This window comes from Henckelia pumila, chromosome 3 (genome assembly GCF_033568475.1).
Source record: "Henckelia pumila isolate YLH828 chromosome 3, ASM3356847v2, whole genome shotgun sequence".
Lineage (NCBI taxonomy): Eukaryota > Viridiplantae > Streptophyta > Magnoliopsida > Lamiales > Gesneriaceae > Henckelia > Henckelia pumila.
The window spans coordinates 35,328,812-35,392,983 of record NC_133122.1 but is presented as its reverse complement, the minus strand read 5'-3'; the positions used below and the strand labels follow the sequence as shown (position 1 = coordinate 35,392,983).

Below are 64,172 nucleotides of genomic sequence, written 5' to 3'. Positions count from 1 at the left end.
TGTGATTTCTGTCATTACTATTGGTTTTTTTTTTAAAACTTTAATTAATATACCTTCACACATTATAACATCGTTCAACCTGGAATTGCCCTTTCGCTGTTTCATTTTATGTTTGCCTAAATATGTATGAGAAGGGAAAAAGCGTATAGCCAACACTTTTGGTAATTTTGCATTTAACTATATGATTGGAAGTTTGTAATTTTATCAAAAGTTACATTCGTTATATCCGTCGATCGACCATGTAATTCAAATATTTAAAAATGTAAAACAATTGAATCATCGTATTTCGAATACTCTTCTAATAAAATGGTATCAATCTTCGATCCCATCTCCCTTTGACAATGAAAAAACCAGGAAGAAACATAAAGGAACCACAATAAAGGCTGCATCTTTCAGCAAATCCTCCACTTGTCTCGAAATCACACCAATTTTCGACCAATCTCCACTATACCTGAACATCCATCACAATTTTCACAAATAACCCACGACATATATAACCTGAATAAATGAATTATATCTATATATATATATATTGGTTACCCTGCATCTATGAAGCCTAATGCAAATACTCCAATGGCAGACTGAAGAAGAATTCTACCGCCTGAAAATTTGGTGGGAAAATTGGGTTTTTCTTCAGATGATGTAGAAATTTGGGGGATGTTAGTTTTCTTGGCCAGTAAAGGAGAAAGCTCGTGTCTTTTGATTGAGTTTTTATGGGACGAAATTGGAGGGAATGTGTTGCAGAAGAAGGCTGGAATATTCTTGTTGATCGTCAGCATTTTTCTTGTGAGGTGTGAAGGCGTTTTGGCAAATATTATCTACAAGTCTACATGAGAAATAGGGTAAAATAAAAGGAGGGGGAATTTATTTATTTATTTATTTATTTTTGAGTAAAAACGATGTTGATTATTCGATTCAGTCCTCGAAATACTAATCAGATGGCTCATGATATAGCCTGACGATGTTAACTTTTGGAAAATAGTTTTTTTTTTTGGATGGATGTCATGCCATGGTTTTTGACATCGGTAGTAACTCAAAACTTGGCAGTGTTTGGTAATCATGATAAAGTAAGATTGTGGTTGAGTTATATTCTTATACATTATTTGGTAACATTTTTACTAATACAACCCAATCCATTTGAGAAATTATAAAGTAGTATTATGGTTGGTTTAATAAACTCTTCTCACACCCTAGTATAAGTCATCCATGTCTTTATCACTTTCAAAAATTTTAATTATACCCTTTTACCTCTAACCAATAAACCACATTGTTCATAATTTTATTTTATTTTAATTTTTTTTCTCAAATAATATAACTAAGAATAATATGAAGAATTAAATTAATAATAATAAAACAATTACGGATATTTATGTATTAACAATAATAATGAAACAATATTAAATAAAAAATAAGAGTGAAAATAATGGTAATCATAAATAAAAATAAATTACTATGAAATGATCATTTCATAATACGGAACAAATTTATTATTAATAATAAATAAAATAAACGAAATATAATAACAAGAATAACGTGTAATAATAAATAAAAATACTAACAATATTTTTTTTAATTATTTTTATTTGATAAGAAACAATAAGAATTAAATCATAAAATAAGAACTATTTATACTAAACATTATTATATCAAGATAATGTTTTTTTAAATCAATATATATATATATATATAATATTATTTTTCTTTTTTTAAAATCTATATATATATATAATATTCTTAACTTTAATATTATTGATCTTATTATTTACTATTAATATATTTATTTTAACTATTGGTTTTTATGAAATATATTACCAATATTATTATTCTTATTATTAATAATTTATATATTTATTATTCTTAATAATAATATTGTTAGTATTATTATGTATTATCAACATATTCAATAATAATCATATCGTTCACCTTCTCAGTGGTATGGTATAGTTAATAGTAATAATCATAATTAGTAATTAATATTATTAATATGTTGATAATAAATAATAATACAAACAACATTATTATTAATTAATATTATTATTAAGAATAATAAATAGATAATTTATTAATAATTAATTATTTTTTTGTTATATTTATTTTTTTACCATAAAATTATTATTTATTTATTATTTTTATTATGGAAAAAATATTATAAATAAATAAATTAATTAAATTTTAATGTAATATAATTATTTTATTAATATACATGAATTGATGTTTATTTAAATAATTAGTTGAGTAGTTGAGTATTATATAATGAAATTTCCAAATATATGCATTAGGTGGGATATATACAAAAATAAGTTGAAAAAATTAATATACAAGAAGGGTATTTTTGTCATTGCATTGGAATACATACAACTTATCATTCAATTTAAAACTCTACCAAACAACACACATTTTCTCACCTTACATTAATTATCCACATCTTTCATTGTTTTATCATTCTAATTATCTATCCTTCAGTTATCCCATCACACGAACCAAACGATTAATGTTATAACGAAATAACGTGTGGTTTTTTTTTATAAAAAAAAACATGTACATCTTTTCTTTAAAAACAAGGTAAGGCATCAATCCACTCAAAATCATGCCTAGAAAACATGTACATCTTTTCTTTAAAAACAAGGTAAGGCATCAATCCACTCAAAATCATGCCTAACATCTAAAACATGTTCAGCAACAGAGTGTTCCACTCCATTAGGTAATCTTGGTGAGAAATGGACAGCAGCTTGTGGAATCTGCAGACATAATCGATGGATTTCGGCAATGATTGAAGCTTCCGATGTTGTTGGTATTACAAGAGTGCGTTGTGTTTGTTGTTTTTGTTTTTTTAATAAAAAAAATGACTTTTTAGAAGCTATAATTTTTAACTATTTCTTCTAACTATATTTAAAAATAAAAACAAAAATATTTTTCAACATTTAACCATACGTCATGATCACGTCTGTTTTTTTTAATAAAAATTATAAAACACTTAAAATAACAAAACCTATTTAAGTTTTTTATTTCTAAGTTATCACTTCTATATCTAAATTGACTCTAATATTTCAAATATTTTAAAATGATGAAGTGGAATAAAAATGAGAGATTTTAAATTTTGATTATTTTCTCCATCTTATTTTTAATTAAAATTTTACACTCTATACTAACTAAGTTTCAATTAATTTGATAAAAGTTAAATGAAAATTACAATTATATTCTCGTCTAAAAATGTAATATTAATAATATTAAAGAGTATAAACTAACAAACTTATTCGTAATTTATCTATAATTATTATATCATATCTGGTTTTAAATTCGAAATGATATGAAAATTAATCAACATAAAACTTTTATGTATTCACAAAAAATTATGTTTACTTTATATACACAACGTGTGAGGGGCTAACATATATTTTAAAAACCAAATTCTCAATGGTTTGTTAAACTTCCTATCTTTTACCGTCAACTATATAATTTGGTCAGTTTTCAAGCGTAATTATCAGCAATTGAATATTGTTATATAAATTTATTTGTATCAAAGAAAAGAAAAATTGGCACTCACTTTATGTGCAAAATTCGATTTTTTTTTTTAAAAAAATGAATCATTTTGTTTTTTTATTTTTTATATATCATTTAAGTCGTGTGTTCATTCTCTTTAAAATTTAGGGGAAAAGGTAGTTTTTGTCGACTAATTTTGTTATTTTGTGATTTTAGTTATCTTATTATCAAATTTCAAGTCGTACATCTTTTAACTTTTAGTAATTGTATTCATTTTTTATTCAGAGTGAATAGTTATGATGTGACATTAAACACATCAATAACACATCAACATTAAATTAGTACCATATCAAGGTTAGTAGGTTACATCTTTTAACTTTTAGTAATTGTATTCATTTTTCATTCAGAGTGAATAGTGATGATGTGACATTAGACACATCAATAACACATCAATATTAAATTAGTACCATATCAAGGTTAGTAGGTTACATCGATTGCAATCTATTGTATTAATTTGACGGTTTACCAAATGCATACCGAAAAATAACAACCCAAGTTTTCATGTTTAAAAAAAAAAAAAAACTAGAAAAACAAAGACACTGTACAAATGTGATAAAAGATGAAAATCCCATAATAATTTATTAAGCTAAAACCACAGTGGAGCAGCGAACTGCCATGGGTGAGGCAGCACAAATCCAGAGACTCCCGCAAGACACATACATCGACGCCGTCCGCTGGCTGCCACATTTCTCCACCTCCGCTCGCCATCTTCTCCTCGCCGGCTTTGATTCCGACACCTCCACGCCTTCCCTCCGAACCCTAGCATTGTCCCCTTCTGTCATACCCCAGTCTTCGCTTTCCGTTCCTTCCAGAATCACTTCACTGAGAACTTGCGCTTCCACCTTTAACCCCTCCAGACCCATCATCGCCGCTTCGACGTTTTCCGGCTCACTTCTATTCTTTACTGCTGATTTGATTCACGGGTCTTTGAGTTTCGAGTTGTCGGTGCCTGAGAAGGGGTTCCATGATGGGGCTGTGTCGGGAATTGATTTGAGTGAGAATGGGACCGAGTGCGTGAGTGTTGGGGAAGATGGGAGGGTCAATTTGGTGGGTTTGGCGGAGAAGGGGGGTTTTAGGAGGGTTTTTGATAGTAATGGGTTGGTCTCGTACAGTGCGGTTAAGTGGGCTTCTCCTGTGGAGTTTGTGACCGGCGGGGTTGGTCGATTCGGCCTTCATTGGTGGGATCAGCGGAAACCTGGTGGACCAGTGGCTTTGTTCAAGGGCGATTGGTAATGTTTTGATGCTGCTCTTTAGAGGAATGTTGGTCTTGATCAATGGGTCTGTTGTATGGAATTCAAAGTTAAGATACCGTTTTTTAATATATTAGAGAAAGTTTTGGGTAAATCTTGCAACTTTTGAGAATTTGATAATCAGCTGTTACTGTTATTTGTGAATTTTGTTTATCTTGTTGAAGCATTTGAGGTCAGTAAGGGTGGTGTTTGTATTATTTTCTCCTATCCGTTTTCAGTATCTATATCAGTCAATCCAATGGATTTCAAAACCATTCATTTCAAATCAATCTATCATAATTTTGATTTCTCAAATTCAAATTCTTCGTCCAAATGCGAGCCAAGTAGAAAACATAAATCAGTTGTAATATGAGCATGCTATCACAGGCATTTAATGCGTGGAATTTGTATGGGTTTGCACCAAACTTCGCACTTGGTTTTCAATATTAGAACTTTGTGCGACATTTCATAGGTGAATGCACTTTTGTTTTGATTATTCATTTTCTGGTCCATGGACCATGATTTATGTGCTTGTGTTCGGCTGTAAGTTGTTTGCTTGATTACATTGACAGGAAAGATGGGGGGACTACTTCTGGAATTGTTCATTCCATTGATATCCACCCATCACGAAAGTATACTTGCCTCGTAAGATGTTTCTTTATCCTTCTTAGTTTGACTGTGCTGAAATTAAAACAACCATGAATGACTGGTCGCAATATATAATCTGGAAGTTTATCACTTTTATCATCCTGTTTAAATACTGGTTCTACTGAGTACTGTGTACTCCTCCCACTTTTTCACATTGGGCAGAAAAAAGAAAAAATAAAAAAAAAAAACCGGTATTGGATGTATATATGTGCGTGAAAATTTATATTCAGTTTATCCTTTGGGTGTCTTTATTGGTTGGATTCTGAAGTTATTTTCCCAGTCGTCATTTAGTTATCTTACCTTTGGATTTGCTTTATATTTGTACGTGAAGGCAGGAGGCTCCTCTGGTACTGTGTTTGCATGGGATATTCGATCACCAAAGAGTCCACTATCTTGTCATCAGTTGGTCTTCATGATGAGCCAACCAATTCACTTGTAGAAAGTGACGTATGGGAGGTTCAGTATGACAATTATATTCATACTTCTAAGATCAGTAACCTGTCATCATCTAGGATTCTACCAGCCATGACTTGTTCAGAAGATGGAATCCTTGCTGTTATTGAGCACGGTGCGCATAGTTCTTGGTAGCCGCGTTTTCTTGCAATTACGTCCATCAATGACTCAGATCGTTCATTTTGTGGACACTGAGTGTTGGAGTATAAAAATATATGCTTCATGATTAGGGACTTATGTATTCTACATTTCTACTCAATATTGCAGGTCAGCAACCGATTGAGATTTTGGCTGAACCATGTGCAATAAACAGCTTTGACATCGACAGGCAAAATCCTTCGGTAAATCTCAACAATTCACAAAAACCATTCTCATTTTGATTGTTTTGTTCCATTTTTTAAAAGAATTTGCACTTCATCTGACTTTCAACCATGCTATATTTAACGTTATAAATACCGTCACCTTGCAGGATGTGGTGTGTAGTTTGGAATGGGAATCGCTGGCCATCTTGACGAGGCCATGAGCTTTAGTGTGAAGGCCAGGCATTGGAATGAGCTGCATCCATTGCTTTCGCTCGCTTGTGATGTGAAAATTCTCATTCTAAGCTTATCGTATGAGTTTGATATAACTTTAGGTCGATTTTCCGAATGCACCAGCTCGAGTTTCAGCCGACTCATTTCTTCAGCCATTTCATAATTTAGTGTTGCTGGGGATCAACAAAGTTTGTTCTACAAGTATGTTGGTTGTATGAAATATATGCTATAATGATATGCTCTGGGTGGACGCAAGTAATTTTGGGAGAGTTGTTCAATCCGACCCCAGAAAGAAACACGTTTTTTATATATTTTTATCAAATTCTCCGACACAAGTTTTGTAATACATATTTTCCTAAAAACTTTACCAAACGTATTTATGGTTATTGTATTATTATTATTTATTAAACGATTAAATTAATTAAGATTATTGTTAGATACGATAAAATCTCTTTAGATTAATAACGGAGTAAATTTGATTTAAATCTCAAACCCAAACATAACTTTGCAATTAAGTTCCTGTCAGAAAAAAAATTTGTTTGAGTTTCTTGATCTAAAGCAAAATGTTTCTGAACTTTCAAGGTCCACATGTTTTTTCTCAGATGAAAGTTGGTACAAAACATTAAATATATAATATTAATATATGATGTTTGAGCATAAATTGTTTCAAATTTGGTATTAATATGTATTTTAGAGTACTCAAATACGTATGCATGTATTTGTATTAATTTCATATTCTCTTTTTTAATTGAACGACGGTACAAAACATTAGAAATATAATACTACTATATGATATTGAAGTATCAATTATTTTTGATCTGGTACTAAAATATGATTATTGAATATCTCAACATGTGTTGTAAATGTTGATATAAATAAAGTTGTTCAAAGTTTGTACCCAAATTTTTATCTTTTGTACCAAATCCAAACTAGTTAGTACTCAAATATCATATATTAGTATCATATTTTCAATGTTTTGTACTGATTTTCACCCCGAAAAAAATATGTGGGCCCAAGAAGTGCAGAAACATTTTTGTGTGAATCGGAGAGTTCAAACAAATTTTTTTTTCTGACAGAGACTGCATGCAAAAATATGTCTGGATTTGGGGATTTAATGCAAACTTGCCTTTAATAATGTCGCACCATGAAATTGTATTAATTTATAGATGTCTTAATTAATTGACAAATTAATAATTTATTATTTTAAAGCGTGTATTTTCAATCTAATTAATATATAGTAATTAAATTGATGTAGTACTAGTAGTTATCGTATTATTTACTAAGAAAATATTTGCATATTATCTACGTGAAAATTGATATGTTCAAAAGTGCAAAATTCAGAAAAAATTACAGTTAATGCAACTGAAATGCAACTGAAAATCACATTGATGAAGAAGAGGATGTTTGACTGGGTTTATATGCTCTACAAAACAACTTGTTTTTGTAGAGTTTTTAAGCTGTTTTTTTAGAGCTTATAATTTCTTCAAATCTGTTTGGTAAAATTTTTTCCAAACAACTTATAAGTTGTTAAGCTGTTTTTAAAAAAAAGATAAAGTCACTCCTACTTTTTTAGAAAGTATTTTTTTAATATTTTACTTTTTCATATCATCCTTATATATATTTTATTAAATATCCACCATGTCCCCTACCCATCATTTTATATAATTTATCAATTTTTTTAAAATTAAAATATAAAATAGTATTATTTTTTAATATATTTTTAAAATTTATGATAAAATTTTAAAACTATATAAATATAAATATAAATATATATATATATATATTTCATTGTATTTGGTAACTTTGACAATAAAAAAATCTTATCTTATATATCAAACATGTCAACATCTTTAAGTTGTTAAAAATAAGTTCATCCAAACACTCTAATATCTTATTTTAAAGATAAAATCTGACAGCTTATAAGCTCCTAAAACAACTTATAAGTTCCTAGAGCTTATAAGTTGTTTTTAATAAACTTAGTCAAACAACCTCGAAGTAGAGGATGATACAATATCTTTGGAATCAGTTACAAAAAAGAAAATATTCATTGGGAAAACAACTTCGAACAATTATTCGTTAAAGTTTGAGAATGTAAGACCAGAACTTTTGGATGCAACGAGAAAAGTCAAAGATGGATTTCAATTAGATTTGAATTTCAAGAAAAAAACAAATAATATAATCACATTTTAATAACTTGTTCTAATTATATTTTGTAATTATAGAGGATTATTAATTTATAATATTGATAAGACCGTATATTTATATAAGAGTTTTTTGAAAATTTATTATCTTATTAATTTATCGAAATTATCGATTGAAATAAACTGACCCAAGTCTTTATAGAGATTATTAATTTATCGAGTATTAAGTTAGCAAGATTATACTGTATTTATGAAATTTTTTTGTAAATATAACAATTGTAAACCAAAAAATGTAGTTTTAATTTTTGCTTGACCAAGATTTAGGTGGCTATGTCAACCTATGTCGCAAGGACAATACCGTTGGAAACCGGTTTGCTAGGAGATCAACCTATGTGGCTTTGTCTGTAGTTCTGATGATACCGAAAAAATGAAAAGAATTAATTTTTGCTTGACCAAGATCTAACATACATACATGAATAAATGTCTCGTGTTTGAAGGTTAATTTACAGGGGAAAAAGAGGCCATAAAAAACCTATTTGACCAACAATGTATTTTTGGCAACATATAAAAATACAAATGCTGCCATATTACAAAGTAAAAGTTAGCAGTTAGCCCCGTCGGCAAATTAGATTTGCTCTGCTCTTCCCAGCTCCAACAGCATACAGATAACAGTACACACTTGCAGGAAAGCAACGTTGTTTGAAGCGACGTCCAAACACCAATTTTCAATACCCAAGGAATGAATTATACCTCGTTCTTGCCCTCAACAATATAATTCAACCCTCCAATCTTGAAGTTCTTCCCGTGAAGGGTTAGTAAGACGCAGACATTCTTACAAGCCAATTCTGATGGCTGATGAATGAAGCAATTTCCAGATATCCCAGAATAGCTAGTCCCTGCAGGAATGCCTCTGATTTTCTGAAGAGCAAGCTGTCATCTCTTCTCATATTGAAATCAGCGTGTGCTGAACTCTCTAGCATTCAAGTGCAGCCTCTCAATAGAAAGCTAAACAAGATAGCCTTGTTCATGTAAGTGCTCGAAGACAGGCAGATTAGGTACAGTCAGTTGAAGAAGTATGGAGACTCAATAACTTTTTCAAGGTCAAAATTTCCTCTATCCGGCAGAGGAGGAAAGTTCAGGTTTGGATGGGATGCCTGGAAGCTTTCAAGCAGCTGTTTGTGCAGTTCATTTGATAAAACGCGAGTTAATCATATAAAATGACAGTAAACAATGTGCCATACAGAAGAGGCTTTAAAAAGTAACTTCGACGAAAACAAAGTAGTGTAGCATGTATTGCTTTATATGGTCTACGAACTCAGGTTGGAGTTGTGAAATAAAGACATTGATGCATATATTTCACATGCATTGATCTGTTACACTTAGTAAACTCGCGTTTTTGAATGTATTCTTTATTTAAGAATTTAATAAGAAAAACAAATAAACAATAATCCTTAGAAGGTGGTTTAGAATCCGAGAGGTAGGGGTGCAAAAAAATTGTAGGCTCTATTATTCAACTCCCGAGCATCCAGAAGATCTTTCACACGCACACAGAGACACTAAATAAAGGAAGCAACAGCAGAGTTCAACACCATGTAACACTACAAAACAACACTTGACATGTTAAGATTGCTCACATTTTCCAGTATCGGCATGCTGTACAGATCAACAAATTTTTTTCTTAGTATTTGATTCATCCTGTCAACGTCACATGCATGAGTCCAAAAGGAATCGTGCACACCTGTGATCCAAAAGAAAATATAGCTGATTCATTTTCCATAGTACAATCTGATCAACAGAGAATGCAAGTTCTGAAATATCACAACTAAGTTTTGGCCGTCAATAGATGGGAAACATGTAGCACAATTGACACCAAAAGATTATGGTGATAATAATAAACATGCTAAACTCCATTGCATCTTGAATCCCAAATATTTCTTTCCGCGCACCACATATGCATCTCCTCTTCTTCCCACACAACTCACTCGCACGATGATATCACTCTCACCATTTTTGAAGTGTCGAACACGGACACGACACGCAGATACGTGTCAGACATGGCAAAAACCATGTCATTGACTTTTTAAAAGTTTAACCAGTCGGATACGGCTAGGACACATTTCTGGATACGTTTGGGCTCAATTGCAAAAAAAATAAAAATTTTCAAGGGTTAAATTGAAAAAAATAAATTTCTAAGGACTAATTAATAAATAAATTAAATGAATTGGGCCTAAAAAAGCCCTAAATTATCATTTTTTCTTCACTCTTCCTCATTCCCGTTTCTTTCATGCTCTCGTTCTTTCATCATTGATGAAATATAGTTTTCTATTCTAGGATTTTTAAATTTTAATAATAAATTTATATTATATATATATAATATTTTTTTATAGTTTTTAATAATCGCCGGTATCGTGTCTTATATTTTCAAAATTTTCCGTGTAGCCGTATCCGTGTCGTATCCGATACGATACCAGTATCCATGCAGCATAGCTATGAATAAGAGTGTAGAATTATCAAAACAAACCTGCAAAACGTATTCCAGCATCCCGACAAGCTATGGCAGTCATCATCATGTGTGAGCCATCCAGCGAGTGCACAAAATTGGGAGGGAAGGCAGTTCTCTGTTTTCTTAACTCAACCTGGAGTAAGACATTGTAATACAGCCCTTAATAATTGCAAGGCCAAATTCTTCGCAAAAATATGAGAGAGCTAACCGAGGAATGTCCAACTTACTGAATTGCCCTCACGTTGCAAAGCCAAAACTTGAAGAGAAGTTCTAATCTGCATAGACGCGAGTCATGACTCAAATCAGTAAGACAGTAACAAATCCACAAGTTGTATTTGCATCATGCAATGTGATATTTGAAATGCTAAATTATTTTTAAATCATGCAACTAACAATGTCGATTCCAATACAGTAGGAATGTGCCCACAATTTGGATAAGAAGCAGCAAACGGCATTCCAGTAATGACCATGGCAGAATTTAATGGTTCCAATACTGACTAGTGACTATTACTCAGTCAGCTTGTTAGATTGCAAAAATCATTTAGCAAAGCATTGATACCATTGATCTTTCACAATCTATTTCTTTTATGGGCATCAAAACAATTTGTATGCTTTCACGCTATGGTACCATAATGATTCCATCTAGTTAAGTTTACACAAAATACATATTCACAAAATAAAGTGAGTTTGTCTAATTGAGAGTACAACACTTACAACATGACGTTTAGTTTTAAAGTATGGTTGTACTACAGGAAGACCAAGAGGTGTTGTCCAGCGAACAGGTTGATTTTCTGAGGAGATAATCTGTCAAATTTCATTGTACAAAAAAAAAATATAAAATTCAGCAGACAACAACGACCTACTTAACAAACACGTCGCCTTAGAGATAATATTTTGGAATTATACTTGATAATGTCAAGACCACAACAAGTTTTTTGCACAATTTTATTGTGATATATACAGGAATAATTTCCTACTCTATTATATCCTTGGTCTTCTCACATATATAGGCAGGTGTTCATTTTATTATAAAACAGGCGAGAATAATCAGAGTTTTAGCCCTCTATACATCAATCTTGTTAATGTTAAGTCCATTTCTTAACATGGTATTACAGATCAGACCCGCCGTATTTGTTGGACTGCCCATAATTGGGTCATCCGTCCCATAGTTGGGCCACCCGTTAATGTCTCAACGCTCAAGTCGTTTCATTCCTAGACGTGAGAGAGGTGTGTTGGTATGTTAATTGTGTCCCACATCGGTTGGTTAAATAACCTGGAGTTTAATATATAGACAAAGACAAACCTTCCCCTTTGAGCTAGGTTTTGAAGTTGAGTTAGTTCCAAGTCCATTTCTTAACAGATATCATCAAGATCAGAATATAAATTTCACAAGATTTATTGAGATTCATTTAGGAATCATTTTAACAATATTCATTCCGAGATGCTTTCTCATAAGGATAAGTAATTGCATTCAGAACTTTTTCTAGTCCTCTAAGCATCCGTTCTTGGATATAAACCCTCATGACCAAACAATGAGAAAATAAAAATCTGCATTTAACGTCACAAAATTAATTGACAGAGCGTAAAGCAAAAAATACCCAAAAGTAGCATTTCTCTGCAGTAACTTTTTAATTGTTAATTTTATTTGTTTTTATTTAATGCATAAAAGGTTGGGTATAACTTAAAGAAACCCGTAGAGGGTAGAAGAAGTGGGCTCACATGCAGAACAAACCCTGGGTTGTACATTAAAAATATAATTCCTGCATTAATGGAAAAGGCTCAACAAAACATTGTTTTTCCACTTTCCACATGTTAGGGTAGACCTTTTTACAATTTTGAAGATCTTGATTATGAATTTCAATTATAATATTCCTTATTTCCCATATAAGATTTACCAATCATTTTATTTTTGAGAATAATTATTTATATCTTCAATTTTATTAATCCATATATTATGGCTATGTTTGATCTTGCTTTCTACACTTTCTGGAAAATATTTCCTGGAGATGTGGTTTATGAAAAATATATTTCAATGATGCAAACATTTTGATATCAGTTTCTGAAGGACAAAAGTTTTATTTTTGATAGGTTCTTGTTGGTAAATATGAAAATTGGTGAACACGAGTTTTGGAGTTGAAATGAAAATAAGAGCCTATAAGGCTACCATTTGGCATTTGGTTTCGTTGTTCGTGAGAAAATGGATTGTTGGACAATATATCCAAACACATGATATACCTATATGTTGCAGTTTCACTCATGTTTTTCTTATGTGCTTATTATTTGTTTCTTGTAGATTTCTTGCATGTACTATCAGTTACTGGAACCTATCCTAGGTATATTGTCAATCACAAACCATGTAAATGGCAAATCCCATTATTCTTAACTGAAAGGAAACGCCTCAAAAAGACAAACATAGGAGAATTTTTACAATTCTGTTGTCACAGAATATATTCTGATTGTATATTTGAGACATGAATCATATAATGAAGTAGTACCACGAAATTAAAATTGGTAGTTAAAAAACGAATTAATCAAGTATTCAAGTGAAATCCCGATGCCTAGTTCTTGATCTCATTGTATTTAAATTGATAAATTCTTATTAAATTTTAGTTTATGTTGAATTCTCAATGTTTCAAAATTTATTTATATTCACTTCAGTAGATTAAACAAACTACAGATGCATAAAAGTAGCAAGTGGATTTGACACCCTAGGTTACCGTACAAAAACAGCTTAGCATTAAGTTATATTATGAGTGGCTTGTGGTATTCTGCCCCTACTCTTTTCACCATCTTCCTATTGTTAAAAAAATTTAACAGTAAGAATTTCAACATAATATAAATAAGTTTGCAATCTTCGACAAACCTTAGCACAATCACCTAGCCAACCCATTATAGCACGTGCAGCTTGAAATAATTCACCAAGGGCAGTCAACGTAACCTGTGAAAGATCTATGAATGTGTTAACAAGCCATTTCAAATATTATCACAATTTCAATTCAGCAAAAAGAAACGAACATTTATTTTCAGAAAAATCTTAGATATTATAAGAGGGTGCACATGTTACTTCACTCTAGAAAGGTTGGCAGACACCACAAATGTTCTTGATTGTTGTATAATTATAGTCAGAAACTCTATCATGGAATGAATATCACTAAGTTCAGTAGTAGGTTTTAAGATTAAACATGTCAAAGTCTACTGAATTCTCATTCACTGTCAATGTTTGAAGTAAGGAGAATTCTTTCAGCATGGCAACTTTTCTTTGGCAATAAAATCCCTGATCTTGAGCACATGTTTGAATCCTCAGCAGTAAGCTTGAACTATACGTCTATAACAAACATTGAAACCCGATGATTATAAAAAAAATTAACCTTTACCATGAACTCTGCTAGCAAATGTAACAGGGTGTAACTGACAAATACTTAATGATGCCTGCACACCCTTACCGCTTACTCAACATTTGAGTGGTGCCTAAAAGGTGAACAAGAACTTGTGGATTACCTTGACAATAATAAGGTTTTTTGTCGAGTGCCAGATGTCCAAACGCTTGCATGATTGGATTACCGAGTTATATACCCACGCGGCCACACAATAACTCAACAAGGAGCGTGATTGATCCAAAAAAACTAAACTAATCGAGAATAAAATATATAATTCAGTAATTTTATGCTGACTACAAAAATCAAACTAGAAACTAAGCAACTTTGCCATGCATTTAACCAAAGTCAAATGTCCAGTAACTAGTAATCCAAGACATAAGGTGACTGTAAAGACAAGTTGTCAGTATGGTTGGTGTTGACAGCTTTAAATTGTCAAGAATGGTGGGTATCAGATTGTGAAAAGATTTACACATGCAATCGACTGAAGAAAAAATTGAAGCTGCGGCTCAAGCTTTCACATGCACAGGGAGCTCTATAAATAGAGCTCCATCTCTTTCAGTTTCCATCATCCCATCAAAAGCTCTATTCAATAGAGCAATACAAAGAAAAATATCGAGTGTTTATTTTTTTTGTGAGTTAGAGAAATCATTTCTTGGTTATACTCGGTGTTGAGATTGTGAGATATTGAGTTTTGCTGTATAGACTTGTAAAATTTCTCCATATAATAAAGATTTGCAGTAGCTCCGTGGGCGTAGCTTATATTGGATAAACTACGTAAATTTTTTGTTGTCTTATCAAATATTTATTACACTTTTTTGATATTATGGTATCGTCATGAATGCTTTGGTACAATCCATAACAGTGACATGACAATTTTAGAAATTATGGGCATTAACCATATGACCACCACTCCATCGGTTGAATACTACTGGGCAAATGACACAAAAGTGCGGTAACGGGCGAAAGAAACAAACTTAGCTTGGGCAGTTAGCTGAGAAATCAAGCACCGATAATTTCTTTAAAATCAAGAAGTTAACGCAATTGAACTTGCAGAAAAAGGAAAGGAGGAAGTAGAATAAAAAAGTAACATCGACATTGATGCAAGAACAAAACTCTTTCTTGTGCATGAAACTTACTTTAGCAGCATAACAAGCTGCACAAAAGAGAAGTCTGTCATCAGTAATGAGACCCTTCTCCTCCAACCTTCTTTTGATCTGCTCGCGTGCACCAACAAAGGTGACTCCATATACTGAAGTCATCACTGTTTGTTTGACAAGTTTCCTATCTACCTAAAAGCTTTCAATAAATCAGGTCCTTGGATGTGAAAATGATGTCTCAAAACAAGGAAAACAGAGTTCAGTTACTGGTAATTCTATAAAATAAATACGAACCTGACCAATCAAGAGTTTGGCAAGCAAGGCATTCGGATCAGTTTCAGGATCCTTAATACTATCTCTTTTCATGATATCATGGACCCTAAAATGACAGTAAGTAAATATGAATGGCACATATGATGTCAATAATACTATTGAAGGTAAAATGACTTGCCAGAAATACATGAGAATAAAGTATGCATGAGCAGGTTTAGAAGTGGGTTTGGCTGAAGAGGCTTCTATCAAATCTGATTGATAAGATTCCAGTATTCAATTTGCAACAAAATTAATTTCTTAATGGTCAAATCAACAAACCTCTCTGCAATTTCTGAGTAAACGTCAGAAGGTTTATCTTTGGCAACTAAATTGACAGCAGCAGCTTCAAACTGAAAACAATCAGAAAGCCAGCAAAGAGACGTGTGATGTCATTTAAAGCTTTCAAGTGAGAAATCAAGAGGCCCGAGTCGATAATGATTAAAGGCACAATAAAGAGCATTCAAAGGGTTATAGAGAGGCCAATAGACAATAAAGCAAGAAATGTAAAATGCAACTCAATAAGTTTCGGTTGCAATTTAGCAGACAGATCCATCATATGCTAGTGCAAACAAAGATAATTCACACTGCGTCTTGGATTACAACATAAACATACAGTTCAGCCATAAAAAGATACTTCGAGAAAGTATGCTGCTAGAATTTATTTATTGTTATTATTGTTGGAGATATGGATATTATCTTAAATTTTGAGTATTCTTATCTTATCATTTATTCTGTAAGATTAGAAGATAACATATCTAGTTTGAATAATAATACTGAAACATAGGGATTTCAGATTATTAGGTTAGCTTTTCTTCTATTTATATTGTACTCTAGAAGTTAGAAGTTAGTAAAATATATGAGAAAAAATATTTCTCTCCCTCATCTTGTCGTTCATATTTTTAACATGGTATCAAAACCGGTTTCTGTTCCGTATTAATCATAGTAAAAACAGCCATGACGGAGAGTTCTAAGGAATCCAAGGAGTCTACCTCAGATGTATTAAATTCCAAAAAAATTTTAAAGAGGTCTCAATGCAAGTTGCATGGGAAGCCTGCAAATTGGAAGCCACGCAGTAGGGGTTATGATAACAGGGGGTTTAAAGCAACTGCTGAAAGTGTTACAAACCCATCTTCATTCCCTGATACTGAATCAGTGAGCTTTAACTTGAACAGAGATCAACTAGAACATCTTCAGAAGCTGATTAGTCAATCCATGACAAAAATTCCATCAGCCTCATGTACCCTAGCACAAACAGGTACCTTTTCCACTGCATATAGAGCTGTAACAGAAGCAAACCAACCCTGGATCATCGATTCAGGCGCTTCTGACCATATGACAGGTAGTTCCCTGCTATTTTCATCTTATTCTCCTTGCCCTGGCAATATGAAAGTTAAAATTGCGGATGGAACATTTTCCACTGTTGCTGGTAAAGGTTCAGTTCGCATTTCAGATTCATTAACCCTTCACTCTGTTTTACATGTCCCAAATCTGACCTGCAATTTGTTATCAGTTTGCAAGCTCACCATAGATCAAAATTGCACAGCTAAATTCTCCAAGTTTTGTTGCATATTTCAGGAGCAGGATTCGGGTAAGACAATTGGCAATGCTAGAATGGAAGGAGGGCTCTATTACCTTGAAGCTGTTATTCCTAAGAATAAACAAGCTTTTCAGGCTGAAATAGATTCTTATTTTTCCAATAAAGACACAATTATGTTGTGGCATCGTAGATTAGGACATTTAAACTTTCAGTATTTGAAACATATGTTCCCATCTTTGTTTGGCAATAAAAGTTCTAACTTGTCCAGCTTGTTATCATGAGAAATTTGTCAACTAGCCAAGCACACACGCTCTGTTTTTCCTGCTACACCCTATAGATCAAGTCACCCATTTGCATTAGTTCATAGTGACATCTGGGGTCCATCACGTGTAAAGAATTATTCTGGGGCTCGATGGTTTCTCACATTTATTGATGATCATACTAGGGTGTGTTGGGTCTACCTTTTAAAAGAAAAATCAGAAACTGGCCAAATTTTTCAAAAGTTCAACTCTATGATCAAAACACAATTCCAAACCACCATTCAAGTCTTCCGCACTGATAATGGCCGTGAATACTATCAATCCATTCTTGGGAATTATCTTTCAAGTGAGGGTATTATCCACCATAGTTCTTGCCCAAACACACCTCAACAAAACGGCATTGCCGAGAGAAAGAACCGTCATCTCTTAGAGGTGGCCAGAGCTTTGTTGTTCACTATGCATATTCCAAAGTATCTTTGGGGAGAAGCGGTACTAACAGCTGCGTATCCAACCAATAGAATGCCTACCCGAGTCCTCAATTTTTACACCCCTCTCTCAACTCTGTTAAAACAATATCCCCTCTTTCGTGCCATTTCATCATTACCTCCTAAAACATTTGGGTGCACTACTTTCATGCACAATCACAACCCAAACAAGTCCAAGCTTGACCCTCGTGCCATAAAATGTGTGTTCATAGGTTATTCAGCAACTCAGAAAGGCTATAAATGCTACTCTCCGGAGCTGAAAAAAACCTTTGTGTCCATGGATGTCACGTCCTTTGAGTCTCAGCCCTTCTTTCCCACCACTTCTCTTCAGGGGGAGAATACGGTTGAAGATCAGTCATGGCAAACTCCTATACCACCATCACCTACACCACTTCAGCAAGTTTCCGTGTCTTCCAGCCCACTTGTGCTTGTGCCTAACAATTCAAATGACAGTTTCATACCTACAGAATCTAAGTCTACGATGCCCATAACAGAAACTGAAAATTTGGAAACAGGGGGAGATGAAGCAGCACCGAAATTCTTTGTTTATTCTAGGAGAAAGCGAGCTGAACGGATAGAGCCAACTAAAGCTCAGCAGAACCAAGAGGCTGAACCGGATTGTTGTGATCAAATAAATGAATACCTTCAATACAAGATTATCCCAGAGATTCACTCTGTGCACACTCCCTAGCTCACGCTAGTCTCACTCAGAAACAGACGTAACTGAATACCCCCCCATCACCTTTCTCACCCCTTCTTATTCTTACGTGTGTACACATTTTTGATTATGGGCTTTCCTTTCCTAGTTGGGCCCATAACTGCCTCTGCACTTGTAACTCCTTTGCTACTTGGGCCCATCACTGCCTCTGTACCTGTAACTGGGCTTTCTTTACTTTGGTCCATAACAATTCCTTCCCCCTCAAAACGAGTCTTGTCCTCAAGACGGAAGTCAGGAAATTGGGCAATGAAATCTATAGCGACTTCCCATGTGGCCTCATCGCTATTTCTCCCCTTCCAACGAACCAACAATTCCCGGACAAAAACTCCATGTTTCTTCTTCAGCCTTTGGGCCATGATCTCTTCAGGCTCAAAGTCAGTGGACATATCTTGTTCTAACTCATGAGGAAGGTTAAGTGTCTGCTCTGTGCTGCCCACTGCTTTCTTAAGGCACGACACATGAAATACCGGATGAATTCTAGAACCTGCTGGTAATCGTAATTTATAGGCCGTCGCACCCAACTGTTGAATCACCTGGAATGGCCCATAATAACGGGCAGCAAGCTTTTGATTAACCCGCGAACACACTGATTTCTGTCTATGGGGTCGGAGCTTGAGAAAAACCCACTCCCCCACTTGAAACTCCACGTCCCGCCTTTTTTTGTTGGCATGCTTCAGCATTGATTGTTGAGCACGCTGAAGGTTGTACTTCAATTGTCGAAGGATCTCATCCCTATCTTGTAACTCGCTTGCTACTGCAGCCACAGAGATTTCCTGCGGCAAATATTGTAAAAGGTTTGGAGCTTTTCGTCCATACACAACCTCAAATGGGGTCATACCTGCCGCGGTTTGAAATGCGGTGTTGTACCAAAATTCACACCATGGTAGCCACGATGCCCAACTCCGGGGCTGCTCTGTCACAAAACATCGCAAATATGTTTCGATGCACTTGTTGAGAGCCTCGCTTTGCCCATCTGTCTCGGGATGGTACGAAGAGCTCATTTTAAGCTTAGTACCCTGCATCTTGAAATATTCTTTCCAGAATAAACTCATGAATACGGGGTCCCTGTCACTGACAATTGACTTGGGCACCCCATGCAGCCTCACTATCTCCTTAACAAAAAGTTCAGCCACTGTTCGGGCAGAATATGGGTGTCGCAGCAGCGCAAAATGACCGTATTTGGACAAACGATCGACAACCACCATAATAACATCATATCCTCTCGACTTCGGAAGCCCAGAAATGAAATCCATCGCTATATCTTGCCAAACCACCTCCGGAATGGGTAGTGGCTGTAGAAGCCCTGCAGGAGTCAAAGCTTGATACTTTTGCTGCTGACATATTAGACAACTAGCCACAAATTTGTAAATATCCTGCTTCATTCGAGGCCAATAACACACCCCTGCAAGGCGCTTGAAAGTGCGTAATGCACCCGAATGCCCTCCTAAAGGTGTGGAATGAAATTCTTCCAAGAGTTTGTTGATCCACGGCCCGTCTTTTGGAAGTACCAATCTGTTCTTGTGCAACAACCACCCATTTATTACGGAATAGTGGACCGAGGGGGGCTCATGAGCCTGTACCCTGCGTTTGATCTCCCTTAATATTGGATCTTTGTCAACTGCCACCCACAACTCTTCGCTCTCCCCCCATTTTGGTAGAAATACTGACTTCAGGTCTTTTGTTTCATATTTTCTGGACAAGGCATCAGCTGCCTGATTTTGCAGCCCTGTCTTATATCGGACTTCGAACTCATACCCCAAGAGCTTAGTAAGCCAATATTGTTGGTCTGGTGTTGAAATACGCTGAGACAAAAGCGTTCGTAGTGGTTTGTGATCAGTCAAAACCACAAACTTTCTGCCCAATAGGTAAGGCCTCCAGTGTTGTACGGCCAAAACCAAAGCCATGAGTTCCCGCTCATATGTGGATTTAGATGTAGCTCGATCCGCCAAAGCTTTGCTGTAGTATGCTAGTGGTTGCCCGTCTTGCATTAACACTGCCCCTATCCCCACTCCCGATGCATCACACTCGATGACAAACTCCTTCAAGAAATCTGGCATACGCAGAACCGGTGCTGTAGCCAAGGCTTGTTTCAAGGCGTCAAAAGAACTCTGGGCCGCTGCATTCCACTTGAAATTATTCTTCTTCAACTGATCAGTAAGAGGTAGCTATCTTTCCGTAATTACGAATGAATTTGCGGTAATATCCTGTGAGCCCCAAGAAACCCCTTATGCCTTTTACTGACTTGGGCAGTGGCCATTGAACCACACTCTCCACCTTCTTGGGGTCCATCGACACCCCCTGATTAGTAATAATATGACCCAGATATTCAATTTGTCGTAGCCCGAAATGACATTTTTTTTTATTGAGCAGCAACTGATTTGCCTCCAACACACCTAGAACAGTGCGCACATGGGTAACGTGCTCTTCCCAATTCTTGCTGTATATGAGGATATCATCAAAGAATACCAATACAAATCGTCGAAGAAAAGGTCGAAATACCTCATTCATTGTAGATTGAAACGTGGCGGGGGCGTTCTTCAATCCAAAAGGCATTACCAGAAACTCGTAATGGCCCGTATGAGTTCGGAACGCTGTTTTCTCCACATCCTCCTGTTTAACCCTGATTTGGTGATACCCTGACTTGAGATCCAATTTAGAATAAATCTGAGCCCCATGCAACTCATCAAAAAGTTCGTCTACTACTGGTATGGGATATCTGTCGGCCACCGTGATATCATTTAAAGCCCTATAGTCGATACAAAAACGCCAGCTCCCATCTTTTTTTTTCACCAATAACACGGGACTAGAGTAGGGGCTGACACTTGGCTGAATCACCCCTGCCTTTAACATCTCGGCTACCATCTTTTCTATCTCGTCTTTTTGATTGTGCCCATAACGATAGGGCCTGACTGATACCGGGCCACATCCATCTTTTATGTGAATAGCATGATCCTTCTTCCTTTGCGGTGGCAGCCCATGAGGTTCCTGGAAAACCCCCTCAAACCGTTGCAACAGTCGCTGAAATTCATCTTGCTGCCCTAAGTTGGTGGCGTCGCCCTTGTGCTCGTCACCTGCCTCCCACTTGGGCCACACCATCGCACACAACTCTATTTCCACGGTTTTTGCCAAAGATTGCAACGAGACAAGGGTCCTGTTCAGGGTAGGGTCCCCTCGCAACGTTACTTTCTTTGAGTCCCATGTAAAACACATCTGAACCAAATTCCAGTTGACCACCACATCTCCCAGCGTCCTTAACCAATCTATGCCCAAAATGACATCAATCCCGCCCAGTTCAAACACATACCCCTCAATGAATATTTGACATTCCCCTAAGTCCAAACTCAATGCTCGGCAGACACCTTGACAAGGTACACGCCCACCGTCTCCTAAACATACTGTGAACTTGACAGATTCATCAATTTCCAACCCCATGCCCTGGACCAAGGTGCGAGAGACGAAATTGTGGCTGGCTCCACTATCCACCATCGCAATAATCGTGGTACCCCCAACTTAGCTCGTAGCTTCATAGTCTGTGGATGGTTAATCCCCCCAACCGAGTACAGTGGCAACTCGATGGTATTGTACTCGGGGTTTTCCTCCAAGCCCTCACTCGGCAGTGGGTCGATGTCAGCCTCTCCCAATTTCTCAAATCCCTCTTTGTCGTCCCCAAGTTCCTCATCCTCTGCAAAATAAATCACCCGCATAGATTTATGGGCACATCTGTGCAGCGGATGAAAAGGCTCGCCGCACTTGAAACAGAGCCCTTTCTCTTTACGATTCAAGTACTCCTGATGTGAGAATATCCTCCCTTCTTTATTTACGGGATTGTTCGGTCGTGATCTCACCCCTCTGTCCGGCATAGTGTTAGGGCGTGAATTCATGGGAGAGGGCACTGGGTTTGGTTTCTTTTGAATTGAATCGGGCCATATACCCCCACGATTACTGTTGTGGCCTTGGTAGTTGGTTTTGGGCCTATCTTTCTCAAACGTTTGGGCCCGCCCCATCCAGCTGTTCGCATACCCCCCTCGAAAATCACTATTCTGGCCCAAAGGATAGGGATTCATCCTGCCACCAGACATCTCGCCCCATAATTCATCCTCAGCCCACCGAGCCAAATCCATGGCGCGAGCAACCGTGCGAGGATCGTGAATCCCAATCTTCCGCCGCACCTCGTCACGTAAACCACTCAGAAAATAACCCAGCCCTTGTTCCTCCGGGAGATTACCAATTTGAGCCAACAGAACCTCAAATTGTTCGATGTAGGAAGTCACCGTCAGATCTCCTTGGTGCAAAGAGGCTAATAACTCGTAAGGATTCGCCGCGCGCTTCCCTCCATACCTCTTGATCAATTCATCCACCAAAGTGTCCCAATCTAACTCGAGAAACCGTGATCGTGTCCATCGGAACCAGTGGACGGCAGATCCCTCCATACACATGTAAGCGAGTTTCACCCTGTGGTCTGGGGGCGTACCTTGGAGCTCAAAATATTGCTCAATCTTGCCCAGCCAAACCAACGGATCCCCTCCTTCAAACGATGGTAGTTCAATTCGTTTCAACGCCTGGTGGAACTGGTGTGGCCCCTCGCGCACATGAATCCCATTTACTTCGCCAAAGTGCCCCGATGCATGATCCTCGGTATGAATCTCCCCATGTCCTCCCTTCTGACCCTCCTTGTTTCCCGTTTTCTCCCGCAACAGCAGTTGTTCCATCAGCGCCTTTACTCCTTTCAACTCTGACACAGATTGGTTTAATGAAACAACCTCATCCCGTACCGTCAATAGTTCCCCTACTGCCTGAGAAACCATCGCCACATCGCCCTGTACCTTGGACATCCCTTCCTGCAAACCCATGACCGACCTTTCCAACGATTCCACCTTTGCCTCCGAACGGGTGCTGGCCATCGCAACACAAAGCTCCACTTCGATCCGGCAGGTCGGACCAAATTGTTGTGATCAAATAAATGAATACCTTCAATACAAGATTATCCCAGAGATTCACTCTGTGCACACTCCCTAGCTCACGCTAGTCTCACTCAGAAACAGACGTAACTGAATACCCCCCATCACCTTTCTCACCCCTTCTTATTCTTACGTGTGTACACATTTTTGATTATGGGCTTTCCTTTCCTAGTTGGGCCATAACTGCCTCTGCACTTGTAACTCCTTTGCTACTTGGGCCCATCACTGCCTCTGTACCTGTAACTGGGCTTTCTTTACTTTGGTCCATAACACGGATCCACCTCCACAAGCCCTTGAACCAGAGGTAAACTCTTCCGAACTTGATATACCCATTGCACTTCGCAAAGGAGTAAGAAAATGTACTGCACATCCTATCTCACATTTTATTTCTTACAATAATCTTTCTCCCAATTTTCGAACCTTTACTTGTAACCTTTCAACTAATGAGATTCCTAGAACTATTCATGATGCTCTAGCAAGGGCAGATTGGAGAAAGGCTGTATTTGAAGAAATAAATGCTCTGAAAAAAAATGGCACATGGGAGATCACAACACTGCTCAAGGATAAGAGGACTGTGGGATGCAAATGGGTCTTCACAATTAAGTATAAAGCAGATGGGAGCATTGAGAGGTACAAGGCGAGATTGGTGGCTAAAGGATTTACTCAAACTTTTGGCATAGACTATCAAGAAACTTTTGCTCTTGTAGCCAAACTAAACACTGTAAGAGTTTTATTGTCATTAGCTGCTAATCTTGATTGGCCATTACAGCAATTAGATGTGAAGAATGCGTTCTTGAACGGGGACCTCAATGAAGAGGTGTATATGGATTTTCCTCCTGGATTTGAAGAAAAACAGGGAATTAACCAAGTATGCAGACTGAAGAAAGCTCTATATGGACTCAAACAATCTCCTCGGGCGTGGTTTGAGAGGTTTACTAGATCCATCAAAAGTCGTGGATATATTCAAGCACAAACTGATCATACTCTATTTTTCAGACATTCCAAGGATGGAAGAATTACTATTTTGATAGTCTATGTAGACGACATCATCGTCACTGGAGATAATCTTGAAGAGGCAGACGAATTGAAGAAGTTTTTGGCTACTGAGTTTGAAATCAAAGACCTTGGAAATCTTAGGTATTTCTTGGGAATGGAAGTAGCACGAAGCAAACTGGGAATCACCATATCCCAAAGGAAATACACTCTAGATTTGTTGAAAGAAACAGGCATGTTGGGTTGCAAGCCAGCTAAGACACCAATGGAGCAGAATTTGAAACTTGGACCAGGAGATAATAAGAGTAACGTTGATCGAGAAGGATACCAACGGCTGGTTGGAAGGTTAATTTATTTATCTCACACTAGGCCTGACATTACCTATGCTGTGAGTGTGGTTAGCCAATTTATGCACTCTCCATGCAGCATACACTTGGAGGCAGTAAGAAAAATTCTAAGATATCTCAAAGGCACTCCTGGAAAAGGTCTATTCTTCGGAAAAATGGAACCAAGATTAATAGAAGTTTGCACAGATGCTGATTGGGCAGGGTCAGTAATGGATAGAAGATCCACCACCGGTTATTGTACATATGTGTGGGGCAATCTTGTAACATGGAGAAGCAAGAAACAATCGGTAGTGGCTCGGAGTAGTGCAGAAGCTGAATTACGCGCTGTTGCTCAAGGACTATGTGAAGGCATATGGTTAAAAAGGGTACTTGAAGAACTGAGAATACCCAACAAAGAACCTATGAGGCTTTATTGTGACAACAAAGCAGCTGTAAATATTGCCCACAATCCGGTCCACCACTATAGAACAAAGCATGTTGAGGTCGATAGACATTTCATCAAAGAAAAGATTGAAGATAAGAGTGTGTGCATGACTTATATTCCTTCAAGGCAACAAGTTGCAGACATCTTGACTAAGAGCCTGTCGAAAACAGCATTTGAAGAATTGACAAGCAAGCTAGGAATGATAAATATCTATTCACTAGCTTGAGGGGGAGTGTTGGAGATATGGATATTATCTTAAATTTTGAGTATTCTTATCTTATCATTTATTCTTTAGGATTAGAAGGTAACATATCTAGTTTGAATAATAATACTGAAACATAGGGATTTCAGATTATTAGGTTAGCTTTTCTTCTATTTATATTGTACTCTAGAAGTTAGTAAAATATATGAGAAACAATATTTCTCTCCCTTCTCTTGTCGTTCATATTTTTAACAATTATTATTATTTTTATTAAAAAAAAAAAGAGTTTCAGGCATTAAACTGCTTCAAGAATATAACTTTTAATTGAAAAAACAAGAGTTTATCTGTCTCATCCCCGATAGCTATAAATCATGAACACAAATTTTAGGCACACAAAGTCCTCCACAGAAGATAAACAAATATGAAAAAATGGCTTACACTGTCTCTTCCAATAGCCGCATAGTGCTGCAGGCCATTGCAGGAGCCATCCTACATCAGAAAACCGAACAACGAATATTAAGATTACTAGAGCAAATGACATGGTAAAATTCAAATGCTCAGAAAAAAAATCACAATAGAAGTCGAGGGACAAAAATAAGGGGCAAAAAAGGAGAACACGATATTTTGGAAGGATGAAAAGCGAGTGATGGTAAAAAAAATCCATTAAACTAAGATCTAAGGTATAGACTGCTCAAGTCGTGAGCAACATGAAATAAAAATTGAAGCAGCTCGTAAAAAATAAGGCTGTGAATAAGTGAGAAACCATCTGTAAATTTGAAGCTAAATTTCGCCTTACTGAATCTCTTGGAATGACAATCAGCAGAATCAAGAATCTACGATTTTTTCAGATTCTTTTTACATGCTGCATGAATACGACAGTAAATTTTTTCTTTCAAAACCATGTTTTTTCATCAAGCCTTTGAGTCATACAGTCACCGCCACCCTTTTATTTTATCTTGTATTAGTGTTCCATCAATGGAAGTTGATAAAAGCAAGAATGAGCTGCAGGTTACAAGTGCATACCAGATGAATTGGCAGATGTGAGATAACAGTGTGTGGTGATGAACTATTTAGGGCCTCAGCAAGATTAACACATGCAGCTAGACACTGAAAAGGGTCCTCAGCCTTCAACCACCAACAATTTCCATTATGGAAGTTATTAGCAGAATCTAATATTTCGGCTACATTAGTATCCACAAATGAGAGACGTTCATCATAAGAGAGTTTCTCAATGCCTCCTCCATATAGGTTTGCCAGATGAATTTTCAGCCAACGTAACCCAGACTTCCCTAGTGGCCTACCTTCAGAAAACTCAAGAATTCCTCGACAAAGATCAGAACTCAGATGATTTAAATGAGGGTGCATGGGATATGCACGGCCACGAAAATCAAGATTGTGGGGATAGTAAAAACCTTCCTCATCTTTCATCTTCCGTGCGACCTGAATCACAAAATTTCTGCTTAGTGTCATCTTTATAGTCTTTGACCACACCCCCCCCCCCCCCCTCAACTTGAACAATATCGTCTAGCTTATGCTTATTAAACCAGTCCACAAAGCAACTCAGTCAATGGACGGGCTTCTTGGGAAAAAGTAAGTAAAAAATTATTGATGTTCGTGTTTAAATTTACAATTAAAATTATCTCAAAGCTGCATAACTAAATCATCTTCCTGTTAACATGGGCTTAGAATCTACCAAAAATGAAATAGAATAACATAATAACGAGGGCTTGCAATCGTAAAGCTGAATAGTGATGCTGATAAAAGAATATGAATTAGCTTCTATTTCTTGCATTGATAGAGCCACAAATTAAGTCTATTTCCAGCTTCTCCAGGTTACCGATTGAGATAAAAATTCTGTTATTCAAATGTAGGTTTAAAATTGGAATTTCTAAATAAATTGCATCGCTGTCTATCTTTGCATTAGGATCCCCAACAGACTAAACTGTCCAAGCTGGCCATTTATAACCTTACTGGAATTATACTCGTACTTAATTGAATATGGGCATCAAGGATTTATTCAAATTAAATAATAACATCAGGTTATCATTCATGAAATAATAGAGGAGACATCATATTAGACAGGGTAGTTTATGAATTTTGTAACAAAAAATAAACTTATAAACCCAATATCAACAAAGAGGAAGCTAATACTTTACAGTATTGAACTTGGGACCTTTGGAGGGAATTATTGCTTCAGTTCTATGAAATTGAAAAATGACTACCCAGCTTATTTGTAACTCCTGGTAAAAAAATTTGCATGCTTGAAAATGCATCCCAGGCACCGGGCATTAAATGTTATAGATGACCAAGGAAACAAAAGTTATGTAACTTGAATACTTTTTTACTTTTGCACAATAAACAGTTCCAAATGATTAAAATCGTACTGATAGCTTGAGTTCGGTGTCACATCTTTGAGAATGCCTCTCTTGATTGATTTTCTTTGTCTTTCGCACATTCCATTTCCATTTCTTAACTTCAAGCAGATCATTAGAGAGCAACTCGGGAATGGGAACCTACACTATGAAAAAAGTATTTCTATCATGATACGGCAAACTTATTCTGTGCAGATCAGTAGATCAGAGAGATGTGGCTCAAAAGCTTCACATATCACACAATTTCTGAGAATAGTGGCATCAGCGTGGTTCCACGAGTGAAGACAAAATAATAAGGAAGTTACACTTACATCTTCGCGATCTACCAAACCAGCAATGTTGCCTCCACTGGCCCAAATACTTTCCACCACAGTTAATATACGTTTGTTCACTCTCCACTTAGTGTTTCCTAAAGTATCAAGAGCCTGCATATTCATTCAATCAGAACTTAACACACTACCTCATTCAAACACATCTAAATAGAAATAGAGAGCATCCAAGTAACAAGTATCATGGTACGAGGAAGAGGTTATAAAATAACTCCAACAATCAAAGAGAACATTATAAGTATGTTTCACTTTACAATACTTAAGTTAGTACTTGTTTTGAAGAGAAAGTTGCATTTGAACTATTGAACATAGTGAAGATGCCTAAAAAATGCCATTTCACGCGTGACTCCATCGCCTAACTGAGTGCATAGCACGCCAACATAATGTAAAGAACATGAGTGCACATCTCACCTCATATACTTTCTGCAGCTGTTTTGCTGGAGCAGCTCTAACGGCATCCTGTTGCTGCCGTGACCCATGGGTTCGCATCATATATGAAGGTAAGAACAGGTACCCACCTTTGTCATACCTGAAAGGATGAGACCAATTGATAACGGAACGTAAGAATGTCAACTGAGAGCACCCATCATTATCCAAGGTTAGGTCACTCCAATATGTAAGTAATAAGAGTTGGGTGTTACAGGTCTATGAAAGTTCTTTTCAAGTGTTGGCATCTTATGTTGAACTCCATTGACACACTAGATTTATAGCACGAGAGCGTTTTTTCAAATAGAACTGTCAATTGAGAAATAGAAGTCTACCCCTTCCATTTTTTTGGTGGCACCAACATTGGCACATAAGGAATGATCATATGTTTAACCTGGAAAGGGCATAAAATTAGAGATTTCAAGACAATGGTGAAAGCTAATTATGATGCTTGAAGAAGATAAAAAAACAAAATCCAAAACCGGATTGATAGAACTTTCAAAGATGAAAAGGTACTGCACTTTCACATGAAAGAAACTACTTTCACAAGTGACTCTCAATTATGTGTAAGAATTGCATCAGGGCTCAGTGTCAAAATGAACTTCATAAAGATCAAAATCTGCACTTTGTTTAACACATTACACATCTCCATAATGTGGATGAAAAAAAAAAGATAAAGAGTCATTGACCTAATCACTGCAAGCCACGTAGAGGAATGCAATATGTTGATGCCAAGAGCCAAAAACAAGAACTTTGTGGATAAGACAAATATGAAACAAATTAGCTATAGAACCGACTCACAGTGGTATCAAGCCCATCAAGGACAAGAGGATCACAGTCAATAACTCCATACCTCCTGACAATGTTCTGCCTGAGAGACGAGGAGCAAAAATTATGAGCACCAAAGTTGCCCACCAAATTAACCACAAAACTTATCAAACCTATGGGCTACGAGCTCGCAATAATTCATGAACTTGACAATCAGAAGTTCCAGAACAAAATGCAACTTGTTGCTTAGGTGATTTTGCAATGCACAACAGTCAATGCTATCAGCCATATTACACATGCTTGGTGTCAATATCTTATGATGGTAAAAATTAAAATCCCATTAAATAAAATATCACTCACCCATAATCTTTGGTTGCAATCTTGAAAACGTGTCTAAATGCAGGGCGGACATCAGGGGGACTGTCAGCTGACTGAGTGACTGGAGGTTGCACATAAGCAGTTTGTATTAACAATTGTATCAGACAACAGCCCAACTGCAAGACATCTAAATGGCTGAGAAACAAGAAGGTAAGTACATAAATGTTAAGAACTCAGTTCTGCGATTATCATGGAGCTCCAAACCTTAGCCTGTGTATCTCGACCCCATGACTTAAATTCCTCATTTCTCACCAGCTTTTGGACCTCAATCACCTTGTTCTTTCTAATTAGACTCCTAACTCGTTTTCTTAAAAGCGCTGCGTCCTTACTTGAATCTCCTTCACTTTCCTCACCCTTTGCTCTTCCCTGAAATTTTTTTGTTTTCTCCAAGAAGTTATGGATTCTTACCTGGAAAAAAAATCAATTACAGAGACTCAATTATTTACTAATCTTCATACTTATATATATCCAGTAAGAAAACGAATTCCGATTTGGCAAAAGTGTGAAGTGAGAGAATGCTAACAGGGGTTTGTTGTTCTAAAGTACAGGATTGACGTGAATGAACGACCTCACAGTCTAATGAGATAACACAGAGCAAATAGATACTCGCAAACACATAATGTGCTTTCTTCATCATAACAGGGACTTGAATTGCTCAATCACAAATTCAAAGCAGCAAACATTCGTCAATATAGTTGAATCTGATCATGTTCGACCTAAACTGCTCAATCACAAATTCAAAGCGGCAAATGTTCGTCAATATAGCTGAATCTGATCACGTTTATCACAAGCAGCAAAATCATCCAAAAGACCTTCTTTAATCAGCGTCCCCGAAACAATATATGAACCTTGTCTGGCTGAAGAAAAAATGTGCTATCAAACTATGGGATTACTTTCCTCGTAGGAACTCTGAATTATATGCACGAAGAACATGCCAACCATTTTCATTTTGCCTTGTAAAACAACCTCATCTCATTCTGAACTAAATTAAAACATTACTTGATGCTCCAGACATTTGCATAGAATGATTATCCGGATAATACTAGGCTCAATTCCATCAATAACATATACTTCAATAATTTAAAGCATAAGTTGAACAAAAACATCAATTTATGTAGCTAAAATAATAAAGATGAAAAACCACCCTTTATCCATATCAACATAAGAAAGAACATATGCTAATAATCAACATGCATAATCCCTCATAAGTCATAAGAGAGCACCCCCACGTGAACCTCAATGACTTGTTCTTCTTGTTTTATTTTTATTATTACTATTGTCACTATCTTATCTGTGGTATTGAATATTATAAATTATTCCAATTTAATTCAGCATCTTCAAAATAATCTTATACAGCCCAACTAACGAAGAAGACCCACGAGCAACAAAAATGCATATCCAAGGGAGGCAGTGGAAGTAAAAAATAAATATTCTAATATGATCCGTAATTGGCAAAACCATTAGTGGCAAAAAAAGACTCAATGCCTCAAATAACAAAATGATAGTTCCGACCTCTTGCTCAATGGCCACCCCGATTTGAATTGCTGCATCCACGACTCGCACATGTCTATCCTCCTTTCCACCCATCATCATCAGCGCCATAATCTTATGCATCACGATGACAGCCATTTTTTCAGCAGGCAGGGCATCTACAAAAGGCGCAAAAGCCGCCTTATTTTTCTTAGTCCTCCGGGTCTTCTGTTCCTTCAAGATGGCTTCCCTCAAAGGCTCGAACCACCCCAACATCAATTTCTTGACATAAGGCAAATTCGGAGCAAGTTTTTTCTCACACATTTCCCTCTCCAATTCTCTATACTCCTCCACCTTATTGTCCCACGCCTCGGTCTCTGCCTTTACCTGTCTCCTCCTCAACAAATAATAGCTGCGCCTCTCCATTTCTTTAAATTCTATTTTGACCCCACTTCTACTCTTGCTCCTAAAAAGCAAACTTTTCATGAAAATAGAGGATATCCAAGGTGGGTCCTGGATAAAAATTCTATTAGTTTCTTCCCCAGGTAAATTTTTAGGAAACCCATCAGGGATTACTTGTAAATTCGACAACATTTCCATCTTCTCCGGAAAATTTTCATCAGTAGAGTCATATATAGGGGGAGAAAGAACAGGTGAAGGGTTGTGGAGAGAAGGGAGTTTAAGGGCTCCAGGGAAGGAGGTTGAGTGAAGCTGGGGGCTTTGAGAAAAATTGGGAACATCGGGGGTTGAGATGGAAAGGAAATTGGGTTTCTTGTGGGGTTTCCATGAAGAAGATGTGGAAGCAGAACAAGGGGAGGGAGAGGGAGATTGCTGAAACTGAGCTTTGGGTCTTGGGGTGAATGGAGCTGTGGAAGCCATCGTTGATGAGGAACAGAGCTGTGCTCAAATAGGATAAGAGGGTGGAACGAGAAGGAGAAGGCATCCAAAAAAACCTCCCTTAAACCTCATTGGCGATATTTTGGAGTTTTTTTTATAAAAAAAATTAACAAATAATAAATATACATACCCTATATATATCTCCGGCTAATGAATATGTGAAGATTTTATTTTTTAAATATAAAACCTGCATTTGAAAAATTAAATTGCATGCATAAGAAATGAATTTATATAAAAATATTGAGTTATTCGTACCAAATACTCATGTGAAATTTTAATAAGCATCTCCAACTCTAACCTCTTATAAAATTAGCAAACGTGTCCTTTCATATAAATGATTAGTTGAACATGTGTCACTCATGTGATTAGGAAAATATTCCAAAGTTTTTGTTGCACCAAATACCATGTGAAATATTGAAAATGCGTACTTGATCTCTTGAGACTATAACTTTCTATCTATTCAACCCATAATACACAATTTTTTTAAGATTTAATTATAAAATATTTATTAAACATTTTTCATTTTATTAATTATTAATTTTACATATTATTAATTTTTCCGAAATTTTTTAGATATTATAAACAAAATTAATTTAATAAATTAAATAATATTTCTAATTAAATTTATTTATGAAATTATTTTAATTAATTTAAGTATTAATTTTTTTAAAAAAAATAATTGACCATTACTTACTTTAATATAAATAAAATTGATTATAAAAATATATTTTTCGTATAGCTAATATTAAGATAAAATAACTAATACTTTTCATAGCTATTTTATTAAAATTATATTATTTTAATTTATTAAAATTATATTATTTTACTTAATTAAATATAGAATTATAAACAAAACCAATTTAATTATTTATTTAAATGGGGTAATTTTCTACATTTTATATCTCTTCAACTCATGATATATAATTTTCTTAAGATCCTATTATAAAATATTTATTAAACATTTTCACTTTATTTTTTTTATTATTTACTGCAAATTGTGCACTGTATCTTTTCGAAAAAATTAGATTTTGGTTCAATATTATATATATAGTCCTAAATCTAAATAGTAATATGCATGAACTTATCATTTTGGTTCAGTATTTTGGTACTTTTAGGCATTTAAATTCTTGTTTATGAATGCATATTTAATGAAAAAGTTGAAAATAAAAAGTGAGTTTAATAAAATAATGATAGCAAGATTAAGTAATAATATTTTTTGTAGAAACAAATTAATTAAGAATAATAAATTTAAAATAAAAATAAAAATTAATAAAATGAAAATGTTTGATAAATATTTTATAATTGGATCTTAATAAAAATTGTGTATTATGAGTTAAATAGAGTTAAAAATTATACTCTCAAGGAATCAAATATGTATTTTTAATATTTCACATGGGTATTTGATGCAAAAAAAAAAAAAAAAAACTCAAAATGTTTGCCCACACACATGAGTAACGCATGCTCAACCAATCACTCATATGAAAGGGAACGTGTGCTAATTTTATAAAAGGTCGGAGTGTGAGATGACTATTAAAATTTTACGGTGGTGAAGTCAAAAGTGTGTATACAATATTTTAGAGAGATATTTGATGCAAATAACTCTAAAAATATTATATAAAAATTATAAAATAATTGACAATTATTGCAAGTCATGACAAAAGAGGTACAAGTGATGAATATATCATTTATTTTTAGTCACAATTTGATTCGAATGGTGAGTATGCAGGGTTTTTTTTATATGTAATTTAAAAAAAATTTAATTTTGTACAAATAATGCATGGCAGGGGGTTTTGCAGTATTACTGCAAAACGACCCTGCCAATAGCAGATCCTGCATTAAAATGCAGGGTCCACTAATAAAGCAAGCAGACTCTGCCAAAGCAGCATCCGCTTGCTGCAGGAGTGGACGCTGCCAAAAGCAGCGTCCGCTTTCTGTAGAAGCGAACGTTGCTTTTTGACAGCGTCCGCTTCGCAGCGTCCTCTTGACCGCAGAAGCGGACCCTCCACTTTGTTATTTTTGGCCCGTGATGCAAAATTATTGTTCTTGTATGATAAATAGATGCGTGTTGCTCTCATTTTTATCATGCGCAGCTGTCCTTCCCCCTTTTTCATGCACCGAATGCTTCTCTTTTTTATTTTGTAGAAGAAGAACCGAAGCTATTCTTCCCTTTCCTTTAATGCTTTCTTTTTTTATTTTATAGAAGAAGCACCGAAGCTTTTCTTTAATCTTTTTTGCGTTGTTTTCTGAATTAGGTACGTTTGTAATATTATTGTTTTAATTCTTTTTATATTTTGCATGCAAAATTATTTCTCTAAAAAATTGTGTTATTATTCATATGAATTTTTGTTCATATTGTTTTTGCAGGTAAATTTGATATTAAACGTGAAATAAAATAGAGGTACGTATTAATATTATTATAACAAATATTAAGTTCTGTGAATATTTTAAATAATACTATTATTATTCATGTTTTTTAAGTTAAATGTTGACTATAGTTTGTTGATTATGTTAATATAATATATTTTTATATTATATAATGTTTTGGTTAATCCTTCACGCTCTACAATTATACCCTTTATTTGATTGTCGTTGTTTTTAATAAGTTTGTCAATAGTATTAATTCCTAAACTAAGTTACCTAAAATATTAACCATTTATAATTATCTTTAAATTTGTGATATCTTTACATAAATAAAAACTCAAGACAGATAGTAATAGTATGTTTAAAAACTCAAAACAGATAAATAAAAAATTATCTTATAAATATAACGTTGATAATCACTTCATATTTTTATTAAATATTATAAAAAAATAATATTCATACAACATTATTTTTAATCACAAATTGTAATATAACTTGTATTTTTTAAGCTTTAAATTTTTGGTAAATATAAAATGTTTGATATCCCAATATTTAATACTTTGTGTTCATATTAAAATGTGATATAAAATATTTATAATATCACATTTTTAGATTAATTAAACATATATTTTTTTGATATTCTTTATTTTATTTAGATATGATAAAAAAATATGATAGTTTTTTAAAATATTTAATTTTAGTTGTTGATATACACAAAAATATTGCATTTTGAGTTTTTTTTTTAAGTTAATAAAAAATTAAAAATATAAGGAAAGTTAGTTTAAGACAAATTTGTTATAATTAATGTAATTCGTATTTAATATTTTATTTTATTTTCAAATAGCATGAAGATTATTATTCGATCATGGTATGTATTATTTTTTAGTGTATTTATTATAAGTATAATTGATTGTTATAATTATTTAACTTATTGATTAGTTTTTGTCTTTTTTTTTTCCAGAATGACAACAGTACAAGATTTGAGCGTGTTATATTTGCAGGAATCACATATATCATCAGTAGTTTCTTCGAAAAATATTGATAAAATTATTCAAGCCAAACGATCAGACAACTTGATTTGGAGATTATATTTGGAGAATGACTTACATAGCCGTGTTAAAGCATTTTTACATCATATGGGATTTTTCGGTGTTTTGCAGTGTGGATTTCGTGTTTATGATCATCATTTGATCACTGCTTTGGTTGAACGATGGCGACGTGAAACACACACATTTCATTTTAGATGTGGTGAGGTGACTATCACGTTGCAGGATATTTCAGTTATTTGGGGTTTACCAATTGAAGGTGAGACTATATCTGGTATAGATGCTTCGCATAAAGTGGGAGAATGACAACACATATGTTTAAATTTATTGGGATTTATGCCATTAGCGGCGCATTTCAAAGGCATTGATGATAATAGTTCCGAGGTTGATGTTGTGAAATATAGTCGGTGTGTAGCATTGATGATTATCGGAGGAATAATGCTACCAGATTATCAAGGAGGATCGGCTAGACTGATTTTTTTACAACTGCTCCAGAACATTGATCGAATAAAATCTTATAGTTGGGGAGGTGCAGTTTTAGCGTTCCTATATCGTGAGTTGTGCAATGCAACACGTATAGGAAAATCTAAAATAGCCGGACCTCGATATATTTTGCAGGTATAATTTATAATGATGAAATGAGATTAAATTAATATTTATTAAATTATATTTTTTACTCATGACAGATATGGGCATGAAGCAGGATTAAATGTGTTATTCCTGATCGAACTGGTTTATCTGATTTTGTGGCCCCGAATCCTGCTGATGACATTATGCCATTTTCTCCCTACGGTGCTCGGTAAAAAATTTATTGTCATAATATGAACTCAGATTAATTTACTCGATATTTAATCATTTTTTTTATTGTAGGTGGAACAATGTTTTTAGTTATACTCATGCACCGACACACCCTCTTCGAATTATAAGAGACTCTTTTGATCGTATGAATTATGATGAGATATACTATGGAAATATATAAACACTGCAACAATGAAATTGTTTATAGAAAATTTTAACTAATTTTTTTTATTTTTATTTTGCAGTTTAACTGGATTGTATACGACAGAAATGATCCAAATGCATATCCAAGGGAGGCAGTGGAAGTAAAAAATAAATATTCAAATATGTCCGTAATTGACAAAACCATTAGTGGCAAAAAAAGACTCGATGCCTCAAATAACAAAATGATAGTTCCGACCTCTTGCTCAATGGCCACCCCAATTTGAATTGCTGCATCCATGACTCGCACATGTCTATCCTCCTTTCCACCCATCATCATCAGCGCCATAATCTTATGCATCACGATGACAGCCATTTTTTCAGCAGGCAGGGCATCTACAAAAGGCGCAAAAGCCGCCTTATTTTTCTCAGTCCTCCGGGTCTTCTGTTCCTTCAAGATGGCTTCCCTCAAAGGCTCGAACCACCCCAACATCAATTTATTGACATAAGGCAAATTCGGAGCAAGTTTTTTCTCACATATTTCCCTATCCAATTCTCTATAATCCTCCACCTTATTGTCCCACGCCTCGGTCTCTGCCTTTACCTGTCTCCTTCTCAACAAATAATAGTTGCGCCTCTCCATTTCTTTAAATTCTATTTTGACCCCACTTCTACTCTTGCTCCTAAAAAGCAAACTTTTCATGAAAATAGAGGATATCCAAGGTGGGTCCTGGATAAAAATTCTATTAATTTCTTCCCCAGGTAAATTTTTAGGAAACCCATCAGGGATTACTTGTAAATTCGACAACATTTCCATCTTCTCCGGAAAATTTTCATCAGTAGAGTCATATATAGGGGGAGAAAGAATAGGTGAAGGGTTTTGGAGAGAAGGGAGTTTAAGGGCTCCAGGGAAGGAGGTTGAGTGAAGCTGGGGGCTTAGAGAAAAATTGGGAACATCGGGGGTTGAGACGGAAAGGAAACTGGGTTTCTTGTGGGGTTTCCATGAAGAAGAAGTGGAAGCAGAACAAGGGGAGGGAGAAGGAGATTGCTGAAATTGAGCTTTGGGTCTTGGGGTGAATGGAGCTGTGGAAGCCATCGTTGATGAGGAACAGAGCTGTGCTCAAATAGGATAAGAGGGCCAATTAAAAAGGGAAAATTAGGGAAAAGGTACTCGGAAAATTGCTATTTTGAAAAACAACTCTCCCTTTGGAAACGTCTTTTTTGTCCTTCTTTAAAATCTTTTTTAATTTAATTTCTTTTCCATATTTTTTAACATAACCCCTAACTTCCCCTTCCTCTTTCCCTCCCAGTTCCGTTCCCAATCTAAATCTAACATTCTGCTGAAACTAGAAGGGCATCCATCTCGATCAAAAAAAAAATCCAAGCAGAGCTTGAAGAAGAGATGCCAAAGATTCGGATTTGGATTCGGATTCGGGCCAGAAATTAGAACGTTTGAACTCACTTCCATGGAGTTCTTGGCTTTTCAGTAATGTTGAATAATTCCTCCATCATAACCCATCAGTTCATCATAGCCGATCGAGTCCACTCAGAACGAATACAGAATCCCTAGACTGACGCCACTTTCGTAAAGACATAGCGGTGATTTGTCTTCAGTTTTGAGTTTTGGTTTTTCACTTTGGTATGTTAATATTCAGAATACTTGGAAATATAATGTAATGTTATGCTAGCCTGACACCACTTCGGCAAGTTCTTGCTTGCGAATTACTACAATAATATGTTTCTACTTAGCCACACCTAAATTTGTCCAAAAGTGCGATCCCAATTTTCAGAATAAATGTATTATTAATAGTAACCTTATTTATGTTAGAGATTAATTTAGTATTTTTTTTGTAATTCATTTATAAAATTTTTTACGTGTGAGTTCAATTCTTAGGTTTGATTATCTTTACTCTGAGTATTCTTTAATAGATGTTGAACTATACGATATAAATTCTTTCTCCTTTTTAGGTGACCAATAATTTCTCTCTCAGCTCCATTGAAATTATCCAGCAAAGACCATTTAAAAATCGAACATAAAACCATACATTTAAAATTTATAAAAAAATGGCAGATGAAGAAGCTTGGGAAAGTTTATATTTTTATATTATTTTTATTTATAGAATTTTTAGTTTCATTATAGTTTATTTTTGTGAAATTGTGTATGCCTAAACTCGTTTACATGTCTGTAAGTAATAAATGAATAAACTATTTGTCGTTTTGTTGAGAAATCGTGTTCAGCATTTTTTTTCCCGTTATCTTTGTAAAATATTTATGTTTTTTATGCTTTTTTTAGCGTAGGTAAAAATGAAACCTCAGTTATCTAGAAAGAAATATTTTGAATGCAAGTTAAGTTTAAACAAACTCTCATTACAAAAATGTATCAGAGACGATCAATGAATGTCTGAATGACGCGGAGATGATGAATATGGTTGATGGAACTCAATTTGGTAATTTAATCAAGTATTCGAGATATTACAATTTATCCAGTCAGATCATATGGTTCTTAATGGCTAGACAGTCATGTATATCTTCTAGTGATGAGTTGTGGATGGTTGTGAATCAACGACCTTTGAGATTTTAAAAAATGGAGTATGCACTTATAACTATGCTTGATTGTTCAGAAGACTTTCCTGTAGTTAGAGAGACGATACAATTTCGAGATAGACATTTTGGTGGAAATGAAAAGGTATATATTGAGGAGGTGGCAGAAAAGCTGAAGGAGATAAGAAAAACACCTGAAAGTACTATAAATTTGGAAAAGTTGAAATTAGTTTGTCTATACTTTGGTGCTGCTGTTCTTTGGTCAGTTCGACAAAAGACCGTTCCTCAAGTTGACGATATGATTTTGAGTTTAGTAGAGGATTTGGATTTGTTTTAAAAATATCCTTGGGGAACGATGACTTATAGAAAAATGCTTAAAAGTTTAAAGAGAGATTTACCTCAAATCAAACTAAAAAAAATCAGAAGAAACACAAGATTGTCGAATATGGAGCGTTTATCTTGAATGGATTTGTTCATCCGTTACAAGTAATATATTTTACTTGTTTTCGACTATTAGTCAATATTTGATATTAAGTTAGTTATACTTTTTTATATGTAGATTCTTGCATATGAATGTATTATTGACATTGAAAAAAAGTTTGTCAAGCAAAGAGATGGATTTGACAGAATACTTCTATGCATGTGTGGATGGATTTCAAATGATTGACATGTGAAATCATCTCCAAAGTACAATGAAGTTGTTAAAGCATCACACGAGTCTTTAAATCGAGTGAATATTTTGTCAATGATTTATTTATTTAATATTTTGAATACTCGAGTGTAATTAACCATTGGAATATTGTTATTTGAAATTTACAGATGGTTATTGGTGTGTTGACACCTTCAAAACTGGAACTAGAAGCCCCAAACATTGTGAATGGTCAATTTCATGATTCAGACCCTGATTTAGCTCATATTCTTCCATTGTTGTCGGAGAGAGAAAGTGTATACTGTTATGCAGATAGAACCCCCAAACATTGGTGATTGTGCATGTTTTGTAGCTATTATATTTCGTACAAGTGCAAACAAAAACTAATGAATTGCAACTGTTGTATTGAAATATTATTTTGTGTTGTTTTGGATCCCTCGATTCAGTTATCTGTCTTACAGAATATACAAAAGTGAGTAAATCATGTTCTTATGGAATTGCAAGTGTTAAATAAGCCAAAGAGAAACTAAGAGCGACTGAAGGCGACTGAATGGCGATCGAGGGATATTAAATAAGCCAAAGAGAACCTAAGAGCGACCGAGAGTGACTGATGGCAACTGAATGGAGACCGAGAGATATTAGTTAAAAAATGAGTCAATTAATGTTTCTAAGGATATATTCAATCTTTTAATGTATACTCACATTGATATGAAGCTACAAACTTTGAATCAAGTGATAAATAAACCAAAGAGAACCTAAGAGCGACCGAAAGTGACTGATGGCGATCGAGAGATATTAGTTACAAAATGAATCAATTAATGTTTCTAAAGATATATTCAATCTTTTAATGTATATTCACATGTATATGAAACTACAAATTTGAATCAAGTGATAAATATGCCAAAGAAAAACTAAGAGCGAATAATGGCGACTGAATGGTGACCGAGATATATTAGTTAAAAAAATGAGTCAATTAATGTTTCTAAGGATATATTCAATATTTTAATGTATATTCACATGGATATGAAGCTACAAAATTTGAATCAAGTGATAAATAAGCCAAATAAAAACTAAGAGCGACCGAGAGCGACTGAAGGCGATCGAATGGAGACCGAGAAATATTAGTTAAAAAAGTGAGTCAGTTCATGTTTCTAAGGATATATTCAATATTTTACTGTATATTCACATGGATATAAAGCTATAAAATTTGAATCAAGTGATAAATAAGCAAAATAGAAACTAAGAGAGACCGAGAGCGACTGAAGGCGACCGATAGATATTAGTTAAAAAAAGTAAGTCAGTTCATGTTTCTAAGGATATATTCAATATTTTATTGTATATTCAAATGGATATGAAGCTAAAAAATTTGAATCAAGTGATAAATAAGACAACTTAAAACTAAGAGCGACCGAGAGCGACGGAAGGCAACCGAATGGCGACCGAGAGACATTAGTTAAAAAAGTGACTCGGTAGTTTCAAAATTAATAGTCTTTAACATTAATGTAGGTATACCATTATATGATAAACAACTATAACTCTTGAATTTCATCACTTTTTATATCATATGACTCAGTTGCCTTCGGCCGCTCTTGGGCTATTTTACACTAGTTTCAAAATTGATAGTCTTTAACATCAATATAGGTATACCATTATATGGTAAATAGCTATAAATCTTGAATTTAATCACTTTTGATATCATATAACTCGGTCACCTTCGGTCGCTCTTGGGCTATTTTATACTAGTTTAAGAATTGATAATCTCTAACATCAATGTAGGTATACCATTATATGGTAAATAACTATAAATCTTGAATTTAATCACTACATGTCAACTTATAATGTCCAACATCATTGCATATACTGCATTTCTTCATTTGTTGTCGCCCAAAATAGAAATATCATCGAGAATCTTCCAATCTCTTGGATGAGGCACAAGGTAAATGGTACCCGAGTAGGATTGGCATCGCATATGCACAAGGTAATAAGGTGAACATAATTCATATATATCATAATTTTCCAGATGACAAGCTGCTAATGCGTGTTTACAAGGGATTTTATCACATTGGAACACACAACAACTACATGAGTAAGTGGAGAAATCAACTACTTTATCTGTATCATCGCCAACTACATGATCGTCATTCCTATACAAAATAAGTAATAATGATGTCAGAAATTTACAAATTGCATCATATAAATTTGGGCGACTGGATACATAGTTGGGCGACTGAACTTATAGTGTTGGATGACTGAAAAATTAAGGATGAAACTATATGAAAATTATGTTTACAATATATACATAATAACACAAAACAGTAAATCTATGAAAAAAAATAGAATTTTGCGATTAAACAGCTCGGGCGACTGAACAATTAAGGATGAAAATAAATAAAAAATTATGTTTACAATATATACACAATAACACAAAGAAGTAAATCTATTAATAAAATAGATTTTTTGAGATTAAACAGCTCGGACGACTGAATACATAGTCGGGTGACTGAACTTATAGTGTTGGACAACCGAACAATTAAGGATGAAAATAAATGAAAAATTATGTTACAATATATATACAATAACACAAAGCATTAAATCTATAAATAAAATATATTTATGCGATTAAACAGCTCGGACGATTAAAAACATAGTCAGGCGACTGAACTTATAGTGTTGGGCGATTGAACAATAAATGATGAAAATAAATGAAAAATTATGTTTACAATATATACACAATAACACAAAGCAGTAAAACTATGAAAAAAATAATTTTTTGCGATTAAACAGCTACGGCGACTGAATACATAGTCAGACGACTGAACTTATAGTGTTGGGCGACTGAACAATTAAATTAAGTATGAAAATAAATGAAAAAATATGTTTACAATATATACACAATAACACAAAACATTAAATCTATAAACAAAATAAATTTTTGCGATTAAATAGCTCGAGCGACTGAAAAAATAATCGAGCGGTTGATCTTATAGTGTTGGGTGACTGAAAAATTAAGGATGAAAATTTATAAAAAATTTTGTTTACAATATATACATAATAATACAAAACAGTACATTTATAAACAAAAGTAGATTTTTTGCGAAAAAATCTAATCTTACCTAAACTTCCAAGTTTTTTTATATTGAGAAAAACTTGAGGCTTTATAGACAGAATAACATTAACTACAATGTGATCTTGATTAATATGGAGGAAGAATGAAAACCAAAGAGGAGATGATCAATGATGAAGAAGAAGAGAAGAGCCGTTGTGAAGAGAAAGATGGAGGGAAGGGATAACGTTTTTCTCCTTAAAAGGGGGTTAATTTAATTTTTATTTTATTTTTTGGGAGAGGTCATTTGACCAAAATAAAATTTGTGTTGGTCTAGTTTTTAAAATAAAATTTGAGAATGATCTACTTTTTTAATTGGGCCATTTAAAATAATAGCCTTAAGTTGACTTTTATTTGAAATAATAGCCCTTGCAAAATTTAATTTTGGGAAATAGCCTTGAATTGGTTTAATCTTTGTCAATTACTTATTGATTATTTTAAATCGATTTTTAAGCTTGAGTCATACAATGTTGAATCCGATTCTAAATCTGATTCGCTTGATTCATCAAGGTAATAAATATTTTCATCATCTGATGAAAATTCAATTGTTTCTACGGGATAAAATCCAAGAGTATATAGTTCTTCTAAAAGTTTAACTTTGTTTTTCTTTTCATTTCATTTTGGACATTCATTTGCATAATGTCATTCCTCATTGCACAACCAACATGTGCAATTCTTTCCTTTTCCTTTCGGGCAAGGTGGTTTTTTGTTATCAAACTTTTATAAAATTTTCTTCTATAAGGTTTTCTGAAAAAATTCTTTTTAAATTTCCTTTTCTTATAAGGAATAAATTTCATATTAAATGATTTATAAGGTTTATTAGGTTTATTTTGTTTTTGTCATTTTAAATGTTTATGTGGCGTGTTTGTTTTACAACCATATTCTTTTACTGTGAATTCCATTTTGTCACAACAAAGTTTATTGTTTTGTTTGTAAGATTTGGAAATTCTTTTATTTAATGTTACTTCATGGCATCTTTGTGTTATTAGATCTTTGATAAATTTAATATCTCCTCCTAAAGTTTTAGCATATGAGCTGGTTAGAAATTCGTCTTTACTATTTATTGGTATATTAGGTATCTTGTTATAGATACTTAATTTATAATGTTCCTTTTTATCAGCATCTAATAAATGATAATAATTTATTTCATAATCACAAATAAATTCTTCTACATAACATAAATTGCATAATTTAATATTATCTAAGATAAAAATTGCTCTATTTTGTTCTATGTTTTTGGCTACTAAATTAGCATCATTATTATAAACTCTTAAAAATTCTTGATACAAGGCATCAACGAATAGTTCAAAATATTGATGTCATGTCATTCCTTGTGGTAGATTAGTAATTACTAGGTTTTCAGCCCAAGTTCTTACTGCTCCTACCAGTGTCATTTTTATCATTCCATGAGTTAATATTTGGATATTCTCACTTTTGTCTAATAATGGTGTTAATTGAATTTGTACAGATAATTCATTTGCCCAATGATCTATCTTTGATTTTCTTTCTTTTGCAGTAGAACATCCTAAATCTAGTATGTTTTGTTTTACAAATCCTGACGTTTTTTGATTCTCTAAGTATATCTCTAACATCTTTATAGGTTTCAGAATATTGATCTCTGTTATACTCAAAGTTTTCAGTTTTGGTTCCACCACCACTGCTTCCTACATTCATTCGTAGAGTTAATTGTGGTCTAGAATCATCTTCTGATTCTGAATCTGAAATTTCCATATCTCTATATTGTTCTGATTCCTGATGAGAATGATATAATTCTTCTGTATTTATTCCTATTTGTTCATAATCAGACTGATCAGTTTCACTAAATATCTCCATACTTAGTTTTTTCATAAATGAGAGGATTTCTATACTATGATTCAATTTTGAATGGTTCTTCCTCTATTTTCCCTTTTCCTTTATCCTTTAGAAAAACTTCCTTAAGATAGCTTAATATTTCATTACTATGTTTTTTTTGTTCTATTATTAATCTAGTCGTAGCTAAATCAATATATTCTTTGAAATTTTTCTCTAATTCTTGTATTGTTAGATTGATCTTATTAATGTTATTTTCTAAATCTCCTAGATCTTTTTCTAATTTTATTAAGGACTTCATTACGATGAGGTTGATTCATTAACAATAGCTTGTTTAATTTTAAGAATATTTTGATTCATGGTTCCAATCTTCTCAAGAATATCTTCATCATTTCTAGCAAATGATAATGATCTTCTTGGTACATAATGTTTTGTGATTTGGAGGTCATTTGAACTCCATCTTTTATAGGGATTTATTTATTCAATAAATGTCTTTCGAGGGTGTTCAATTCTTGTAATATTTTCAAACATTCTTTCAACATAAATAGTTGGTTTTGATGAAATTATTTCTGTTTGAGAATTATTACTTATTGCTAAACCGATAACATAGTTTATATTGATTGGATGGTTTCCTGTTAACATAAGATTATTTCTATAAAAGTAATAATCTAGTGTTAAAACATCATTTATGTTTTTATCAAAAAGAGATATATTGTATTGTGGATAAATACAAAATTTCATCTTTTTGTAACATAAGTTTCCTTCAATTTTTTCAAGGATGGAATCCTTAAAATTACGTATTCTTTTTTCACGAACTGTGATTTCAATTGGTGTATCTATTCCTTCTCGGTAGTGGGCTGATACAATTATTTCAATTCCTCCGATGTGAACATATTTCAGTTCAGATCGTTCTTTTTCACTTTCTTTTGCCATGATGGTCTCAATATCTTGAGTTGTTAATAACTTTAGAGTATTAGACCTTAGTTCGTTATTTATTTTACATTATCGTTCTTTTGTTCGAATCGAATAATAAATTAGATTCTTTTTGAAATCTTACTTAATATTCCCGGTTGATCTATTAGATTAGTTTTTGAATTAGAAAATCATGTTTTCTGTATTTCAGCAAACTTACTTTGATTAAATATAATACTCAAATTATATTCTTGATTTTATTCAGATTCGTCAATCTGACTGTTTTGATTTGGAATTGTTACTTCCGTCATTCTAACAGATGATAGAACTTCTTAATTTTCTTAGAGCTATTAAAAGTCATTTTGTTGAATTTATTTGTTCTAGTAGATTCTGAAAATCTTCGAAATTATCAATTAAAGATTGACAATTTTTGAGATGTTTCAGATTGTTTTCACAATTTTCAATATCAAAATTTATATTTTGAGAATATAAATTAAAAATATTTGTTTTTGTATTCTCATATATTTTCCATTTAGTAAAAACTGTTATTTTTACTATTTTGTTTTTGTTGATCGGGTTTCGATAACAAAGCTTATTTTTATACATGACAGATTGTTATGTCATCAATTTCTTCATTTTCAGAAATTTGAATTATCATTTTCCAGTTGCTTGAAAAATGTTTTTTTTTATTAATTTTGAAATAAAAGGTTTGGAGATGCCCCTTTTATGAGTCAATTGTGAATAAATTCCTAAACCAAAACCTAACTTTTTTATAAATCCCTACAATAAAATTTTTTTCTTAAAACTCCCTAGGACCATCAAACTTGGTCAAATCCAATGTTTAATTCTTGTACCCAATTTATGCATTTATGTACTTCATTTATGCAATGTTTGTGCTCAATTATGGTACTTGAATTATCCGCAAAAAAGGAGAAGATTTTTACAAAAGATGACTTCAAACGAAGGTTTGAATCAAGAGGATTTTATTCATATGAAATCCTATAAACAAGTTAATCCATTCACAATATATTACTTACAACAGGTTGTGATTAATGCTTTCAATTTTGAAGGGATAAAGAAAGATGATTTCTAACTCTCAATTTTTAGAGATTACCCCAGATTCCTCTAAACTCTCCGGAGATCTTAGAGAAATTCAAAAGACGGTACAATATTACAACAATCAGCTGTACGAAATACCTCGGCAAATTGAAGAAATCCTTAAGAAACAATAAGAAATTCTTGGAACTCTAAAGGATCTTCAAAATAAAATCATAAATCTAGAACACACTTCTGGTTCTAGAAAAGGAAATACAGGAGGAAGGTTACCACTCTCGTTTGGTACCGAACCTTTGTTACATCAGAAAGGTAAAACCAAAATGGTTCAAAAACCTTTAACTGATGATGAAATGATGATTAATCTTATAAAAGCAGTATCAGAAAAAAACACTATCTGATGACTACTTTAGAAAGATTAAATCTCGAGGATCTACAAGATCTTGCGGATTCTTTTACGAATCTCAAAGTAGTAGATCTAAAAATGAATTCCCTTGAGGGTGAACAACCCATAGGGAATCCCCCAAGATATGTGGTTAAAACAGAAGAACCACATGTTGGAAAACGGTGTTCAGATCAATTAAAAATTGATACCCGGTGCAGCGGAAGTTTAAAAATTTTATTTTTATTATATGGAACGATTCCATATATGAGTATCAAAACTTTTACGATTAAATTTGTTCAAGTAAAAATAAAATCACAATTAAATTTTTACCTCGTCAAGCAAAGGCTTGATCGTGGACTCCAACAGAATTTAATCTGCTCTTCTTGTAAATCTCGGGAACCGATGACATTCACGATCTAACTCCGGAATTAGGTCCATGAATGAAAAATAGAAACCCTCTGATTGACTGCACTAGAAATCAATCAGAAGTTTTACGTAGAGAATAAACAGATATGATCTGTTAATTCGATTTGTAATTTTTCACAAAAAACACAAGTCGAATTTTTCTCTAAAAGGGACAGAGGAATTTTCGAAAAACCTCTTGAATAATATAGTCTGATTTTCGAAAATTGCTAGACTGAAAGCTTGGAATTTTCGAACACTGCAGTCCCTTTTATAGATAATTTCTAGACTAGATTAAGTTATAATTGTATTATGACTCTAACTCCTTAAAACCCACAATCCATAACTTAAGCCCAACAAGCCAAGCCTGTCGTTATAGAAATTAATATAAAATTCATCGTGACTCCGATTGATAAACTGATTTCACCAATGTGCACAAAAACCATTTCTGCATCTTTTAGAGTCAAGATAATTTTTCTGAATCCAAATTCAGTGATTTTCAAAAATGCCCATCCCTTTGTCATTTTAGGAAATCCCACTCCCTTTAGTTAAGAAGTCCAACTTCTCTTTCATTAAATTTAACTCTTTAAATTTAACTATCTCTACGGGGTTTTAGTAATCCATTACTTGTGTAACCCTCAATGGTTCAGGAATACAGCTAACCGTGGGCTCACAACTCCTTGTGACTCGAAACAACAATTTCCGACTTACCCATCGAATCATGGTAAGAGCGCCTAGCAACATCGCCCCATGATTTCCTAGGTATTACTGATAGTGCCTGCAAGAACCAGTAGATTTTGGTTAGCGTACAGTACGGTCCCTTCATCCATATATCCCGATCGAATCAACAACCATTGGTATATCGAGAGTCGTTCGAGATTCGATAACTATGCATTACATTTTGGAGATCAAATAGTGACATTGCATGTGTTACTAGAAAAACCCATTAACCTAAAACACATCATGTACTCTGGCCAAAGATTCGTCACACTAATATCTCCTCAGATCACATAGGATATCCACACTCGCAAGTATGTGGTGAATCCTTGACAACAAAGCATCGACTCCTATATGTGTCATAACTGTACCCAATCCCGACACCTGATGACCCCAATAGAGTCGGTAAACGAGTCAAAGTACAGTACTAGCATATAGAGTCTCAATGATGTTTCAAGTAATAAGGACTAATGGTGTACAACCAAAACCGCGGACTTTATCCACTCGATAAGTGATAACCACTTGGAAAGTCCGAATAGGGTAGTTCGATCATTCATCAAATGAATATCCATTTGCATGCTTTGAACATCTCTATGTTCCACACCAATGAAACGTGGTACTCGGCATCGCAAATGCTAGTCTCAATCTCGAGCGATCCTTATCCTTATTTGCGGACGGCTCAATTGACTAGGAACAGTTTAGAATATACAGTGACTATAAGATGTGTTTCATGATAGCCATCCCCATGTGCTACCACATCTTACATACACTATAGTATATTCAAGGTCTTTATCAAAACAACAATAGTATATCATAATATAACATTATGAAGAAAGATAAAGTCAATGCCATTATAAGAGTGTAAATTGTATTAAACAAAAGATTATTTTACATAGAGTCATAAAAGCCCTTAGCCACAAGTTAGCTAACCGGGCACCCACTCTTTCAATCTCCCACTTGCCCTAAAGCCAACTAGTCATACTACGTAATCTCATTGCTTCGCGATGTTTGTCAAACAATGGTCCTGGCAAGGGCTTAGTAAGCGGATCAGCGATATTGTCTGTAGAGGCCACTCTCTCGACACTGATGTCTCATCTTTCCACGATCTCCCGGATGATGTGGTATTTCCTCAGTACGTGTTTGGACTTCTGATGAGACCTTGGTTCCTTTGCCTGAGCAATGGCACCCGTGTTGTCACAGTACACCGGGACTGGACCAACAGCTTCAGAAATTACACCCAACTCTTGGATGAATTTCCTTATCCAAACCGCCTCTTTAGCAGCAGCTGATGCTGCAATGTATTCTGCCTCAGTGGTGGAATCCGCTGTGGTGTCCTGCTTGGAACTCTTCCAAGAGACAGCACCGCCATTGAGCACGAATACAAATCCAGAGGTTGATTTCGAGTCATCCACGTCACATTGGAAGCTAGAGTCGGTATAGCCTTCCAACTTCAATTCTCTCCCTCCATAAACCATGAATAAATTCTTAGTCCTTCGCAAGTACTTAAGAATATCTTCACGGCTTTCCAATGCATTTGACCGGGATTGGCTTGGTATCTGCTCGTGACGCTCAGAGCATAGGCCACATCCGGTCTAGTAGATATCATCTCATATATGATACTACCTATGGCTGACGCATATGGCACGTGTGTCATCTTCTCTATCTCTTCGTCAGTCTTGGGATACATAGACTTGGATAGAGAAACTCCATAACACATAGGTAGATGTCCTCTCTTGGACTCATCCATAGAAAACCTTTTCAATATGGTGTCGATGTAGGTTGATTGAGTGAGTCCTATCATTCTTTTAGATCTATCTCTATAGATCTGAATTCCTAGAATATAGGATGCCTCACCTAAATCCTTCATCGAGAATCTACCTGATAACCATATCTTTGTTGACTGCAACATCCCTACATCATTCCCCATGAGTAGGATGTCATCAACATAAAGTACTAAGAATGTTACCGCATTCTTAACTACTTTCTTGTACACGCATGGTTCCTCCGGGTTCTTGATAAAACCAAAATCCTTTATCGTTTCATCAAATTTCTGGTTCCAACTTCTTGATGCTTGTTTGAGACCATAGATTGATCTCTGAAGCTTGCATACCTTATGCTTGCTTCCCATGGATGTGTATCCCTCAGGCTGCATCATATAGATCTCTTCTTTAATGTTTCCATTAAGAAATGCAGTCTTTACATCCATTTGCCATATCTCATAGTCATACCATGCTGCTATGGCAATAAGGATTCTTATGGACTTGAACATTGCGACTGGTGAAAAAGTTTCATCATAGTCAACTCCTTGTCTTTGAGTATAACCTTTTGCCACCAATCGTGCCTTGTAGGTCAATACCTTTCCATCAGGCCCAAGCTTTCTCTTGTAGATCCATTTGCACCCAATTGGAACAATTCCATCGGGAGGATCTACTAAAGACCAAACTTGGTTAGAATGCATCGAGTCTATTTCCAATTGCATAGCTTCAAGCCATAAATTCGAATCCGCATCAGAAATTGCTTCCTTGAAGTTTCTTGGATCACATCCAATGTCGGGTTCACTTTGATCCCCTTCAAGAAGAAGACCATATCTAATAGGAGGCCTAGAAGTCCTCTAGGATCTCCTAGTAATAGGCGTGTCTTGTGATGATTCTTGAGGTGTAGGATCGCTATTTTGTATCTCGGGTTCTTCTCGAATTTCTTCGAGTTCCATCATCTTGCCTTTCTTATCCAATAAGAACTCCTTCTCCAAAAAAGTGGCATTCCTTGAAACAAACACTTTTGTTTCAGTAGGATGATAGAAATAATATCCGATTGAATTCTTCGGATACCCTACAAAATAACATAAGGTGGATCGACTATCCAACTTATCTCCCACTGTCTGCTTCACGTAAGCAGGACATCCCCAAATCCTCAAGTACGAATACTTAGGAGCTTTGCCATTCCATAACTCGTATGGTGTTTTATTTACTGCTTTAGTGTGGACGTTATTTAACAACAATACCGCCATTTCAAGCGCGTAGCCCCAAAACGAAGGTGGGAGCTCAGTGAAGCTCATCATGGATCGAACCATGTCCAACAAAGTTCGATTGCGACGCTCCGAAACACCATTAAGCTGAGGTGTCATAGGAGGAGTCCACTGAGAGAGAATCCCATTCTCTTTTAGATAGTCCAAAAACTCGGTACTTAAGTATTCTCCACCTCGATCCGATCAAAGTGCCTTAATACTTGTACCTAGTTTGTTTTCTACTTCAGCCTTGAATTCTTTGAACCTTTCAAATGCTTCAGTACGTGTTTGGACTTCTGATGAGACATTGGTTCCTTTGCCTGAGCAACGGTACCCGTGTTGTCACAGTACACCGGGACTGGACCAACAGCTTCAGGAATTACACCCAACTCTTGGATGAATTTCCTTATCCAAACCTCCTCTTTAGCAGCAGCTGATACTGCAATGTATTCTGCCTCAGTGGTGGAATCCGCTGTGGTATCTTGCTTGGAACTCTTCCAAGACACAGCACCGCCATTGACCACGAATACAAATCCAGAGGTTGATTTCGAGTCATCCACGTCACATTGGAAGCTAGAGTCGGTGTAGCCTTTCAACTTCAATTCTCTTCCTCCATAAACCATGAACACATTCTTAGTCCTTCGCAATTACTTAAGAATATCCTTCACGGCTTTCCAATGCATTTGACCGGGATTGGCTTGATATCTGCTCGTGACGCTCAGAGCATAGGACACATCCGGTCTGGTAGATATCATCCCATACATGATACTACCAATGGCTGACGCATATGGTATGTGTGTCATCTTCTCTATCTCTTCGTCAGTCTTGGGACACATAGACTTGGATAAAGAAACTCCATGACACATAGGTAGATGTCCTCTCTTGGACCCATCCATTGAAAACCTTTTCAATATGGTTTCGATGTAGGTTGATTGAGTAAGTCCTATCATTCTCTTAGATCTATCTCTATAGATCTGTATCCCAATAATATAGGAGGCCTCACCCAAATCCTTCATCGAGAATCTACTTGATAACCATATCTTTGTTGACTGCAACATCCCTACGTCATTCCCCATGAGTAGAATGTCATCAACATAAAGTACTAAGAATGTTACCGCATCCTTAACTACTTTCTTGTACACGCATGGTTCCTCCGGGTTTTTGATGAAACCAAAATCCTTTATTGTTTCATCAAATTTCTGGTTCCAACTTCTTGATGCTTGTTTGAGACCATAGATTGATCTCTGAAGCTTGCATACCTTATGCTCGCTTCCCATGGATGTGTATCCCTCAGGCTGCATCATATAGATCTCTTCCTTAATGTTTCCATTAAGAAATGCAGTCTTTACATCCATTTGCCATATCTCATAGTCATACCATGCTGCTATGACAATAAGGATTCTTATGGACTTGAACATTGCGACTGGTGAAAAGGTTTCATCATAGTCAACTCCTTGTCTTTGAGTATAACCTTTTGCCACCAATCGTGCCTTGTAGGTCAATACCTTTCCATCAGGCCCAAGCTTTCTCTTGTAGATCCATTTGCACCCAATTGGAACAATTCCATCGGGAGGATCTACTAAAGACCAAACTTGGTTATAATGCATCGAATCTATTTCCGATTGCATAGCTTCAAGCCATAAATTTGAATCCGCATCAGAAATTGCTTCCTTGAAGTTTCTTGGATCACATCCAATGTCGGGTTCACTTTGATCCCCTTCAAGAAGAAGACCATATCTAATAGGAGGCCTAGAAGTCCTCTCGGATCTCCTAGTAGTAGGCGTGTCTTGTGATGATTCTTGAGGTGTAGGATCGCTATTTTGTATCTCGGGTTCTTCTCGAATTTCTTCGAGTTCCATCATTTTGCCTTTCTTATCCAATAAGAACTCCTTCTCCAAGAAGGTGGTATTCCTTGAAACAAACACTTTTGTTTCATTAGGATGATAGAAATAATATCCGATTGAATTCTTCGGATACCCCACAAAGTAACATAAGGAGGATCGACTATCCAACTTATCTCCCACTGTCTGCTTCACGTAAGCAGGACATCCCCAAATCCTCAAGTACGAATACTTAGGAGTTTTGCCATTCCATAACTCGTATGGTGTTTTATTTACTGCTTTAGTGTGGACGTTATTTAACAACAATACCGCCATTTCAAGCGCGTAGCCCCAAAACGAAGGTGGGAGCTCAGTGAAGCTCATCATGGATCGAACCATGTCCAACAAAGTTCGATTGCGACGCTCCGAAACACCATTAAGCTGAGGTGTCATAGGAGGAGTCCACTGAGAGAGAATCCCATTCTCTTTTAGATAGTCCAAAAACTCGGTACTTAAGTATTCTCCACCTCGATCCGATCGAAGTGCCTTAATACTTGTACCTAGTTTGTTTTCTACTTCAGCCTTGAATTCTTTGAACCTTTCAAATGCTTCTGACTTATATTTCATTAAATATAAATACCCATACCTAGAATGATCATTGGTAAAGGTAATGAAGTAGGTGTTGCCACATTTAGTAACAATCCTAAATGGACCGCAAACATCTGTATGGATCAAATCCAACAGATTTTGACTACGCTCAGGTTTCCCTTTGAAAGGAGATTTAGTCATTTTTCCCTTTAGGCAGGACTCACAAGTAGGTAGAGAGTTAATATCAGACATATCAAACATGCCCTCTCCCACTAGCTTGTTCATCCTCCTTGAGGAAATATGACCTAGCCTAGCATGCCAAAGGTTTGCCGGATTTTGACTATCGTCCTTTCTTTTAATTGTTGTTACCGGTTTATCAACATAATTAATTGGAACGTCTTTTAATTTTAAGCTATATAGATTGTTTTCAAGTTGTCCGTTTCCAATCAAACATTCATTCTTGTAAATATTGCAAATCCCATTCACAAAATTGCAAGAAAAACCATCTCTATCAAGCATAGAAATAGATATAATGTTTTTGACCAAATCCGAAACATATAAAACATCTCTCAAAAATAACTTAAAATTGTTCTGCAAAACTAAATAAATGTCTCCTATAGCTTTGGCTTCGACTCTAGAACCATTCCCGAGCCTTAGCTGGGTCTCACCCATCCTTAGCTTACGACTTCTTGTCATCGCCTGCAAATCATTGCAAATGTGAGATCCACATCCGGTATCCAATACCCAAGAAGAAGTATTAAGCGAAACATTTATTTCAATGTAAAACATACCCTTTGCAGTTCGCAACTGTTCGAGGTATTCCTTGCAGTTACGTTTCTAATGACCATGTTTCTTGCAGTAATGGCAAACGTTTTCATCTTTTATCCCAATTGAAGCCTTGGCCTTTCCCTTCTTATTTGGTACAATCTTCTTGGGCGGGGCAGAACGTTTCTAACCCTTTCCACTTGGTCCTTTCTTAGAGTTAGAAGAGGAGCCAACCAAGAGTACCGGTTTATCCTTCTTTAGTATGGCTTCATATGTGACAAGCATATTGACCATCTCTTCAAGGGTGGCCTCTATCTTGTTCATATTGAAGTTCATCACAAAACCGTCAAACGATGAAGGAAGTGATAGGAGCAACAAGTCCGCGCTAAGTTCATGCTCCAAAGTCAAGTCGAGTGTTACCAATTTTTCAATGAGCCCAATCATGTGCACCCCATGCTCACGGACCGAAGTCCCATCTCGCATGCGGCTCATCATGAGCTCTCTGACGGTGGCATACCTCTCCGACCTTGACTGAGCTCAAAAGAGTTCTTTGAGGTTCTTGTGAATGTCAGCAGCATTCACGGCATCCTCGAATCTCCTTTGAAGCCCATCAGACATCGAAGCCTGCATGTAGCATTTGGCCTTGATATCATGGTCCCACCATAAATCAAGTTTGGCCAATTCTTCCGGACTTGTATTAGCCGGGGCTTCCTTCGGAGGCGGCTTCTCTAACACGTAGAAAGCTTTTTCCGAAGTAAGAATAATTTTCAACTTACGGAACCATTCCGTATAGTTTGCGCCAGTCAATTTGTTTTGTTCGAGAACTGAAAACAGTGGATTACGAGAAGTCATTGTAATAGTATACTGAAAAGGAAACAAACAATAATCAATGATTGTTTAATTAATTTACTAAGACATAAGAAATGGCGAATTTTAATTTTATGAATTACACTCCCACTATTTTAACGATTTCACTACCCTCTTGTGAAAACGGAAAACTGTTTTCCTTAGTGAGAACATGGAGTCCAATTGACAAATCATGATCCCGAATAATATCAGCCAACCATAATTTTCAAAAGGTAGAGCCCAATTACTTCCAAAGTAACCCCCATGTTTTTACCTCATGTCCAATAAGGGCCCAATAATATGACGCCGTTTATTGTGACATGTCAAGATAACCCATCAATATTAAGTTGTGATGGACGGTCGCCATGTGGATCCCCAATAATATGAGCCGGACCGTATCCGCGGGTAGCATCTCATACATTGATCGTTGATGGAAGGTAGGAATATTTAAACAATATTTAAATTCCCTTTTTATTAATCTTGATATCAATTTTAAATCATATTTAAAATGAGGGATTTTTTAATTTTGAAAATTTGTCTCATCATGCAATTTATGTATGCTTTTGGGATTCATACAATTTAGTCTAAACATGCATACATCAATAATATCATATATTATTTAAGAATGATCGATCCCATTAACTAATCGACCCGTGGTTGCCAATCACGAGTCTAAATCCAATCCTAGGTGATATGCAAGTATGCAATGCAATCCTATTACATTGAGCTTCCAATTTACATTTCTTCGGTCTTCATTGTCTGCTGGGCCCACCATTTTTTCAAATCTTTGTCTCCCACTAAGTCTAATAAATTTACAATAAATTTCGATGACAAATATGGGATACATTTTTAGGGGTGGGAACGGGCCATAAACCAGGCCCACTTTTATTACATATGACAATCATATTGGGCTATAAACCAAGCCCATTAATAAACACCAACAACAATAAGACAAATGTAAATCACCTAACATACACCTAAAACATTGGTCATGGCAATCGATCATCCTTTATCCATTAATTAATTCAATAATTAAATAATTGGATAAACATGCAAAGGCATCATAATTTAAAAGATAAAATCATATTTTATCTTATCCATCCATAAGATCATATCTTATCATCAATTGTACCAAAATAATTAATTTTATAAAATTTAATTTAACGGATAAAATTTATAAATTTTCCAAAAATTCAAATTTATCCAAAAATCAATTTTAAAATTTTCGCACTCAAACAATTCGATCCGATGCCTCGTGAACCAATCAAAAACAATTTTTGATCGGATCAAAAACTAGAATTTCAAAAAAATTAAAAATTAAAAAATAATTTTTCCGGGCTGCCCGGGATTGACGCCCCAAAAAGGGGCCCGAGCAGGGCAGCCCGTCGCTGCCCCTTGGGCAGCGCCCAGATCGCTGCGCTGCCCTGGGCAGCGATGGACTCGCTTCGCTGCCCGATTTGCCCATTAATATTCAATTTAAAATTTTCGCTTTGTTTCAAAAATCGAGGTTTAAAAATTTTGTACAATCGATTAATTTAATCGTTTGATCTGAGCAACCTGGCTTTGATACCATTGTTGGAAAACGGTGTTCAGATCAATTAAAAATTGATACCCGGTGCAGCGAAAGTTTAAAAATTTTATTTTTATTATATGGAACGATTCCATATATGAGTATCAAAACTTTTACGATTAAATTTGTTCAAGTAAAAAATAAAATCACAATTAAATTTTTACCTCGTCAAGCAAAGGCTTGATCGTGGACTCCAACAGAATTTAATTTGCTCTTCTTGTAAATCCCGGAAACCGATGACAGTCACGATCTAACTCCGGAATTAGGTCCATGAATGAAAAACAGAAACCCTCTGATTGACTGCACTAGAAATCAATCAGAAGTTTTACGTAGAGAATAAACAGATATGATCTGTTAATTCGATTTGTAATTTTTCACAAAAAACACAAGTCGAATTTTTCTCTAAAAGGGACAGAGGAATTTTCGAAAAACCTCTTGAATAATATAGACTGATTTTCGAAAATTGCTAGACTGAAAGCTTGGAATTTTCGAACACTGCAGTCCCTTTTATAGATAATTTTTAGACTAGATTAAGTTATAATTGTATTAGGACTCTAACTCTTTAAAGCCCACAATCCATAACTTAAGCCCAACAAGCCAAGCCTGTTGTTATAGAAATTAATATAAAATTCATCGTGACTCCGATTGATAAACTGATTTCACCACTGTGCACAGAAACCATTTCTGCATCTTTTAGAGTCAAGATAATTTTTCTGAATCCAAATTCAGTGATTTCCAAAAATGCCCATCCCTATGTCATTTTAGGAAATTCCACTCCCTTTAGTTAAGAAGTCCAACTTCTCTTTCATTAAATTTAACTCTTTAAATTTAACTATCTCTACGGCGTTTTAGTAATCCATTACTTGTGTAACCCTCAATGGTTCAGGAATACAGCTAGCCGTGGGCTCACAACTCCTTGTGACTCGGAACAACAATTTCCGACTTACCCATCGAATCATGGTAAGAGCGCCTAGCAACATCGCCCCATGATTCCCTAGGTATTACTGATAGTGCCTGCAAGAACCAGTAGATTTTGGTTAGCGTACAGTACGGTCCCTTCATCCATATATCCCGATCGAATCAACAACCATTGGTATATCGAGAGTCGTTCGAGATTCGATAACTATGCATTACATTTTGGAGATCAAATAGTGACATCGCATGTGTTACTAGGAAAATCCATTAACCTAAAACACATCATGTACTCTGGCCAGAGATTCATCACACTAATATCTCCTCAGATCGCATAGGATATCCACACTCGCAAGTATGTGGTGAATCCTTGACAACAAAGCATCGACTCCTATATGTGTCATAACTGTACCCAATCCCGACACCTGATGACCCCAATAGAGTCGGTAAACGAGTCAAAGTACAGTACTAGCATATAGAGTCTCAATGATGTTTCAAGTAATAAGGACTAATGGTGTACAACCAAAACCGCGGACTTTATCCACTCGATAAGTGATAACCACTTGAAAAGTCCGAATAGGGTAGTTCGATCATTCATCATATGAATATCCATTTGCATGCTTTGAACATCTCTATGTTCCACACCAATGAAACGTGGTACTCGGCATCGCAAATGCTAGTCTCAATCTCGAGCGATCTTTATCCTTATTTGCGGACGGCTCAATTGACTAGGAACAGTTTAGAATATACAGTGACTATAAGATGTGTTTCATGATAGCCATCCCCATGTGCTACCACATCTTACATACACTATAGTATATTCAAGGTCTTTATCAAAACAACAATAGTATATCATAATATAACATTATGAAGAAAGATAAAGTCAATGCCATTATAAGAGTGTAAATTATATTAAACAAAAGATTGTTTTACATAGAGTCATAAAAGCCCTTAGCCACAAGTTGGCTAAACGGGCACCCACTCTTTCACCACATAGTGAGTTTCATGTTGGAAAAAATTCACATCCAGCAGGAACCAGATCAAGAAGGAGTAAGATACCACTACATCAAACTCCTTATGGAAAAACTGTTTTAGACCCGATACATCCTTATGAGGTTATGTTAAACCTTGATGTTTTGGACTTCAAAAATAGAGAAGATCTCATAGATAATTGGACATCAGCTATGAGAATAGCAGCAGGGACATTAGATCTCAATAAAGAAGGATTCATTAAAACTCTAGAAATGAGTCTAATGGGATCTGTCAAGATCGCTTGGGAGATGAATATGCCAGAAACTAAAGAATCAATCTTAGCAGGAGAATCCCTCAGCGAGATTTGAGGAAGAATGGCCACCCTATTTAAAGCACAATTCATAGGGGTAGACTATTTCAATAATCAAGATACAGAGAAAAAGAGAAGATATACTCAAGATTTGTATAGCCTCGAGTTACATGATATTTGTTTAGTTGATGAATACATTATGTTATTCACTAAATACAGATGGAATTCGGGAGTCGAAGAAATTGTAGCTATTCAGCTATTTGTCGCAAAAATGCCAAGTCCCTGGAGAGAAATGCTAATTAAAGAATACGTTCCAGGTAATCTTGATACATTGGCAAGACGCGCCTCCTTTTTGAAAGGAAAATTAGCAGAATGGTGCCATATGGCAGCATTACAGAAGAACTACAAGAGAATAAGGGGTATAGATAAATGTACACCTTTATGTTGTAAAGAAAATGATCTTCCAACGATCATTGGAAACAGATCACAGGGATTTAAAAGGAAGAAATTCAGAAATAATCCCTATAATAAAAGAATGAAAAGTTCTTGGAAATCAAGAACATTTTGGTCCAAACAAAAGGCCAGATCCTATAGATCGGGTAGAAGAAGTGGACCTACAAGAACATCCCCAGCAACAGGCTCATCACAAAGCAGGGGAAGAACACCATCTAGAAGAACTTTCAGAAGAACTCATACAAGAGAAAGTGAAAGTTTCAAAGATTGCAACTCTGGACATGTGGAGCTAGAGGATCATAAACCATGGAAACACCTTGAAAAGGGAATATAGTTCATGGAAAAAGAAAAGACGTGGAGGATTCAATAAGAATTCTACAAGTTGAAAAACCAAGAGAATCGGATAAGGGACAATCCCTTAATCAAATTCGAGAACTCTGTTCACAAACAGAGAAAGAAGCAACTTTTGAGATTAGTAAATCATGAGCATGATTTACTAGAATGCATTGAAGAAGTAGAAAAGAGTCACAATACTCTACCTACTGAGGCCTTAGAAGTATTAAGGCTAAATAGTCTTAATCGGATTACTGAGTTACAATGCAGTTTACTAAAAATGGCAGGACCATTTAGTAATCCCTTTAAGTAAAATGACAGCAAGTCCTTTCTCCATCTACATTCCAATTGGGATGTTATACGAACGATATAAGGCTGAATACTTTGCAGCTTATATTGACTCGGGAGCAGGAATTTGTACAGCAAAAAGAGGAGTCTTTCCTGAAGAATGTGAAGAGGACTTGCCAAAAATTGCTGGACGAGATTTCTCTCGAAGAATTTAAAACAAGCAGAAATCCTTGTGGGAGGAGCAGGTCAAACACCTTGGTACAAGGTAAAGACACCACCAATCTATTTCCATGATACAGGAGCTGATATCCTGTTAGAAAATAACTTCTTACAAATGTTTAAGAAGTACACACAAGACAATGAATCAAGAAGACTTATGTTCACTACAATTTGTGATCATAAAATTATCGTTCAAAGACTCAAGGTTGCTTTTTATTGACAATTGCCGATAATATTTCGCAGCCAGCGTGGTGATAAAGGACAACTTTTTCACCCAAAAATGAAAGATCCAAAAAGTTTTGGAGAAACCATGTTGAAAATAACAACATAACAAGAACTCCAAACAGAGGATATGGAGCTTCTCAAGGTAACTCTAAATCACAGAGATATAGAGTTAGAAAATAAGGTATCCCTTGAAGATGTCAAAAAGAGGCTCAAAGAAAGTTATAATGAGCATCCTTTGGCATGGTGGGATAGAAATCAACTCAAAGTCAGCCTTACTCTAAAGGAAAGCAAAGAGTATGAATTCGTCAGATATAAGCCTATCCCGATGAACATAACAGATCAAAGAGATATGAGAATGATTATCAAGGAACATTTGGACCTTGGTCTAATCAAAGAGGGAGTTTCACCATATAGCAGCTCAGGTTTTCTGGTCAGAAATCATGGTAAAATAAAAAAAGGAAACCCAGGCTAGTTATTAACTACCAAGGTATTAATAAAATCATGGAGTTTGATGGGTACTTCATACCTAGTAGAGAAAACCTAATTAGCTGTGTACGAAATGCTAGAGTGTTCTCAAAATTTGATTGTAAGTCTGAATTTTACCAGATTCGAATGGAAGAAGGCAGTAAGAAATTCACAGCCTTCTCTACTTCACAAGGACACTATATTTGGGAAATTATGCCTATGGGATTGGCCAATGCACCCCAAATATTTCAAAGAAAGATGGATAATCTTTTTAAAGATTATTTCAACTTTATGTTTGTTTATATTGATGATATTCTTATAGCATCAAAAAACATAGACGAACATGTTAAACACTTAGAGATTTTCTCTAAAATTTGTAAACAAGAAGGACTGGTTTTATCTGAAAAGAAAGCAGTCATAGCAACAAGGAAAATTGAATTCCTTGGTATTAAGATTGATGAAATTGGAATAATTCTACAACCCCATATTGTGGAAAAGGTAAAGAATTTTTCAGATAAACTCAAAGATGTAAAACAACTCCAGAGTTTTCTAGGAGTAGTTAATTTTGCAGGGATGTTCATAAACAACCTAGCAATGTACAGAAAGGTGTTCAGTTCTTTGTTAAAAAAGGATGTCAGGTTTATATGGACCGATGACCATACTAAAGGGGTAAACCAATTAAAGGAGATATGTAAGAATCTCCCAAAAATTGTTATACCCGTAGATGAAGATGATCTGGTATTATTCACGGATGCCAGTGACGAATGGTGGGCTGCAGTCCTTACCAAGATCACCCCGGATGGAGAAATACCATGCAGATACTGTAGCGGTCTTTTTTCAGAATCTGAGGCCATCAGATGACATATCAACGAGAAGGAATTTTATGCAGTTAAAAGGGCTTTTGAAAAATGGCCATTATTTTTACTTGCTAAAAAATTCACGCTGAAGGTTGATAACACCCAGGTAAAAGCTTTCTTAAGAAATAAGATTGAATCCAAACCTGAGAAAGCTAGGTTATTAAGATGGCAAACATTATGTCAAAATTATATTTTTGATATTGTTATTATTAAATCTCATGAAAATATTCTTGCAGATTTCTTAACAAGAGATGGAAGGCAGTGACGTGGATTCCATCATGAAAATGCAGAGGCATCTCAGGGAACAACTTGGGTTGCTTCAAACTGGGTTCAACCAGTTAGTCATTAATGCTGAAATGGCTGGCAGGTTACATCAAGCTGATTGGATCAAAGTATCTAATCGTATTACTGGATGTATGCAAGCTCAAACTCAACTATGGGCTGCTATTCAAGGGCCAATTGTTAAAGCTATAGAGAAACCACTGGTTTCTCATAAACAGGAAATGTTAAAACCATTGGTTTTACAAGAAGAAAAAATACAGCCACTAGTTGTAGAACAAAAGGTTGAAGATTCCAAAACCCAAGAAACAAGTGCTAATCTATCATCAGCTTTTGATGAATTGGATGAAGCAACAATTGATGAGAAAAACTCATCAAGTCAACCCTCCGCCTATGGGGAAAAAGAGAAAGAGATCAATCTTAGGCCCAACACTGACAAGGGTAAATCTAAGATTGATACTAATCCAGCTATTATTTCTCCATTCCAGGTTTATGAACAAAAGTGGGAGAAATTGAAGACAAGGAGTGAAATCAATTCGAATACTTGCAGGGTGGTTGATGTTGCAGGAATATATCCAAGGGTTTGGCTAAAAAACAATGTCAATCCTAAGGATGTAAAACTCTGGTATGAATTTGGGGCTTTGGCCTCAATTTATACAACGTCGCCAAGCTTCCCGGAGATATCACAGCTACCAAAATAGATCCAGGAAGCAGTTCAAGAAACATGGGCAAATAATGATCATTTGTCCAGAGGAGATGTGCTAGAATTATATTTCTTCAGTGCAGCTCCAGAACCAACAGGGAAAGGATCACATGAACCCTTTCATTTCATCAAGCTAAGGAGACCTGATATGACGAGCCATAAATTTATCAAGGATCCTAAAGCTGAATAAATACCCTTGGTGTCCACTTTTGGAGAAAATGAAATCTCAACCAGAAGGACATGGGGTATTTGGGTCTGTCTCATCGAGATGGACAAAGTCAAATTTCCGTTCAAATTCTATCAGAATTCTGTGAATGGATCGTTTCTGTTAAACACAATGACAGGAAAAACTACGGCTTTCGCGGAAGAACTCTTCGAAAAGAAGAGAAACTTTTTGTGGAACAACAAGCTGTCGGGGAGTAAAGAAACCGAAAATTTTGTAACATGGCTCACATAGGAAGATGGTCAGAGGTTATCTGCCTAGAATGTCCTGATCAAAAGGAGCCAGAGTTCGAAAAAACACTCAGACCCCGAACGGATCGAAAATATTTTTCCGAGACAAGCAAAGGTGGACATGGACCATCAAAGATGCGTTTTTTCAGGGGACCACTGCAAAAGCAGAAGATGCCCCGACAAGAATAAAGAAGACATGTGAGGAGGATAGAGCCAAAAGAAAAAGGACGACATGTGACTCCTCCACCAACAAACGATGCCATCAATAATGGCATAACAGGACAAGGTGAATAACGGGTGATTCATCCACTAGCTAAAGATGCCATTAATAATGGCATAGAAGGATAAGACAAACAGCTGTAAGATTCCCTGAAGTTTCTCGCTGAAACGAGTAGAACCTCAGCTATAAATACAAGCGTTCAAGAAAGCTGAAGATATCGATCATTCCCTTCAGTTTTCTTACAAATAAATTGTTTTAATATTTCTCTCTCTATTGTATTAAATTTTCCTTTTATGTATTTCAAGAACAAGGCTACTATGAGTAGCTAAACAAGTTGTTTTCTCCTCTTCAAAGGAGTTGATTTATGTAATATTATTATGTCTGAATAATTTTTCTAAGTCTCTTGTTCTTTCATGCTCATATTTTATAATTAAATTCATACACCATACGCCTTAAGGTAGAAAACGAATTAAGGCTGTGCTGGGTGTCGTTGAAGGAGCTTGTGCAGAAACCACCTGTTGCGACTGCGTGGTTAGAGTGTGAGGAGCACTTCGTAAAACTCGGCAGGTATGACCC

The 64,172-nt window shown here is 35.2% G+C and overlaps 2 protein-coding genes across 4 annotated transcripts; one reads left to right on the top strand and one right to left on the bottom strand.

Annotated features, from left to right (window-relative positions):
* The first annotated feature begins 4,121 nt into the window (after window positions 1-4,121).
* On the top strand, window positions 4,122-6,811 carry LOC140892199 (nuclear pore complex protein NUP43-like). The gene is given in 6 exon segments (XM_073301008.1): window positions 4,122-4,769; window positions 5,342-5,414; window positions 5,749-5,803; window positions 5,806-5,985; window positions 6,138-6,211; window positions 6,340-6,811. Coding segments are annotated over 6 exon segments (1,050 nt in total). The 5' UTR covers window positions 4,122-4,155; the 3' UTR covers window positions 6,394-6,811.
* Window positions 6,812-8,996: 2,185 nt separating this feature from the next.
* On the bottom strand, window positions 8,997-32,418 carry LOC140893124 (DNA-directed RNA polymerase 3, chloroplastic-like). Of its 3 annotated transcripts, none has more exons than XM_073302190.1 (19): window positions 31,543-32,418; window positions 30,235-30,438; window positions 30,013-30,146; window positions 29,686-29,755; window positions 29,220-29,278; window positions 28,870-28,987; window positions 28,441-28,554; window positions 28,142-28,275; window positions 26,781-27,213; window positions 26,196-26,246; window positions 16,113-16,183; window positions 15,816-15,900; window positions 15,561-15,713; window positions 13,911-13,985; window positions 11,762-11,851; window positions 11,275-11,322; window positions 11,066-11,180; window positions 10,179-10,282; window positions 8,997-9,716 (listed from the first exon to the last, which is right to left on the bottom strand). In XM_073302190.1, exons 1-19 carry the CDS (start codon window positions 32,377-32,379, stop codon window positions 9,606-9,608), a joined length of 3,006 nt encoding a protein of 1,001 aa, XP_073158291.1. In that variant the 5' UTR covers window positions 32,380-32,418; the 3' UTR covers window positions 8,997-9,605. The 3 variants fall into 3 exon arrangements, 2 of the variants coding, with proteins under 2 accessions (XP_073158291.1, XP_073158292.1); XM_073302191.1 differs by having other exon boundaries at window positions 26,781-27,197; window positions 28,142-28,270; XR_012153033.1 differs by lacking the exons at window positions 8,997-9,716; window positions 10,179-10,282; window positions 11,066-11,180; window positions 11,275-11,322 and having other exon boundaries at window positions 11,795-11,851; window positions 13,911-13,996.
* Window positions 32,419-64,172: the final 31,754 nt, after the last annotated feature.

What these genes read in the sequence shown, in the direction of transcription:
- LOC140893124 (XM_073302190.1), bottom strand. Translation starts at nt 32,379, where the DNA reads ATGGCTTCCACAGCTCCATTCACCCCAAGACCCAAAGCTCAGTTTCAG. An exon ending in TACTCAGAAATTGCAGAGAG is followed by an intron (nt 15,901 to 16,112) that starts GTTTGTTGATTT and finishes CTGTCATTTTAG; the next exon opens with GGTCCATGATATCATGAAAA. An exon ending in TGCTGGAATACGTTTTGCAG is followed by an intron (nt 10,283 to 11,065) that starts GTTTGTTTTGAT and finishes TTTGGATCACAG; the next exon opens with GTGTGCACGATTCCTTTTGG.